Source organism: Mytilus galloprovincialis, chromosome 4, assembly GCF_965363235.1.
Source record: "Mytilus galloprovincialis chromosome 4, xbMytGall1.hap1.1, whole genome shotgun sequence".
Lineage (NCBI taxonomy): Eukaryota > Metazoa > Mollusca > Bivalvia > Mytilida > Mytilidae > Mytilus > Mytilus galloprovincialis.
This window is the reverse complement of record NC_134841.1, coordinates 56,793,705-56,854,652: the sequence shown is the minus strand read 5'-3', so window position 1 is coordinate 56,854,652 and position 60,948 is coordinate 56,793,705. Positions and strand designations below refer to the sequence as shown.

Here is a 60,948-nt window from a genome sequence, read left to right as displayed (position 1 = left end):
GCGCGGGCATTTGTCTTTGGTTTTGAAAGCGGATGACCGTGAGGGCATTCCGGTGCATTATGGACTCAGACATTTCTTCTCACGTGACTTGCGTTTTTGACTGATAACCCAACGTATTTCGTATAATTACGCGGAAAGTATCGATTGCGAAAGAACATTCCTTGTCGCTTAATTGTTATACATTAATTTCATCAATAAATATTCATCAAATTTTTTTTAAGAACATATATAGATAAATAATATGAAAATGTTTTGGCATAAATATGTATATCAATAACAAATCAAGAATATCAAAAAGTGGTGGTTACGCATGCCGAAGAATATCTCAAGAACGTTTTTCGGGAAAAAATGAATGTCTACTCAAACATTTGTGTCAAATTCAATCTATCAGAAAAACGCATTAATTTATTACAGATGGAGTGTCTACCATGCACTTGAACTGCACTAACTAGTATTAGAATAGTAGAATATAGAATGATATATACAAATGGATGACATTATATATAACTGTTATATAGATGAAGAAGAACTGTAAAGCTGCATGTGGAAAGTTTTAAGGCAGTTATATCGCGCGACTAGATTCATCAGTGGCACCCACACATTTCCTGGATAAGTTTTACTCAGTATTTTGAGGTTATTTCCAGTATTATACAGATACAGATACAGAGAAAATGCTTTATTTCCATAAAATGGGCTCACAAGGAGCATAATATAATATCATTATAATATTAATTTATCATCTTTTACAAATATAATAAACAATACAGTATACATAGTTACAAACAGTTTTCACATATTAATAGTATATATGTTCCAGACCGTATGAGTATTTGGACCGTACGCGTACGGTCTGGACCGTATGCGTACTTTTTCGAAATACTCATACGGTCGGACCGTACGCGTACGGTCTGACTAATATCAAGGAGTTGGTCAATTGTACTAGATACAAATACATATAACAGATCAACATAACTTAACTCTCAAATAAATAGAAAAAAAATCAATTGTAATTGAAATAAAAACTTTACAATTTAACTATTTAAAAAATTCACGCTAATTAAATCTGTAAATCTCTAGTATTTAGCATGTAGATCAGTCATACATAATACACTAATTGAATTATGACAATTATTCTCACTGAAATTGAATGCGAATAATGTGGGAGGACAATTGCTTTAGAATATTTAGCAACTTTAAAAAAAAATGCTAATCGAAAGGAACATGCATGAACTGAAAAAATGTAAATATGAAAAATATACTTTTGGTAGCGAGTGTCACCTTTGACGAGAGTTTCAAAATAGGATTCAGATATACAATTAAACAAATATCTAATTTAAATTGTTAGGTAGTTCATTTTATCCATCTTATGTAATAATAACAATTTGTAAAACTAAAAATAAAGATTGTGATAAATGTTTGTATAGATGTATCCAATAACATGTATGGTCAGCTCATACTGGACCATACGCGTATACTCATACGGTCCGACCGTACGCGTATGGTCGGACCGTACGAGTATACGTATACGGTCTGGCTATCGTTTCACAAAGAATCGTACGACAATCTTAGATCGTACGTCGGTCGTACGTCAAACCGTAAGTTTTTGACCGTTTCATAAACAATCGTAAGTCGAATTTTATCGCAAGTTTAATCGTAAACCTACGATTTTTAACAGGCAGTCGTAAGTCAAATCGTAGTGATTAAACCTGTGGACAATTTGTTAAAATCAACAACATTACATTATACTAAAGAAAAATAAGTTTCATTGGATGGTTAGAATACATGTATTTATGTTATTTTGTCCCAACATAAGTAACTGAAACTTTAAATTCCTGAAATAATCGTATTTCTCAGTACATTTCACTTTATTTTCCTTTCACAAAAAGCAGCATCTTACTTCCTAAAGTGCAAATATTTGACCATAAAAACAAGTGATTGACAAGCACAGCACTGTATTATATATAGCGAGGGGGTCGGTACGTCGTGCCACGGTGCATGTGTACTAAATACTCAGCAAAAAAAGAAAATTATAAAAGTTTATTAAATAGTTCAACAGCATTTATCAGATTCACTCATGTTTCACACGGACTTTATGAAGATATAACAATAAATACATATATGAGACAATATCTGAAAAAGTCAAATTTTTGGAAATAAGAAAAAACAAAAAAAAATTGTTTAGACCCAGTATTTTAATAGCACAAATCGAAGAACACACATTGGGGATCTAGGAACTGTTGTCTGTAATTCAAACAATTGTTTAATAAGGAAACAATGGCTATTTTAAAAATGGTACAAAAAACATCCAGTTCTTTCCTGTTACCAAAGTGAATCAATTTAAAAAAGTTTCTAATGTGAATAAGGAATAAGTTTAAGACAATATTTGTGGTTTACTGGTATATCCTGCAATAGTTTATCAAATGCCAATTATTGATTTTAGCATTTACAATACAAAAGGTTTAGAAATATACTTAAATATAGTCATATATGTCGGTAACATGAAAGAATCTTGAGTAACAGCACAACGGTAACAGGACAGAGTTGGTAACAGAAAGGATTTTTCTGCTTTATTTTAAAGTTTAAGAAAAATACATCATAATTTAAATTGGTCACAATTGGAAGATAACAGCAAACAATGTCATTTATCCTTTGAAACTGTATTTGCAAGATGAAAAATCTGCCTAGGTAATGAAAAATTCTAAAATAAATTCCTTTCTGTTACTATCTACTAAACTAGAATTGCACAATGTTCTCTGCTGTTATCAAAAGCAAAAAACCTATTTTTTTTTATTCAATATACTTTATGTTATTTTGAAATTTATTTAATATGGTGGTGATAACTTATATTAAATGAAATGGTTGGCATATAGTAGATTAACTTTTCGATTCTTCAGTGAAATTGTCTTGAACATCATTCCTGTTACTGATGATGGTTATGCTGTTACTTTTATCAGGTAACATGACAGAACGTAACAGAAAGGAATTACGCGATAGTTTTTGTCCTTTTTATCACATTAAATGTAAGTGTATTTCCTGTGACATATCACTTTTAAAAAGATGATATAAAAACACACTTAATGCTGTGGTGCACACTTAAAAATATTCTCAGAAAGTGTAAGAAAAGACTGTAACAGGATAGAACACCAATAAGTATTTTTCTATAAATTCTTACCTTGGATGGGCTTGAATTTTCAAACCTGGCCGCCTTTCCAACTATTTCTAAATCTGTTTTTTTTTTCTACACGCGGGATAAATCAGAGAAAAAAATTATGTCTGTCAAAATGATTCAATTTTCTCAATGACACTGTGCAATTAGATAAATAAAATAAGCAGTACTTCAGGAGAAAACACAAAAGGCGCAACCCAAGTATATGGGATTTATTAAAAAAAGAAGACATCTTGAACCTATAACGACTACATTCCAGTATATAGTTATATATTTGAAACCAAATCTTTGGTATGACCAATTAATAAATAAAATAAAGTGTTTTATTCCTTGAAACTGCTCGTTTTGCTTTTAAAAACACTGAATTTTATTGATTTTTCATAAAAATTGATCGTGAAAGATTGGGCAACGTATTGGCTCGATCGTGAAAGACAATGCTTAACCAGACAGACGTAGGACGTTTGTGGTTTGTGTTATTTTTTATACCGGTGTTGTATAGCCATTCTTCCCCCATGCATGGAACATAAGTACACATTACGTTAAGAAAAGCTATGGGAACCTATATTTTTTTAGACTAAAAAAATACTGTCCGAATATTATATCTGTAATTCTAGCAAGTTTTCATTAAAATGATAAACTTTCTAAAGTCTGTATCTCGATAAAGGCTATTATTGTTGCCTATGGGGAAATTAATTATTTATTACAATCTATAGTTGTTCACATTTGACAAATGTTACGACATAAGTGTAAAAGTATAAATTAAAGTACACTCTTCATGTATGAACAAAACTTTTGACGGACTCCACCTATACAAGGATTTACTTACTATAAAAATCCTTGATCTTTAGCACGAGACTAAATGTGGTTTATCATTTTGTTAAAAGAATTAATATATGACGAAGATGTATGAGATTATGAGACAAATATAATGATGAAATAGTTTTCAATACAACCAAAGGATATATCTCGTATTCCACAAAATATTTCTTCCAGTTTAGTATATTTACTACATGTATCTGCTAGCATCCGTATAACTCGAAAATGTCCACAATAAGAATAAAAACAATTAGCAAAAAGTTTGCACTACCTTAAGTGTGTGTAATACTTAAAGAGCATATGGTCCGAGAACACAGTTATTTCGTAGTGCATTTTTTTTAGAAAATTAAAAAAATAAATAATTTAAAACAAAACGCACCTGCGATTTCTCAATAATATTTTACAGTGTGATTTATTATGTTTGGGATAAATTATATCAAAACTATAGAATACTTCGTCGGCTTTTATCCAACATATGGACAATTTTGTATTAAGGGGTTCTTGAAATCTTTTGACAGCTTCCGAAATGCTATACCTTTTCAGCTGGACCAATATAATTGAGAAAGGAAATGGGTAACGTGTCTAAGCGACAACCATAGAGCAGACAACAGCCGAAGGCCACCAATGGGTCTTCTTTACTTTAAAATTCAGGACCTAATTTGTTTAACAGTGTCATAATTTCTATTTGAGGCATTAATTATTAAGAAATAAATTTGGAAGGGGTATAAAAAAATGGCAACAACACTGTCCACACTAGGGACTATGTTATTGTTCCCGGACCATATTGATGTAAAAATGTTCTATACACCTTTATCATCCCCATTATACATGTTGCTACGAACAGAATAACATATCCATTCTTAATTGTATATAAAATAAATACATATTTAACAAAGTCAATAATACAGATTACAAGAAAACCACAACCCTGTTATGTTCTTGATATCTCATTTTAGAGTAACAATGAATTCACGAGCTTAGTGCAATCGTAAAGAAATTAAGACAAAGGGGTGTGCATCAGCGGGATTTAAGATTCTCCCTTTATATATAAACAAATTAAAATATTAGTCATGAACCAAATTAATAATTAAGTTGGGCCGGAAAATTACAAGCCCCAGATACAAAACAAAATAATAAAAAAAAAAAACCGTAGACATTTATGCTTTTACACAAGCTCATGGTTTTCTCTGACTGTTTATGACGTCTTTGCACGAAATTCATTGGACGTTGGATGTGTACGGATTGATAATTCAGTCTTAGCTGCATGATTTTTTATAAGTTGTTGGAGACTTTAAACTAGCTGCCACTTAACTGCGAGTATTCTCAGATCTGTACATAGTGTCTTTTTGTTGTTTGGATGTACAAGTACTATCCACGTCCACTTGTATTTTTGTCCATCTGATGAGTTAAGCCTTTTACAACTGATTTGTATAGTTCGTTCTTATGTTGTGTGCTGTTATACCACTGTCCCATGTTCGGGGGAGGGTTGGGATCCCGCTAACATGTTTAACCCGCCACATTCTGTATGTACATGTATGTGCCTGTCCCAAGTCAGGAGCCTGTAATTCAGTGGTTGTCGTTTGTTTAAGTGTTGCATATTTGATTTTTGTTCAATAATACAAAAACAAGGCCGTTAGTTTTCTCGTTTGAATTGTTTTACATTATCGTTTCGGGGCCTTTTATAGCTGACTATGGGGTATGGGTGTTGCTCATTTTTGAAGGCCTTACGGTGACCTATAATTGTTAATTTCTGTGTTATTGGTCTCTTTATGAGAGTTGTCTTATTGGCAATCATACCACATCTTTTTTTTTTTATATATGTTATGCCTTTTTAATCTCCTGATAACTATTATATTTGTTGGATGATACAGTAACAAATGCACCGCATAGAGTTATAAAATATGAAAAAAAAAAATGCATATTCTTTTTACATTTCCATAATTGATTGTTGTCAGTCTTGCCAGTGGGTTCCTCCTTGACAAAAAGTCTAGACACGCATCAGAAACTATTCTTAACACATTTTATACCTGTTAATAAATAACATTCAAAGATACTTATAATTTCTAGTAAAAAAAAGTCCCAATGAATTTAACTGTTTTTTTTGTTTGTATGACTTCATCATTCTTCAACAATAGCAAAAACAGACCGTGCATGAAAAAAAACCCTCCACCCGTCAATTTTTCTAATAAACATGATAATACCAAAGACAAAAAATTCTTAAAACTAGATTAGACACTTACCATGCTTACCTCACTAAACCTCTTTACTATACTAACAAAAAAAACTGATAACTATTTCAAAATACGATGGTATTAGTTTTTTTTCTGGTTCTGAAAGAACGATCATTTTTATAGACATGAACGCGGCTGTCAAAGAAAGCACCCCCTTTTCATTATTTATAACCGTAAGTTTACGTTACGTTTACGTTACGTTTGCGATCACCTTTGTGAAACACTTGTAGGTAAAATCTTACGCTTAACGTAAGTTTAATCGTAAACATAAATCGTACGATTCTTTGTGAAACGATAGCCTGGACCGTACGCGTACGGTCCAAATACTCATACGGTCTGGAACATATATATAAAACCTTCGTCTCAGGCACACCTCTAGAAAGCCAGTAACAAAAAAGTTAGTAGGCTAAATATATCTAGCTGAACTGCAGGAGGCACCAAGGGACGGTGCTATATTGCATGGTGGGTGCATATTAAAATGTGTATCGGGAAATTAATGATATGGTAAGATATTGTAAGAAGTTGCACATAACTGGTATGATCTGGTATGTCATCCTCGTGCCTGGTGCAGAGGAGTCAGTACTATTTAAAGTGACACAACTGCAAGAGGCACCAAGGACAATGCTAATTGACATGCCAAAGTGCACATATTACCAGAGACATATATGTGTATATATGTCTCTATATATGTCTCTGATATTACGAAAAAGATAAAATCTTACCAGTTTAATAAAAGATATCACAAACAGAAAGGTAATAGAACTTATACGATGTACATATATCTATGTACCTTAACCTCACTTTCAGGTCAGTATAGAGATATTTTTTTCTGAGAAAAGTTTGCCGCAGAGACAAGTGCCTGTGAATACCGGCATAATATTTTTTCACAAAACGCCATTATATTGACATTAATTGCTATTTAAAGAAATGTTTAAGAGTATCTCAGAAAATAACAAGTTTCATTCAAATTGGACTGGTGAGTTTAGACTCGGTTATCAGTGTCCGAAAAACTGGAAAATCCCTCTTTTTAAAAGAGGGACGAAAGATACCAAAGGGACAGTCAAACTCATAAATCTAAAACAAACTGACAACGCCATGGCTAAAAATAAAAAAGACAAACAGAAAAACAATAGTACACACGACACAACATAGAAAACTAAAGAATAAACAACACGAACCCCACCAAAAACTAGGGGTGATCTCAGGTGCTCCGGAAGGGTAAGCAGATCCTGCTCCACATGTGGCACCCGTCGTGTTGCTTAAGTGATTACAAATCCGGTAAATAGTCTAATTCGGTAGGTCATATTCATGAAAGGGAAGGGGATTGTAGTTACGACGTAAGGAACATATCCGATATCATTTGTGAAACGGTTATTCCATAACGGTCAACCAACTCGTGATGGCGTCCGTAAAATTTACGAAGGGATGATTTCAACTTCACCATTTGGAACTCTTGGTTTAATAGCTTCCTTGTGAGCAGCAAACCTCTATCAAGAAAATCATGATAGGAAATGCAAGCACGGGAATATCGTATCAATTGGGAGATATATACCCCGTATGCAGGTGCTGCTGGAATGTTGCTACTTAGAAATGGAAAGTTCACAATTGGAAAGCTGAAATCATCTCTTTTGTCGTAAAGTTTTGTTTTCAACCGACCCTCATTGTCAATTTCTAGATGTAAGTCAAGATATGAAGCCGACTTAACTGTATCTGTAGTATCCTTTATCTCTAGTTCGATTGGATAGATGCGTTCCACATAGTCACCAAATTTTGAATTGTTTAGTGAAAGAACATCATCTATATAGCGGAAAGTAGAGTTAAAGGATATTGCTAACTTCTTATCTTTCTTCCTAAGAAGTTCCTGCATGAAGTCAGCCTCATAACAATAAAGAAACAAGTCGGCGAGTAGAGGGGCACAGTTTGTTCCCATTGGAATGCCGACAGTCTGTTGAAAAACACGTCCTCCGAACGTAACAAATATGTTGTCAATCAAGAAATCAAGCATCTTGAGAGAATTTTTTGTTTGAATCAGAGTGATTCTTTACAAAGTAGGATTTATCCCTCCCTAAGACAAGATACTTGTATCTACGTTGGCCATTCTTTTTTATGAAGCAAAGTAATATCAACTCTTTCAATTTGTCTTTTAGTTTGGAATGTGGAATACTTGTGTACAGGGTAGAAAAGTCAAATGTTTTAATACTGTTACAAGATGAAAGAGAGTTAGATTGTATGTACTCTAAAAGATCTTTTGAATTTTTAAGTATCCACATCTGATTCACGCCACCTCTAGAATAGGCAGTTTCACAATAACTTTGAAGCCCGTCTTTGATTGCTGATAAAATAGATGTTAATAATTTAGAAAGAGGTTTCGTGGAGCACTTGGAAGACCCAGCAATATACCGTTGTTTGTAAGGACACTTATGTAGTTTAGGTATCCAATACAGTGATGGAAGATCCAGTTCTTCATCTTTGGTTGAAATTCCAAAGGAACATAGAACAGACCTATGATTATCCAGGATTTCCTCTTTGGTAAGTGTCGTGAGGGTATATGTTGAGTTACCAAGTGAATTGTCAATACCTAATTCGTTTATCAAGCAGTTGATGTAGTGACTTTTACACACAAAAACGATGTTATTTGGGGCTTTATCTGCAGGGACAACAACATATTTGTCATGGAGGTCGGATAGGTGTTTTGCAACATTTGGGTCTTTAAAGATTGACGTAGCATGGGCATTGATGGACCCATTCAGTTTCTTAATTCTGATTTGTATCAACGACCTCACTGCCTTAATCCATTCGGAAAGAGTGTCTACGTCTTCCTTCTCGCGCTTAGCCCATTGCCTGGCATAATCCTCGACTGAATCCATCAAAATTTTAAAGTTGTATTTCCAATTGATGGATTTAGGCTCACGATATTTGGGACCTTTCGATAACACATTTCGTAGAGAAGTGTTATTAACAATGTTAAGGTCACCGGTAATAACGTGGCCAGCAGGATTATATGTGAATTTGGAACTAGCACAAGTGCAATCAGGAGGTTTAGACTTGAAGTCGTCAATATCGAGATCCTGCAAAACGCGTTTGTAATTGAAAATTTTAGTTGCAATAGGTTTGGTATAGGTATAAGAAATTATTGGTACAGACTGGTCTTTGAAATAAGGAGGTATTTTCGATTGCACTAATTTATGATGAAGGATATTGCCTAGGTTGACGCCATCGAGACCTTTGTTGGCAAAGGAAAGATTAAGAAAAGATCTTTTCTCTTTTTCATCTTTTCCAATGCGAACTGGCTTGAAAAGTCTGTGACTTGCAATATCCGAAATTATAGCTTCAAGTTTGTATTGGTTTGAATGAGGGTTTGTAACAGTGGATTCCAAACATAAATTGAACAGAGAATGAAGTTTCGAAAGGGGTAATGAATAAAGTTTCGTGCGAATGTGATGAATACCTAACGGCTTTTGTATGAATGGCAGCAAGTCATTAATAGAGACATCATGCAGAGAAGGTGATGTATAATGACGATGACCATGACTGCGTCTACGTCGAGGAGTCGAGTTGAAAATATTCATCACATTCACCGAGTTACACGAAAGACTAGATAGAACACCTATACCATCAATTTCGTCATTGCAGCCATAAGGTGTTGCAGTTCCCAATTGTCTAATCCAGTAGTCTTCTTTTTGTCTACGGAGAGTCGTTGAAAGATTAGGATTGTTAGAGCTATGGTATATCTTTTCGATAAAATAGGATAACCCCCATAACTCTGAAACGTAAATTCTTAGATCAGGAAAATCTAAAATTAAACCGATAGTTTTTAAGTGTGTTATATGAAAATAGACTATTGATATAGAGGTTTAGTCTTTAAAATTAAAATAGTTGAACATGTTAAACGACGGTGCTCCCAAAAGCAGAGGAGGAAGACACATAAGAACTGAACCCAGTGTTGCTACGGACTTCCGGTTCATTTTTCTGAAAATATTCTGCGTGCTACTGTCTTTCTTACCTGCATATTGCAGTCAAACACTTAAGAAACCTTAGGAAACGAGAGGAAACACATTTTGGTTTCAGAATTCCATAAATTTGCGTAGAAATAATGTCATAAGCCGATAAGGGGAAGAAAGATTGAACTTCTTCCATCTGCAGTGTCAGAGACTGCACATACGATAATTTGAAGTTTTTTCACTGATGTTGATCATACTTATGTCGTAAATATCTCTGAATTGTGACTGAAACTTACTGAATTTTGATTTATAAAACCAATCAAACTTATGTTCCTGTGATTAAAAATGCCTTGACTCTGATCTGATTATGTCGTCTGTTGCTAAACTATACCACAGATTGTCTGAGGAAGACAGGTAATGTTCTGAATAAAATGAAACCTTACTCTTTACAGGGTGTCTCATTGAGGGGTTATGATCCAGGATTCCACTTATTATTTTGTCAGATTTCTGAATTACACCTTGATTTCTAATGCCTGACTTTGTTTCCTTTGTATTTTAAGGTAACATTATATCGGGGTGTTTCAGTCTCAAAAGAACCACCCCAGTTGATCTAGCTAGATAAATGAATAATGACATTACAAGTTTGTGAAGTTTTAGATTCTAGGTGGGCACATTTGCATTGTGATTCTATTATGAAAATTATGTTAAAAGTTTAAAAGTCGGTCTGAAGACAGAAAAATATCCGAACACTTTTTTTTTGTTTTTCTCCCAAAATAACCAAAACTGAATAATCATAAGAATGGATGAGAAATGCGACTTTGCATGGTACCTATAGGACACAGAGTCATGATGATTAATATATATGCTGAAGGAAGAGAAGCGACACACAAAATGAGGTCTTCTCGTTTAATAGTATAGATAACTAATCTAAGTTCTTTAACTACAATTATTCTGTGTCTGACCTGTATCAAGCACTTATAATTTTGTCCATTGTTGCCTCAACTGTTCAGGGTTGGACCTTTGCGGTCGTATCTAGCTGCTGTCAGTGAAGCAATCTTTTTAATTTGTATTTTTAACCGGATTTTTGTGACAAAAATGTCGGTTATTGATTTGGGGATGTACGGCGGGCGGCAATCAAATGTTGTCTGTGCATTAACTCATGAACCGTTCAATCAAAGCTTTTAAAATTTTAATATGTTATTACTGACAACTATACGAAGGTCAAGTTAAATAATGGCGATTTTGACTTTAACTGTTCAGGAGTTATGGTTCTTGAAAGATTGAAAAATGGTGTTTCCCGTCGTGTCCATGCATTTTCTCATGAACCATTCAACCAAAGCTTTTGAAATTTTAATATTTTTTGTTACTGATGACAAAATAGAGGTCAAGTTCAATAGTGACGATTTTGACTTTTACCGTTCAGGAGTTATGGTTCTTGAAAGATTGAAAAATGGAGTTTCCAGTCGTGTCCGTGCATTTATGCATGAACTTTGTACCAAAGCTTCCGAAATTTTAATATGCTGTTACTGATGACAAAATGGAGGTCAAGTACAATAATGACGATTTTGACTTTTACCGTTCAGGAGTTATGGTTCTTGAAAGATTGAAAAATGGTGTTTCCCGTCATGTCCGTGCATTTTCTCATGAACCATTCAACCAAAGCTTTTGAAATTTTAATATGTTGTTACTGATGACAAAATAGAGGTCAAGTTCAATAATGACGATTTTGACTTTTACCGTTCAGGAGTTATGGTTCTTGAAAGATCGTAAAATGGCGTTTCCATTCACGTTGTTGCATTTACTCATGAACCTTTCAATCTAAGCTTTTCAAATTTTAATATGTTGATACTGATGACAAAATGGAGGTCAAATTTGATATTGACGATTTTCACTTTCACCATTCATCAGTAATGGTTCTTGTGATATTGCCAGGACACAAATAAATGTTAATAAATCCGGTTTGCTGTTGTTGTGACAGCCTCTTGTTTAAAGTAAATTATTACATCTGTATTATGTATATAACAGGAGATCATGCTGGGTGTGTTTTGCTACAGATGAAGATGACATGGAGGCAGGTTGGGTCCAGCCATGTATGTGCAAAGGAACAACAAAATGGGTCCACCAATACTGTCTTCAGAGATGGATAGATGAGAAGCAAAAGGGAAACAGTACTGCCAAAGTAGCTTGTCCACAGTGTAATATGGAATATATCATTTTATTCCCTAAAGTTGGTTAGTATAGTAGAATACACTCATTTGCCTGTTTAATGTGAAAAAGATTTGTGGAAATTCAAGTATGTTAAAAAGAGTTACCCTGTTATAAACTTAGTCCTTGTTATCCCCTTTTCTGTCTCTCAGTTCTTCCATCCATCAACAAAGTTTTTAAAAATAAAAGGAAAATTTCCATTGTTTGTTTTGCTGTAAGTTTTTGAAAGTTTGAAGGGTTAGAGTAAAAGGGTGCCTCAAAAAGTGTTCAGCACATGATTTTATCTATTGACAACCAGTTTTGGAGTTATTAACCTCTTTTTTTCCTAATTTGTCTGTTTTCTTAACATTACAGGATCAAGGTTATGCATTTTTTTGGCAAAATGGATCAGTTGAACGATGATAAACTAAAGTATGTTCATCCTAATCTGGCAATTTTTTCAATACAGACACAGATGTGTCCTCTTGATTCGCTAAAGTGCGTTGCCAACACACGCTAAAGTGGGATGGTTCACGAAGTATAGACATGATAAACGTACTATGGATTTTGACGTGAACAGTTGTTTATACAAAAAAAAAAATGAACATGCCGAAAGCTAAATGTAGAATATTTGATTAACAATTTTAAACCAAATGTCCATGACTTACTTAAGGCCAATTAAAATTAATTGATAGATTTTCATCCCCGCCCGCCCCTCTGAAAACTTCCCGCCCCGATTTTTTTTATTTTTGAAAAAATTACGATTTCCGGATTTCGTTCATTTCCGTTACCGGTAACCGTCGATAATTTCGTTTCATGTAAAACTTCCAATTTCAAATTTCGGTTATCGTATTTCTTAGAGTAATTCTTACTGAATGATTAAGTCGATATATTCTGCTGATCTATGATGACAACATCATTTACCGAGAATAGAGATTGATTTCGAGAAGGACGTGAAATATTCGGGTTACGAGTAATACGCTGTGTCCAAGAACGCAAATCGCCGTATGTCAGAAATGACACAAATGTTTGTGAGTAAAACACCTTGGATTTGTTTTATTTATACAATGACTTTGTGTCAAGAAATTTGGACTGTGAATGAAACCCAAAGACCCTTTCATAATCTGAAAATGAAGTTTTGTTTTGATAATTTTTTGACAATATTTTGGTCTCAAAGCAAAATGTATAAATTCAGTGTAAGACTGAAGTTTCTTGGGACATCAAAAGACCAATGTGCATGATAAAGCAAAAATGGAATTCACATAGTTAAGCCTGTGGCTGCTGTTGTTTTTTTTAAACTCATGATCAAGTTCATAACAAAATTACTAGATTACAAAAGGAATGCAACACTAACAGAATACAGAAGGGCAATCAATGAACAAAAGACAAATAAATAAGAAACATTGATCCTGAAAAATCAGGGGTATAAGTCTGAGGGAAAACAGAACTTTCTTCTTGCAAGGCCGTGAACACAATTTGATATGGAGACAAGCGTTTGGGTTTGAAATTTCCTGCATGTAGTTACGTCCCTGTTAAAATACAGGTGAGGTAAGATTTCCTGAGACAATATACCTCAAGTTAAATGAAACCAATTTTCAGACATTTCAAGTATATTTAAATAATATTTATACTTTTGTTATTAAAAAATTTGGGAAGTGTTTCCCGATTTTTTTTGGGGAAAAAAGATGAATTTATGAAGAATCTGGTACCATCTCATACTTTCGATTAGACCTGCTGAGTTATTTATTTTCTATACATTGCAAGTCAGGTAATTTATTTTCAAACTACCACAGAACAAACCATTTATTTTTGTGATTATCAAGGCTGAGTTATCTATTTTCAAAATCCTCCTGCCCCCCCCCCCCCCCCCCCCCCCCCCCCCCCCAGAATATCAAATGGTCGTCCCCTTATTTCAACACTGTTTGAGTTTTCATTTTATTCTGTACTTATCGTACTCGTGTTGCATACCAATGCACTTGCTTCATTTTATAAGGACAACAAAACATTGCTTAGAAAGCAAAATACACTTGATGTAGGTACATGTAGTCCAACTGAAAAGAGCATTTCTCCACATTTCTGATGTTTACTATAAAATAGGTTTCTAAAGCGGCAATTACATGTAGAATAGTGGTTGCTATAAATCAGAGATATATATTTACGAATTTGAAAAAGCGGCACCAGCATATGGAGTATATTTGTCTCAATTGATACATTACTTTAGAGCTTAAGCTCAACGTACATTGATTTTGTTGAACGAGGAATACTGCTTTCTCAAAAGTTGACAAGACAGGACTAAGAATCAATCAAATTAAGGTCATCGCTTAAGCAATTTTATGGTCGCCATCATGAGCTGATTGGCTATCATTACAAAAGTGTGTCAGAAATCATATCTCCGTGATATTTTTCCTCAGTCATAACAACCTTCCATCATTACCGAACTGAACAAAGAAATAACATGACGGGTGCCGTATACAGTGAGGAAATGCTTACCCTTCCAGAGCACCTGATTTCACACCTGGTTTTTAGTGGAGTTGTTGTTTCCTACTTATTATTTGTAACTGTTGATGTAAATGTCTTTTGGTTTCATGAGACTTTGGTTACTCATTGGTTTTGATTGTTATTTGTCTTACACACGATACCTTATGGATGTATTTACATGATATAAGCTTAGGATGTATTTACATGATATAAGCTTATTATTACACTTGCATATATGAATAACACGTGACAAGAAAGTTTCATATGAAATAAAATTTAAAAAATAAAATCCTCCCACCCGCCCCATTTTTTTAAAAAATTTGGATGAAAATCTACTAATTAATTTTAGTTGGCCTAATGTAAACCTTACTGTGCTTTGTTGGCTGAGGCAAATGTTGGTTTTTTTCTGAGTGCTGGAAGAAGCACTTGTGTCCTGCAGACACCCATTTTACTATACAGATACAAAAGTATACACATAAGTATCCTTTATCTTGTTTCTATTAGAAGCTAACGGATATATTGAAATCATTGTTTATGTTGCAGTTTACTTTGCGGTCCCCGTTACAATATTGTTGATTTTATTGAAAATTAAAGTCGGTAAAATAAAGGTACAGATTTTCGTGCGTAAATCATAAATTGTCCGCCAAAACATTATTTTGTACATTGTAGGAAAATACAACCTGTACTCGCTGCGAAAAAAGGAGAAAGCTTGAATAACATTGCATTTCTCTCTCATTTAGATTAAGATTTTAATAAATGAATGTTACACAATGAACGAATTTTGTATTTGTAATTTAGGATGTGGACTTTAAGGGGAGATGTTCACATAAGAGATAGGCTACATGTGAACTGCAAGCAACGCTAATTATCAAAAAATTTGATACGACCGAATTTAAAAAAAATCATACACCGGATACATAGATTATTGTCACACTTAAATTACCATTTTAACAATCACTTAAGTCTACCGATACATTATAAAGCCTATCCCATATGTTATAAAACTTAGCATACTAGCTTTTGCAAAAAAGACTATTTATAAACATCCGTGTTCTTTAACGTTTTAAGCCCTTTAACACTCATTACCCTTTTGGTCCATCACACTTTAGCATGATATTCCATTGTACTTAAGCAAACAAACAACCATCGCACTTTAGCGTGAGACACCATCATACTTTAGCGTAGACCATCGCACTTTAGCGTGACCATTGCACTTTAGAGAACCATCGCACTTTAGAGTCCTACATATATAATAGAGAAATGTATTTATATTACAGGCCCTGTTGTATATATATTAGAGAAATGTGATAAAATAGCTAACATGATTTGCCCATTCCTGGCTGGTAGTGTTATTGTTGGTTCTTTATGGTGGACAGCTGTTACTTATGGTGCCATAACAGTCATGCAGGTATGTTATCAAGTTCTCCTAAAAGTTTTTAATAGTTTTTGTCGAGCTTGCAACTTTTGTTGCAGAAAGCTCGACATAGGGATAGTGATGCGGCAGCGGGGGCGTTAGCTCACTTCTTAAAAGCTTTATATTTTAGAAGGTGGAAGACCTGGATGCTTCATACTTTGTATATAGATGCCTCATGTTACAAAGTTTCCGTCAGTCACATGTCCAATGTCCTTGACCTCATTTTCATGGTTCAGTGACCACTTGAAAAAAAAGTTCAGATTTTTTGTAATGTTGAATTCTCTCTTATTATAAGTAATAGGATAACTATATTTGATATGTTCGTACCTTGCAAGGTCCTCATGTCTGTCAGACAGTTTTCACTTGACCTCGACCTCATTTCATGGATCAGTGAACAAGGTTAGGTTTTGGTGGTCAAGTCCATATCTCAGATACTATAAGCTATAGGGCTAGTATATTCGATGTATGAAAGGACTGTAAGGTGTACATGTCCAACTGGCAGGTGTCATCTGACCTTGACCTCATTTTTATGGTTCAGTGGTTATAGTTAAATTTTTGTGTTTTGGTCTGTTTTTCTCATACTATATGCAATAGGTCTACTATATTTGTTGTATGGAATGATTGTAAGGTGTACATGTCTAGCGGGCAGATGTCATGTGACCTTGACCTCATTTTCATGGTTCAGGGGTCAAAGTTAAGTTTTTGAGTTTTGGTCTTTTTATCTAATACAATATGCCATATGTCAACTATATTTGGTGTATGGAAATATTTTATGATCATTATGTCAGTCACGCAGGTTTTATTTGACCGTGACCTCATTTTCACGGTTCATTGCACAGTGTTAAGTTTTTGTGTTTTGGTCTATTTTTCTTAAACTATAAGTAATAGGTCAACTATATATGTTGTATAGAAGTATTGTTAGCTGTACATGTCTGCCTGGCATGGTTCATCTGACCTTGACCTCATTTTCAAGGTTCATTGGTTTTTGTTTAGTTATCTTGGTTAATGTTAAGTTTATGTGACAGTTGTAATAAAGCTTAGCTTTATACTTAGGACTAGCAACATAATATCAATGATTAGTATAGAAGGCGAGACATTTCAGTGTGTGCACTCTTGTCTTCTGTTTTTAATATAAACGTCAATAATATAGTGTACCATACAAATGTTGAATAAAATCCTTATTAATCTATAATCCTTTTGACCAATTTTATACTCTCGCTGTGAAAAAGTGGGGGTATACTGTTTTACCTCTGTCTGTCCATTCATCCGTCCGTCCCATGAATATTTTTTGTCACAATTTTCTCAGGAACTACATTACAAGGAAGTCTGAAATTTGGTTTCAGGGTTCATATAAGTCAGCTACATTTGTATACTGTGTGATGCGTTTTCAGATTCATCACTCAACAACTTCCTGTTTACCAAACACCTACATCATATTACACATGACATCCAAGTTGAAAATTTTCGTCACATTTTTCTCAGGAACTATATTACAAGGATTTCTGAATTTGGTTTCATGGTTTATATCAGTCAGCTATACTGTGTGATGGGTTTTCAGATTCATCACATAACAACTTCTATGAAGGAAGCTATAATCAAGAGTCTGAAAATAACAGGTATGTATATGTGTCATAGCATAAAATTTGACTGCTGCTGGTTACCAATTTGATTGATAGAAGATTGTTCTTGCTTAACATTCTGTGGCTATTATTGAGGACAACTTGGACATGAAACTATTAAAATTTTTACATGATAGCTAGGTTCTACAAGGTCTGATGGATAGCAGGGCAAAATGGTGTAAAATCTTAAATGCCACCTGGTAACCAGCAGCAGTCAAATTTTATGCTATAATACATTGTACATATACATACCTGTTATTTTCAGACTCTTGATTATAGCTTTGAGCTACTGCAGAGTTAATTCAAAAAACTATTCCAGTCTTACTTTTTGAAAAGGAGGTAATTGGCAATTTGATAAAAAGTTAATTGAGGAAGAAATATTTATACCCCCGCTTTAAAAAAGGGGGGGTATACTGTTTTACCTCTGTCTGTCAGTCCGTCCGTCAGTCCGTCCGTCCATCAGTCCGTCCGTCAGTCAGTCCGTCCCATGAAACTTTTGTCACATTTTTCTCAGGAACTACACATCCACCCTTTCTGTAATTTTGGTATCAACATTTATATATGTCAGCCATACCGTGTGATGCGTTTTCAGATTCATCACTTGACAACTTCCTGTTTACCGAACACTTGTCTGATTTTACACATGATAGCCAAGTTGAAAATTTCCGTCACATTTTTCTCAGGAACTACAATACAAGGATTTCTGAAATTTGGTTTCAGGATTTATATAAGTCAGCCTGCATTTCTCAAAAACTATCTTATAACTAAAATTGGTTGTACATTTATGTAAGTCATGAACAAATCTATATTCCTACAAGTAACTTGCATTGTTAGAGCCTGAAGTTTTCTGTCGTCCGAAGACACATTGGTTTCCAGATAATAACTTTAGTTTAAGTGAATAGATCTTCATGAAATTTTTTCAGAAGGTTCAATACCAGAAAAAGAAGGTTGGGATTGATTTTGGGGATGATGGTCCCAACCGATTAGGAATTAGGGGCCCAAAAGGGGCAGAAAACAAGCATTTTTCTAGTTTCAGGATTATAACTTGTGTAGAAGTATTTCAATTGCTCTGAAATTATACCGCAATGTTTAAAACCACAAGTAGAAGGTTTGGATTCATTTTAGGGGTTATGGGGCCAAAGTTTAGGAATTAAGGGCCAAAAAGGGGTCAAAACAAGCATTTTTCTAGTTTCAAGACAATAACTTGTGTGTAATTTTATGGATCTATCTTAAATTGTACCACAATGTACCATATAACAAAGGGGAGGCTGGGATTAAGTTTTGGGTTAATTGCCCAAAACATGTAGGAATTAGGGGCCAAAAAAAGAAGCATGTTTCTAGTTTCCAAACAATCATGACAATAACTTGTGTTTAAGTGTATGGATCTCTCTTAAATTGTACTACAAGGTTCAATACTACAAAGGTAAACATGGGATTCAGTTTAAGGGTTATTGCTCCAAGGGGGTTTCAAAAAGTTGGGGGGGAGGGTTGTTTATCATTTTTTGAAGGGCTTCCTTTTTTTTAAAAATTTTCAAATTACAAATTTTGAAAAGTTTCAAGAAGAAATCTTCAATTGCACAGTATTGTGCAATAGACTTGTTAATCTTTGACCACATTAATTTTGTGACAAAAACCTACATTATGTCAAAAATTTGATCACAATCCAAATTCAGACAGAATCAAGCTTGAATTTGTGACCAAATTTGCCCCAACTGTTCAACCACTGGGGTCGTATAAAGCTGCGCACTGCGGAGCACCTGGTGTCCACCTAAAGTTGAACTTACAGAAATGCATGCTTTGCAAATGATTTAATTGTACAGATTTTGCACAAACATTCAAATAATTTATGCACATTTAACGATTTGACAAATTTAAATCTGATCTCCCACTTATAAATGTTAGAAATAATTGTAAGAGAAATTCTGTCAGGACATAAATAATCCTTTTAATGAAAGTTTTAGCAATTAGTTTCTGATTGAAAATGTTATTAGATAAAGTCATGACTGTTATGCTGGACAACTTTAAAATGTACCAGAAATATCTTTTAAGTTGATATAAAACTTTCATTAAGTGTATGTTTGAAATTAACTGTTATTCAAAGAATTATAAGTTAAGTTAACTGTTATTCAAAGAATTATAATTTAAGTGGAATGGACTACATTCATCGATCATTCTTCATATGATATATTTCTTGATATTTGAGGAAAATCACTCTGGATCACACACACAATTTAAACTTCAATTTTGCTCACATCCTTTTTTTTATTGGGCTCAAAACTAAGTATGATTTAAAAAAAAAACATGCATAGGAGCATAAAAGAAGAATGGCTGAATGATAAAATCCTTTTTGTGGATGAGTTTTATTTACCATTTCAGTTGCGAATATTTGAATAAATTTATGTTATTGAGTGAAAGAAAAAGAAAATGCTTAAAGACCTAAAAACAATTAAAAAGATAACCAGCAAAACAAGACCAAAACTGAAACTTGAAGTAGTTGAGGAATATCCAGGATCCTTTGCTGCTCTCAATTCCTTAAATTTAGTTTTTAATAAATAATTATTTTATTATAGTGTCACATATTGATCAGACAATATATATATTCAACAATTCATAATACAAACAGAGGTCAAATATCCAGCCTTAGAATAGACTTATGAGACACTTTAAAACACATCAGACAATTGTACATTTATATATATATAAAAAATAAAGTGAGGATTTATTTAAAGTAGAGACTCAATAACATCTACAAATTGAGCATCTATAATACTAAAATTACGAGGTCCAATTTGTCAGCCGTCATCGGGTAAAAACGACAAATCAAAGAATTCAACTCTATATATAACTAATATAGGACAATGGTGTAGATTAAGAATTACACCACTCCAGACCTTTTTGTTTTCAGCATAATTAATATTGCCAATAATTAGCAAGTTCCGGGTCGAATCCGATACGGATACAAATAGTATATTCAGCTATTACCTTATCTGTACGTTCGCATTTGACAGGCGCACCACCAAACGGTGTATTTAGGATTTTGATATATACACGGGTCATAATCAAAGGACTGACACTACTAAATTCAATCATTGTCAAATTGTTCCCTATTGTAGTTTTATTCAGCAATCAGCAAGACTTTCTAAGATAACTAATATAGGACAATGCTGTTGATTAAAAAATACTCCATTCCTGGATAGCCAGGACCTTTTGTTTTCCAAATAATTAATATTTCCAATAACTGATAAGTTCCAGGTCGACGGGTTCAAACAGAAAGATTTGAAAGCAGAGAAAACTGTATCTTATAATCGACATGACTTATCAGATGACAATACCAATTACTAAAATAAGGCTTAGGCATAGTTATATACTTTAATTCAGTCACGGACCCGCGATATCAAGGGTGTGTACTTGTTCTAGTTAAATATACAATTGAAAAATTACAAGTAATGGTAACCAATTATACAAGTACTTAGATTGCATAAGGAAATGATTATGTTTAAATATTTACAATTATTGCAGTAGCCAAGATTAACCTGAAGGGTTATGATTTATTAGTTTTTCATTTAACTTTATCTTTAAGATATTTCAGAAAAATTCTCTCTGAATAGTGTGATCCCAAAAATATCAAACTCAAATTTGGCAAACCATTATCTTTGGTTAGACTCAAATCTGGTTTAGATAAATATTCAAAATTGGAGAATGAAAAATAATGCTTGAATGAGAAATGACTTGTGTCAAATTTTATTTATGAATTTTTGAAAAAATGTCAAAATTATGAAAAATTGATACGCTGAAAGATGCGTAAAATTAGTCAGACCATTGCAGTTTTTAAACAATTGTTAAAAAAAATTGAATTATTTAACAGTTCATTGAACCTACACTTGTTTGATATCAGAGATTCACTGCTATAATCATATGAAAAAAACGACAAAAATGTTAAAATTTATTGAAGCCCTGATAGAGGAAAAGGCATATACAATATTTAATGTATACAAACATTAACATAACTAGCTTTCATGTTTCACTACAATATGTAATTTGATTGAACAGATATACAGGAAAATCCTAGAGTAATTACAGTATTGATTTGGTACCAGATGTTGTGTGTTAAGAGACATCTGTGGGACCCTTGTTTTATTTAACTGCCATTTACATATGCAATCAATACTCATTTGCATATAGATTTTATACATGGTTCAGGGCTGTCCATCAGATCCAGTGAGATAACCTTACCTAACATTAATCAAGCTGATTGTTCTGCAGTGATGAAATTGATTTCAGGTGTGACATTAATCAATAACAACATATTGTTCAATAAAACATGTACAAATTATCAGCTGATCATTTCTTAAAAGTGGAAGCTTACCAAATAAAACCATGTTTAAATAGCTTCCTACCAAACATATCGATTTTTAAAGCATTTCCCAAAAAATACATCAATGTGTATAAAAATCAAATAAATTTATGTTTGCTTTTGGTTTTTGGAAAGAAATGTTATATTAATAAAATAGGATTTATTGATAAGAAGAAATCCCATTTGATTATTTTTTTTTTGGTCACAAATGAGTAATTTTTTCACAAATCTAAAGCTCCATATTCCATGCATTTTTAATGTTAAATGGCGAAAGGGAGGTTAAGCATTTTCATTTGTAAGCTATAGCTAATTACATTGAATGAATAAAACAGTCAGTTAGGATGGTACCATGAATAATTTAAATTTAAACTGTAAATATGTAATATAAAAGTAGTTTAACAGTTTTCTCTACATGACCTTGAAAAATTAGACTATATATATGTAACACTCCCAAACGTGTCCTGTCCCTCAAACGTGTCCGATTCCCCCAAACTGGTCTGATTCCCCCAAACGTGTCTATTCTCGCTAAACGTGTCCATAATATCCAATATTCCCCAAACGTGTCTGATTTTATAACCCCTAAAACGTGTCAGAAAATTGTTATTAGCCAAAACGTGTCCACTATTTAACGCCAGAACGTCTCGAGTCTTTTAGTGCTAATACATGAATAAAATCAATAACTTTTACGGCAATTCTATAATAGGGGACACAGTTGATGAAGTGGTAATTTATTAGTACTAGTTGGTTCAATGCCGCTTGTTATTGCAAATTTAATCTGTAACATATAAATCGACTTTTGACTGAAATTGCTTATAGTCCAGTTGCAAGTATTATGCTCGTTTAGAGCGCACAAACTTGTACAAACAATTCTAGTTCAGTTGGATTTAGTGTTTACCATAGGATAACACCCAATTAAATTCAAATACAATATATTCAGGTTAAACTATGCCTATATATATATTGTTTAAAGATGTCAATCTTATTTTACAAAGCTTGTATTAACAATTACACAAAAAAGCAAGCAAGCCATACAAAGTTTTACTTTGCAAGCATTAGGAAATCAGCTGTAATCTGCGAATACTGCACGGTAGGATTTTAAAAGAATTGACTTCCCTTTTTTTCAACAGTTCTGATATTTTAAAAGATATTCAAATCATAAACTGGTTATCAGGTATTTTAATAAATTTTAGATTTCCAGCATCACTACTAAAGTGAAGACATACAAACAAGAGTCATAATTCCAGTGCCAAATATTTCATGACTTATTTGAACGATATCATATTAACAATAAATACTTTACATAAGTTTTATTATCATACCGGGGATTTAGGAACGGGTCTAAATTTGTTTACGATTATTCGTGATAAACATTCGTTAAACTTAAAAATAAAGACTGATTTTTTTTATAACTTCACTAAGAAACTATTTGATTCTCTCAAAAAATGGAAAAAAAGCTCTAAAAATTATAAACTGGTAGTAAGGTTTTATATTATGAACTTTTAGTTTCGAGCATCACTTAAATACACGCAAACAAGAGAAACTATGTCCAGTGGCAAATATTTCATGCATGGACAGGACGACAACATACTTTGGATAAGTTATATAATGAGATGCGGAAGAATATTTGCCAGAACTCTTGGATTGTACCTTAATTATTCCGGGAATTTGGGATTAGGCCTAAATGAATTTTGTACAGTTATTAAAAATTTACACTTTAAGGTTATAAGGAATCTACACTAATCGTAACTCAAAATCAAATTATATTTTTTTGGAGCGGAAAAGGACAGTTTTATTTTTACGGAATATCAGTGTTTTATCTTTTAGTTCCCTTTATATTATAGGACAAGTTTGGGTGTTTATTAAAAAATGGACACGTTTAGGCGTTTAAACAATACAAATGACACGCCTTGTTTGACGCCCTTTGTACAACAAGACATGTTTTGCAGTTCAGTGACGTCGATGTGGACACTTTTGGGAGTATCGGACACGTTTGGGGGGAAGTACACCTTTCTGAGTGTTACATATACATGTATATGTTATGAATTAAAGATAAACAGTAATTTTGAATTTTTATACGACCGCAAAATTTGAAAAAATTTTCGTCGTATATTGCTATCACGTTGGCGTCGTCGTCTGCGTCGTCGTCGTTGTCGGAATACTTTTAGTTTTCGCACTCTAACTTTAGTAAAAGTGAATGGAAATCTATGAAATTTTAACACAAGGTTTATGACCACAAAAGGAAGGTTGGTATTGATTTTGGGAGTTTTGGTCCCAACATTTTAGGAATTAGGGGCCAAAAAGGGCCCAAATAAGCATTTTCTTGGTTTTCGCACTATAACTTTAGTTTAAGTTAATAGAAATCAATGAAATTTAAACACAATGTTAATGACTACAAAAGGAAGGTTGGTATTGATTTTGGGAGTTTAGGTCTTAACAGTTTAGGAATTAGGGGCCAAAAAAGGGCCCAAATAAGCATTATTCTTGGTTTTTGCACAATAACTTTAGTTTAAGTAAATAGAAATCAATGAAATTTAAACACAATGTTAATGACTACAAAAGGAAGGTTGGTATTGATTTTGGGAGTTTAGGTCTTAACAGTTTAGGAATTAGGGGCCAAAAAGGGACCCAAATAAGCATTTTTCTTGGTTTTCGCACCATAACGTTAGTATAAGTAAATAGAAATCTATGAAATTCAAACACAAGGTTTATGACCATAAAAGGAAGGTTGGTATTGATTTTGGGAGTTTTGGTCCCAACATAATAAGGGGCCCAAAGGGTCCAAAATTAAACTTTGTTTGATTTCATCAAAATTGAATAATTGGGGTTCTTTGATATGCCGAATCTAACTGTCATGACTGTGTATGTAGATTCTTAACTTTTGGTCCCGTTTTCAAATTGGTCTACATTAAGGTCCAAAGGGTCCAAAATTAAACTTAGTTTGATTTTGACAAAAAATGAATCAGTTAGGTTCTTTGATATGCTGAATCTAAAAATGTACTTAGATTCTTGATTATTGGCCCAGTTTTCAAGTTGGTCCAAATCGGGGTCCAAAATTAAACTTTGTTTGATTTCATCAAAAATTGAATAAATGGGGTTCTTTGATATACCAAATCTAACTGTGTATGTAGATTCTTCATTTTTGGTCCTGTTTTCAAATTGGTCTACACTAAAGTCCAAAGGGTCCAAAATTAAACTTAGTCTGATTTTAACAAAAATTGAAATATTGGGGTTCTTAGATATGCTGAATCCAAAAATGTACTTAGATTTTTTATTATGGGCCCAGTTTTCAAGTTGGTCCAAATCAGGATCTAAAATTATTATATATTAAGTATTGTGCAATAGCAAGTCTTTTCAATTGCACAGTATTGCGCAATGGCAAGAAATATCTAATTGCACAATATTGTGAAATAGCAAATTTTTTTTTAATTAGAGTTATCTTTCTTTGTCCAGAATAGTAAGCAAGAAATATCTAATTGCAAAATATTGTGCAATAGCAAGATTTTATTTAATTGGAGTTATCTTTCTTTGTCCAGAATCAACTTAAATCTTTGTTATATACAATATACAATGTATATTCACTTTTTACTACCAACTGATAAATTAAAATAATCTTTACCATTCAGTGATAACAAGCAGTTTTTTTACATCTTAATATTTTATGATGTATTTAAATGAGTAGTTATTGTTGCAAACTCCATTAGAAATTTTAATTGAGATTAGTTTTGGAATAAGGGAAAGGGGGATGTGATTAAAAAAATTGGGTTCAATTTTTCTCATTTAAAATTTCATAAATAAAAAAGAAAATTTCTTCAAACATTTTTTTGAGAGGATTAATATTCAACAGCATAGTGAATTGCTCTAAGAGAAAACAAAAATTTTAAGTTCATTAGAACACATTCATTCTGTGTCAGAAACCTATGCTGTGTCAACTATTTAATCACAATCCAAATTTAGAGCTGAATCCAGCTTGAATGTTGTGTCCATACTTGCCCCAACCGTTCAGGGTTCAACCTCTGTGGTCGTATAAAGCTACGCCCTGCGGAGCATCTGGTTTCAGTTTGATAAAATATGATGTATAATATAATTAACATGTGCAGGTACATGACAGATACAATGTTGAGACTGGTGCATGCTTTACTTGTAAAGGCCTTCAAAAATGGAAGACTGATTTATGATGGGTTATTTTTATGCCCCACCTACGATAGTAGAGGGGCATTATGTTTTCTGGTCTGTGCCTCCGTTCGGCCGTTTGTTCGTCCCGCTTCAGGTTAAAGTTTTTGGTCGAGGTAGTTTTTGATGAAGTTGAAGTCCAATCAACTTGAAACTTAGTACACATGTTCCCTATGATATGATCTTTCTAATTTTAATGTCAAATTAAAGTATTGACCCCAATTTCATGGTCCACTGAACAAAGAAAAAGATAGTGTGAAGCTCAGGTTAAAGTTTTTGGTCAAGGTAGTTTTTGATGAAGTTGAAGTCCAATCAACTTGAAACTTAGTACACATGTTAACTATGATATGATCTTTCTAATTTTAATGTATTGACCCCAATTTCACGGTCCAGTGAACATGTAAAATGATAGTGCGAGTGGGGCATCCGTGTACTATGGACACATTCTTGTTTTTAATTTTTCTGGTGTCACTTTCGACTGATTCCATATGTACTTCTCATTTTCAGGTGTTAGGTAGCGAAGAAGGGGTACATGTCATGCAGGTGGCTGATCCACTTTTTCTCCTGATTACATTGCCAACTATTCCCATAATGATGATTCTGTGTAAAATGGTACGATGGGAAGACTATGTACTGCGATTGTGGAGAAAACATTCTGCCAAACTTCCATTTTATACTAACTTGTTTCCTGATGGTGAGCCATAATTATTAGCATTTGTACATGTATGCCCATCAATGAAAGGAGGTAGCATTCTGTTTTCAAGTTTTTCTATCCATCCAACCATTCATCTATCCCAAATCAAATTAAAAATTTTAGGCAGTAAACCAAGAATTTATGGTCACATCTTTATGAAAATATATGACAAATTAGGGTTTTGACCCAGGTGTCGCATTTCACTAAACATGTTAAAGTTTTGTTTATGGTTGTTATCAATGAAATTGTGGACACATCAACTTATTACTTGAAACTTAATGATAAACGGTATTCATCAATAACAAAATCAGTACATTGTACATGCACAGCAAAAAACACACAAAAAGCAAAGAAACAGCCCAAATTATTTGTTGTTCTCCATGTCACAACGAGGCCTTCAACACAGAACAAATAAAAATCTTACCTCACTGCGAGTTTAAGATGGCCCCTACTATTACACATTGTTCATTATGATGTAGACTTTTGAGATATGACCTTAAATCTCATGAAATAATTAAGCCACAGGTTCAATATCTGTTGAGAAAAACTTGCAACGGGAGTCTAAGGTATTATTTTAAAAAAATGATAATGTAGCATAAACAATTAAAAATACTTCATTCCTACTTTCACTTTGTGACATGGTTACCCCAAAATTGTATGGAGGATGCTTATGATAAAACTTATTTTTAGGCTTCATTAATCAGGTTTTGTACAATGTATTAGGATTTCACTTTATACAATGTAAGCACATGTTGAATACAATCAGAATGATAAATTTTTTGAAAAAAATAGTAAAATAGCTATAGGCTTTGTAGAGTTCCTGGAAATCCTATTTTAAAACTACTCCCAGAATGTATATAAAACAGAAGTCCATTGCTGGTTTGTTAGGATTACAAATGTATAGTAATGTATTTCTGATAATAATCATATACAGAAAGAATTAAAGCTATGCATTTTGTAATGCAATATTGGTTGTTTTGACTTCAATAAAAATATTTGATTAATCCCTAATTGATAATTTGAATGTGAGGTTGTTAAACTGCATTGACTTTTTTGCACTATTTGCCTGTCAGTTAGTCTTTAAAGGGGGGTACACTATGCACAACAATGTGTGCAAATTTGTTTATGCAAAAGCTAAATAAGAGAGTCTGTATGTTTTTCATAAGTTTTGGCAATTTATAGTGAAATTTTTCAATCTGAAGTGTTCAGTATTGAGCCAAGTAGAGCTGTGAATACACAGATAAAGGATGTTTATTAATGAGAATTCTAATTAGGAATGTTGATTGCATTGATGAAAAACTAATACAAAAATATATATAGAGAGATGCCAAATGAGAAATTAATCAAGGATGAATCAATAAGATCCATTGAAAACCTTTGGTTTATTTTATCTTGTCTGCAAGAATTAGTTCTATGCATTTTTCATCATTAAATGTTTTAGTTTCATAGAATTTCTGAATATTCAGTTTGTTTAAAACTGCCAATTGGTCTAATTTATCAGTAGAAAAATCCTCTGAAAATCTGTCTAAAACTATAAAGAAAAAGCTGACAGAAAATATTTGTTCATTAAAAATTTTGGAAAAATTATTTTTAATAGCATGGCACATCCTTTCACTTGGATATGAATCATGAATTTGATTATTGAAAAGCATTTAATCAACAATTTTGATGATTTTAATTGAATAATGATGATAAATGCAAATAGGCGGAATAAAATCAATTGTCACAGGTATTATATTGATTGAAAATAAAAGGTTGTTTAAATTGGAATATTAAAGGTGATGGGAATTGGGACGCAGTTGAGAAAATTCAGTCTAAAATATTTTAGCTACAAACGAGAATTCAATAAAAACAAAACTGTTTTACGGCATCAAAGAAGACATTTATATAATTAAGAAAAGATCTGAACACATGTGACATTTTAAATTGATAAATTTTTTAACTAAACTAATGTAGAAAAAAAGATAAAAATAGCTGCCCTAAGAATAGATACACATACATGTTATTGTTAAGGATAAATATATGGTAAAAGTCGATAGATTTCTTAACACAACAACACATCAACAGTATGTACAAAACTGAATGGTTGGTAACGCTCTGGCCTGAATGTTGAAATCTTGGTGATCATGACAATAGTCCTCATAGCTTGTGTTTTACAATATAATCATCTTTCCCTGAAAACAAAGCTAGAAAATCAGAGACAAAATGTTAATACTGGTAAGAAGATTTTTTTTACAAGTTCCCTTTTCTTGCTAGAATTTATTTTCCTCCCATGTACTTCTCCCCCCTTTTCCCATAAGTTTTGATTTTACCCTTATAATGAAAGAGAGTTTCTAAGTGACAGAAAACAGAGGGTTTTATTACACAACCATCAATAATCAGAATATGTATGATTTATTACAAACTAGATTGAGTGCTACCCATCATAAAAGGACAAAAAACAGAACATATCTTATTGATTTGAGACATATGGACTCTTAAACAGTAATTTAATCAACTCCTACCACTGTTGTTCTCCCTGGAATAATCAATTTGTCAATTAAATTAACACAAATCTAAACTTATTTTCAAATGACATTTTGATAATTTTTATGTGAAATTGACCACTATTTTTTCAATAAATGACTGACATGTGCTATTTTAATGGATAATAACAGGGATGATTCCACTATATAGTTTAGGGCCGCTTAAATAGGCCGGCAGCCCCAAAAAATTTTGGGCATAAAAATGAATTCCCAATTCAGGAAAATAAAATAAAAATCGATATTTCCGGATTCCGATTAAGGCAACTAAAATTTTTCATAGTTTGTTGTCAAAACGTTTTAAAATCCGGATAAGAATGCTGTTTACGATTGCATTTTATTTACAACGATTTGATTATGTCAACATGTGGCAAATAATTTTAGCAGTCGAATTCAATTGATTAATATGTTATGGGAGTATTCGATCTTGTAAAAGCAGATCGCCAAGCAGGTTGATAAAAAATGGGTGTCAAAGCAGACCTTGGCAGAGAGCAAATTCAATTTTTGATATAACACAAGTATTAGCCTTTCAAAAAGGGCTAGTCGTCTCTTAGCTGACTAAAATGGAAAGTGCTCTCGCTTTGTAGATTAATTCCTTTACTAGAATAGCCACATGCATCAATCAACAAATTTTACCACATACGTGAGGTCACACTTTATAAAGTAATATATATCGTTTAACGTTGTTGTTTACGAAACTCCAGAAGATTCGGCTATTTATAGATAACAGTTACCTGTGTGCCAATATCATGAATATGCATGATTAATGACCAGGCAAAATCTAATTGCTAAAATAGAGAGGACAAATTCGATACTCTACGGGATTGAAGGACATTTACTAGGTTTGGATTGTCCTAACCAATTAATAAACTTTGATTATTCACGTCTCGTAATATCTTCCAATCAGGTAGTAAAAAGCACATAGCCAGAAATTTATTAGTAGTGCTTTTGCTAATTAATATTCATAATATGTAAATGAGAATTGTACCACGTGATAGTAGTTTGAACTGGACTTGCTTGATATCACTAAAATCTTTAAAACACGGATATTATAATAAGTTGCCCATCACAGAGTCCTTATTTACAATCACTTTGATATTTCCGTAAAGTTGTCAGGCGGTCAAAATCAAAACAATGAACGCGTATTTAGTGAATTTTTCATGTTTTCGTGAGGTTATTCTTCTTAAAAAGGGTCATTTTAACATTACGTGGGAACCTATAGTTCAACGACTACACATACAAGGTTTGGACTTGCTTATTCTTTGGACATTCAAGTTTCAAATTTCACCCCGGCAACCTGTTTGTCTAATGACATTGTTAGCCAATTTTCATCACGAAGTTTGCAAATTTGACGTTTCAGCCATTTTAGCCTGTATTTTATACTGCATTGTTAAAAGCCTCTCGCTTCGAATTTGAAAATAGCTCAGGAATCTGTATTTTTGCAACAACAGTCATTATGTTTCGTTTGAATTGTGTATATTGTTGTGTACAATGTATATTTATTTTCTGCCCCGGCATTCTGTCTATCACTTAAATTAAAGTTAAAACAGGCATTTTATTAAAAATTCCCTATCATTTCAATATAATTTCCGTGACCCGTATCCGATTTCTTTAGTATAATATTCAAATAAGCAAAGTGGCGTTGATTTCTGGATATGATTCACGCACCGACTGTCCATCGTTCAATTCTTTATATCGTCTCCTAGGAGACGATAATTGATGGATAAAATTTAATGGGCGCAGATCTCGTAAAAGCAGATCGCCCAGCAGAGCCGGTCATATGATATGATGAAAACTTGTTTTGTAAATGAAATTATTTCCTCAAAAGACAAAAGTTTGAGCGTTTTTTGAAAATAATGTTGATCATAGACCATTCATGAAATACGATGTCATCATTATGGAACTATTTCAAAAGTTTAGAAGATGATCCAAATAATTTTAAAGAACACTGGTTCAATATTGGCTTTAAATATCTTATCAATTAAGTATATGAACTTTTGTAATTGGTTTTCTGAATTCGACAATTGACCAGTTCAATTTGACATCCATTTGAATCAAGGTAAATTCATAGAGATGACCTGCTGTTGAAAAAATACCTGATTAATGTTTTTTTTCAGTGGTTTTTATACGACCACAAAAATTTTAATTTTTTGGTCGTATATTGCTATCACGTTGGCGTCTGCGTCGTCGTCGTCCGAATACTTTTAGTTTTCGCACTCTAACTTTAGTAAAAGTGAATAGAAATCAATGAAATTTTAACACAAGGTTTATGACCACAAAAGGAAGGTTGGGATTGATTTTGGGAGTTTTGGTCCCAATATTTTAGGAATTAGGGGCCAAAAAGGGCCCAAATAAGCATTTTCTTGGTTTTCGCACTATAACTTTAGTTTAAGTGAATAGAAATCGATGAAATTTTGACACAAGGTTTATGACCACAAAAGGACGGTTGGGATTGATTTTGGGAGTTTTGGTTCCAACAGTTTAGGAATTAAGGGCCAAAAAAGGGCCCAAATAAGCATTATTCTTGGTTTTCGCACAATAACTTTAGTATAAGTAAATAGAAATCAATGAAATTTAAACACAAGGTTTATGACCACAAAAGGAAGGTTGGGATTGATTTTTGGAGTTGAGGTCACAACAGTTTATGAATTAGGGGCCAAAAAGGGGCACAAATAAGCATTATTTTTGGTTTTTGCACCATAACTTTAGTATAAGTAAATAGAAATCTATGAAATTTAAACACAAGGTTAATGACCATAAACAGAAGGTTGGGTTTGATTTTGGGAGGTTTGGTCCCAACAGTTTAGGAATAAGGGGCCCAAAGGGTCCAAAATTGAACTTTGTTTGATTTCATCAAAAATTGAATAATTGGGGTTCTTTGATATGCCGAATCTAACTGTGTATGTAGATTCTTAATTTTTGGTCCCGTTTTCAAATTGGTCTACATTAAGGTCCAAAGGGTCTAAAATTAAACTTAGTTTGATTTTGACAAAAATTGAATCCTTGGGGTTCTTATATATGCTGAATTTAAAAATGTACTTAGATTTTTAATTATTGGCCTAGTTTTCAAGTTGGTCCAAATGGGGGTCCAAAATTAAACTCTGTTTGATTTCATCAAAAATTGAATAAATGGGTTCTTTGATATGCCAAATTTAACTGTGTATGTAGATTCTTAAATTTGGTCCAGTTTTCAAATTGGTCTACATTAAGGTCCAAAGGGTCCAAAATTAAACTAAGTTTGATTTTAACAAAAATTAAATTCTTGGGCTTCTTTGATATGCTTTATCTAAACATGTACTTTGATTTTTGATTATTTGTGCAATAGCAAGAAATTTTCAATTGCACAGTATTGCACAATAGCAAGAAATATCTAATTGCACAATATTGTGCAATAGCAATTAATTTTCAATTGGAGTTATCTTTCTTTGTATAGAATAGTAGTTGATAATATATGTTGGAAATTTGCCAGACATGACTATGATGTCATTTTCTATTTTTATTTGCCAATAACTTTATGTAAATAACTTCATTGGAAATTTGCCAATATAAAATGTTGCTGATGAAGCTTTTTTTCCTTATCTTATCTAAAATGTTTTTAGATAATGTATGTTGGACATTTGCCAGACATGACTATGATGTCATTTTCTATTTTTATTTGCCAATAACTTCATGTAAATAACTTCATTGGAAATTTACCAATATTAAATGTTGCTGATGAAGTTTTTTATACGACCGCAAAATTTGAAAAAATTTTCGTCGTATAGTGCTATCACGTTGGCGTCGTCGTCTGCGTCGTCGTCGTCGTCCGAATACTTTTAGTTTTCGCACTCTAACTTTAGTAAAAGTGAATGGAAATCTATGAAATTTTAACACAATGTTTATGACCACAAAAGGAAGGTTGGTATTGATTTTGGGAGTTTTGGTCCCAACATTTTAGGAATTAGGGGCCAAAAAGGGCCCAAATAAGCATTTTCTTGGTTTTCGCACTATAACTTTAGTTTAAGTTAATAGAAATCTATGAAATTTTGACACAAGGTTTATGACCACAAAAGAATGGTTGGGATTGATTTTGGGAGTTTTGGTTTCAACAGTTTAGGAATTAGGGGCCAAAAAAGGGCCCAAATAAGCATTATTCTTGGTTTTCGCACAATAACTTTAGTTTAAGTTAATAGAAATCAATGAAATTTAAACACAATGTTAATGACTACAAAAGGAAGGTTGGTATTGATTTTGGGAGTTTAGGTCCCAACAGTTTAGGAATAAGGGGCCAAAAAGGGACCCAAATAAGCATTTTTCTTGGTTTTTGCACCATAACGTTAGTATAAGTAAATAGAAATCTATGAAATTTAAACACAAGGTTTATGACCATAAAAGGAAGGTTGGTATTGATTTTGGGAGTTTTGGTCCCAACAGAATAAGGGGCCCAAAGGGTCCAAAATTAAACTTTGTTTGATTTCATCAAAATTGAATAATTGGGGTTCTTTGATATGCCGAATCTAACTGTCATGACTGTGTATGTAGATTCTTAACTTTTGGTCCCGTTTTCAAATTGGTCTACATTAAGGTCCAAAGGGTCCAAAATTAAACTTAGTTTGATTTTGACAAAAAATGAATCAGTTAGGTTCTTTGATATGCTGAATCTAAAAATGTACTTAGACTCTTGATTATTGGCCCAGTTTTCAAGTTGGTCCAAATCGGGGTCCAAAATTAAACTTTGTTTGATTTCATCAAAAATTGAATAAATGGGGTTCTTTGATATACCAAATCTAACTGTGTATGTAGATTCTTCATTTTTGGTCCTGTTTTCAAATTGGTCTACACTAAAGTCCAAAGGGTCCAAAATTAAACTTAGTCTGATTTTAACAAAAATTGAAATCTTGGGGTTCTTTGATATGCTGAATCCAAAAATGTACTTAGATTTTTTATTATGGGCCCAGTTTTCAAGTTGGTCCAAATCAGGATCTAAAATTATTATAATAAGTATTGTGCAATAGCAAGTCTTTTCAATTGCACAGTATTGCGCAATGGCAAGAAATATCTAATTGCACAATATTGTGAAATAGCAAATTTTTTTTTAATTAGAGTTATCTTTCTTTGTCCAGAATAGTAAGCAAGAAATATCTAATTGCAAAATATTGTGCAATAGCAAGATTTTTTTTTAATTGGAGTTATCTTTCTTTGTCCAGAATCAACTTAAATCTTTGTTATATACAATATACAATGTATATTCACTTTTTACTACCAACTGATAAATTAAAACAATCTTTACCATTCAGTGATAACAAGCAGTTTTTTTTACATCTTAATATTTTATGATGTATTTAAATGAGTAGTTATTGTTGCAAACTCCATTAGAAATTTTAATTGAGATTAGTTTTGGAATAAGGGAAAGGGGGATGTGATTAAAAAAATTGGGTTCAATTTTTCTCATTTGAAATTTCATAAATAAAAAAGAAAATTTCTTCAAACATTTTTTTGAGAGGATTAATATTCAACAGCATAGTGAATTGCTCTAAGAGAAAACAAAAATTTTAAGTTCATTAGAACACATTCATTCTGTGTCAGAAACCTATGCTGTGTCAACTATTTAATCACAATCCAAATTTAGAGCTGAATCCAGCTTGAATGTTGTGTCCATACTTGCCCCAACCGTTCAGGGTTCAACCTCTGCGGTCGTATAAAGCTACGCCCTGCGGAGCATCTGGTTTTATTGTTTTATACAATAAACAATGTATATTCACTTTTACTACCAACCAATCTTTACCATTCAGTGATAACAAGCACTTTATTTTACATTTTAATATTTTATGATGTATTTAAAAGAGTAGTTATTGTTGCAAACTCCATTAGAAATTTAAATTGATATCAGTTTTGGAAAAAGGGAAACGGGGATGTGAAAAAAAAGGGGGGGGGGGGTTAAATTTTTCTCATTTCAGATTTCATAAATAAAAAGAAAATTTCTTCAAACATTTTTTTGAGAGGATTAATATTCAACAGCATAGTGAATTGCTCAAAGGCAAAAAAAAAACTTTTAAGTTCATTAGACCACATTCATTCTGTGTCAGAAACCTATGCTGTGTCAACTATTTAATTTTAGATTTAAAAAAGTTTGAAGAAGAAATCTTTGATTGATTTGTAAAATCTTGACATTTGTTTTGTGTAAAAAAACCCATGTAATGTCAAAAATTTGATCACAATCCAAATTCAGAGCTGTATCACGCTTGAATGTTTTGTCCATACTTGCCCCAACTATTCAGGGTTCGACCTCTGCGGTCGTATAAAGCTGCGCCCTGCGGAGCACCTGGTTTATGTTAGCTGAAATATGTTTTTGTAATAGGCCTAGGTAAGTATAGCTAAGATGATAGACTTGTGCATTATGTTCAATGATATTCATGTAATAACAGTAGCCCATCCAGAATTATTCAAAATGTTACAACTTACATGAACATCAGTGTACAAGTTAAACTTAATAATATACATTTTCCGTTTTAACAGGATAATAATGTTATTTTTGTCTTAGATTTTATGCTTAAAATATTCCCAATTAGAATAAAAATTCCCAATTTGATATTCAAGGGACCCATTTGAAAACACCTGGAATCATCCCTGAATAATATGCTGTTTGTTATCCAGGTATCATTGTAAATTGAAAGCATGTAATTAATATAAAACCTTTGATTTTTTTTTCTCACTTTATTGCATTAGTGATTTTAGCATGTTTTCTGCAATTAAGTGGGTAGTAAATCACTGTTGTGAAGATTTAAAGTGAAATTTCAACAACATTATTAGATTTGAATTAGGAATCACACAGACTTGCTGAAATGGAAATGTATGTGTTGTAGAACTATACAGCTAGATGCTGATAAAGGATAGTTTCATTATTTGAAAGTAATTTGAATTTTTTCCTATCACAGCTAGTCTACCAAATAGGACCAAACTCTTTAATAGATAGTGCTGTTTTGTAAAACATGTCAGATTAAGATATAGTTTACAGGACTTCTATTTTAGGTCGAATGTAGATATATTATACAGGACAACTATTTGAGGACTATAGAAAATATATTTTACAGGACTTCTATTTGAGGACTATAGAAAATATATTTTACAGGACTTCTATTTTTAACCTACATTCATACAGGGGTCAACATAAGCACTCTCTTACAAGCTTTAAGCAAGCAAATGACGGTAGTTATATTCTTCCAGTTTGAGGAAGAAAATGACACAAAAACATACAATACAAACTTACCCAGGAATAGCACTTATAGAATTGGTACTATAGACAGCTAGGCAATTTTGATGTGTACGCAATGCCAGAGAAGGAATTCATACGGCAGGGGGTCTGGGGGCCGCTCAACTTTGCTATCAAATGATCGACGAAAGGTAGATACATTGTACATTTTCAGTTTCATAAAAATGAGTTGATGTCCATGGTCTCTTAAGAATGTCATATTTTATTTCATCAGTTATTTTGAAATCTTCAGAAAAGATGCATGTCAGGGTAGGGAGGCATAAAAGACATGACAATGGTGTTTTGACACCCGGAGGACTCAGCCATTTTAAATTGTTTGCATCAGCAACAGAATCACAATGCTGGTTTCGTAAATGAAAAGGGAAGACTAGTTTTCAGAAGAATATAGCTACAAAGCGTCAGATCATTAACATATTTGTATATATTTTTTTTTTATTAACTTCATTACTTTAGTTATCATGGTTATAGTCTTACTAGATTTACCATATTTTTATTTTTGTGAAATTTTCGATGTGTATGCAACTGCGTTTTTGCTTATGGGTTGCTACGCACCTGATAGATAACAAAAACCTACTTTATAATACTTTATTAATGTTACTGACAGCTAACTCTTAAAATCAACCACTGTACTTTCATCTGTCGTACAGAAACAACTTAAATAATGTAATAATCATAACAACTCTCTCACATTATTGACAAAATTTAGATATTTCTGAATTTACAGTACATGCATAAGATAGACACAAGTTATATTCCAGTGTTTATATATTAAAATAAAGAGATATGGATTGCTTGACAATGAGACAACTCCATATGTTTAGCTGCAAATTAGTTTTTCTGTCACCAAAATAACAATACAAAAAACTCTAACAACAAGTCTATTAAACTTATAAGATATCTTCTTTCAATAGAAATGTCAAAAGGATAGTTCAAATGTAAAAAAAAACACCAACAACAACAAGATGGGATATTAAACAACTGATGAAGTTCATGATTTAGAACTGGTATAGGTTCACAACTTAGTTCTATAAGGTCAACCAAGAATTCTCCCTTTTTTTCTCGATTACTAGACCAGCCTCTAACAGTATACAACATGTTCACTTTTCAAGGAAAACTGTTTTATTGTTTTCACAAGAATCAATAAGATTCTTTTAGATTAACCATTCATGGTCTGTGATATAATCAAATCTGTAACTAACTTTAAACATGCTTCATTGTTTACATCTATGACATAAACGGCAGTTTATATATAATGTCACTAGTAATAGCTGTTAGTAGGATTTTCCTCCTTGTTGATCAATTGCTTGACAAAGGAATTGAAAGTCGGGAATGAATATTTAACGCTATTGATACTTATAGGGACTTTTTACATATTTTTTTACGATTCTGGGATGGTATTAAACAATATTGATGAATTTCTATGGTGTATGGAGAACAATTGCTACAGGTCTCTCTAGAGTTGATTATCTGATAATTAATTGTGATTAGGTTAACAATATGTCCTGTTGACTGAGTTCTTTACTACTAGACACTATCCATTTAAGTGTATGATTACCCCAATCCAAATGTCAAAGCTTTATTATGAATAACAGAATTAACTGTGAGGTTTGTTTACCTCTAGAGAATGTTTTTAATTTTACTTCTAGAAAACGGTTTTAATCCAAGGCTGTGTGTATTTTTTTAAATTTCTTTTTATAACTAATGGTTTATTTCATATATACCTTTTAAAAAGGATGGGTTGATTTTGGACGGGTACACCATTCAAGTTTTGTCAAAAATGCCCTTAACAAAGCTCTATATATGTTTTAGAACGTTTAGTATTACGGCTAGTGTATTGAATTTGCTCAGTTTTTGTGAGCTGAACCACTCCAAAAACATGAAAGATGAAGCAACATTTGGCTTTTAAAAAAATGAATTTCTATTTCACATAAAAGAAGTGAACAGTCTTTAACAAAAGACAAATGTCTATACAATGGCTTCAGATTATCTTCCTTTACCAGATGTTGATATACCACAGCTTTAACCATTCTCTTTCAATTGTTGGGTTGTATTAAATTTTAACAAGAGCCAATTACAAAAATCAATACAGTACAGGTGAAACAGCTTGATTCAGGTAACTGGACCATACTTTTACATTAGTTACATCAGAACAACTTTTTTCTCAACACCTTACATTTTTGAAATGAAAAATGAAATAGTATTGAAGTCTTCGTGAACACCTAGCCAGACTGGTATTGTGTATGCTGTAAATCATCTTTTAATATATTCACTCCATAGCACTATTTACAAATGATTGGAATTTCTGATTAAATTATACTAAATAGGAATTGGAGATGTGGGTAAATTCAATGAGACCGTAACTCCCCAACACAAGTTTACCTCAAAATAAGATATTAAGTGAGCACCATTCAGTCTTCAACAAGTGTCAGGATTCGGGAAATAGCATAAATTCCACACAGACAAAATATTATTGTTATTATGGGACAAGCACATTTACAAAATTGTATATGTGGCAGGGTTTCTCGAGATGAAGAACAGCTATAAAGAAAAGGTATTCATATTTTATTTTCAAAATACTGAGAAAAAGTAATAAATTTGAGATCTGTCATTAAACTTAGTTGAATTTTGTCACATTATACAATTCTTCAGATTCAGACAAAAACCAAGGGCCAGATACATTTAACTGTAACACTTGATATAAATTCATTTGATTACAGTGTAAAAATGATCAGTAAATTAGAACTGAAATGATTGACTTGAATTATTAACTGTAACTGAATCCTGGTGTAGAAAGAATGAATTGTTGCTTGGCATGTCAAGTGAAGGTCCTTAAATTGTTATTACTATATATTTCCTCATCAGACTTGGAGGATTACAGTACTTTAATGTAGTTCTAGTTCCTTGTTCTGTTTCAAATAAATTGAAAAAAAAAAAATTTGCAGTTAAATTTTCAAATGTCATTAGTTACAAGGGAATTATTTGACTTGCATTAGATTGGCAGCATTGTATTTGAAAACATTTGGTAACAAGTGTTTTTAATGTTAACATAATTTGTTTACTACACCCACCAGGCCACAACTACCTTGTATATCAGAACAATAGTTCCAGGGAAGATGTTATTGCAGAATTTGATTTAAGTGGCATACACACATTCTTATGGTTAATTCTGTTGAAAACCATCTCAATTTTGATGTCTAATGTTTATTTATTCGTTTCGTTTGGTGATCTCGGTCAAATAAATAGATGCTAACTGCCCCCCCCCCCCCCTTTTCAGGGAAAAATTTGGTTGATTATATAGGGAATCACAGAAGCATGACTGGAGCAGGCCCCCTCTTAGGCTGTCAGTGGGCCCCCACTTATGAAAATTTCTGGATCCGCCACTGGTAAAGTCCATCCACACCCTCAGCTATGACAAAAATTAATAGAGAAAACAACTGACAGCAATTCTTAACATAATAGAGACAACCATCAAGGTTATTCCACAAAATCATCATATGATGGGGTTAACCTTTTTTTTTTTAACACCCTAACCTCCTATTCTAACCTTAGTCAAATTATTCTGTTTAAAAGCACTTTATTAAAAAATATTGGTATTGCAGATGACAAAAAAGCTACTACTGGTACATTGATTCAATAGTAAATAATGCTATATCAAAGAACACTTTGTTGATATTTTAATGCCTTTATTGCACGAATACATTAACATTAAAGTTAAGTTGAATGAAAATATGAATCAAAGCTATTAGGTAAAAGGGGAGGCTCTCACTTACACCCAGATTTGATCAAAGGCAAGCTTTCAAAGAATTTTTTTTTTAAATTAAATATTAATGTATAGATTATAATTTCGTTTGTCAACAATTCTTCACCATACAAAATGTTTTGGATTGTTAACCACTATATCGTGATAGTAAGGAGGGATGCTTTTAATTTTTGTATAACTGCTTGAAACGGCTGATTTTATTTGGCGTCAGAAATGTCATATTAACGCAGATTAATATTTTAACCATTCATCAACACCCACTCGCAGATCTTCAGTTTATGATAAAAGCAATCAAACATTCTGAAGCTTTATGGATTAAGTCCCTTTGTTTTCACTAGGAAGCATTTACTGAAGATAAGCTATTATTGGTTAGAGTCGAGGTCTTCTCCAAATAGACAGAATCTATCAAATATGAGATAATTGTTCTATTGTAAATAGGATATTGATGTAACGTCAATATTTAGCATCAGAGTGCAATACGAGGCAATTGTTAACGATATTTAAACAGAGTTTTATTGATTATCTATACAGTGGTTCAGCGTACAAGTCATTTTCACAGGGGAAATTAGGCTGAACTATGGACTTGCTAAACCACTGTTGCTTTACTCTATAAAGTAAAAAATGACAAAACATCAAACTTTCACTTCATGATTCCTTTGTGTATTTTCTTAGAAGAGTAGCCTAGCCTTTACTTACTGACAGACTGTCGCCTAGGAATATCTTATTCTCTTGGCTTGATTTTATAGCATTAGATCTGTCTTTATTGATGTAACAAATAGGATTATTAATAATAAATGCAAATTATTTTGTTTTATGTATTAAATGGTCTAGCATTGACACTTAAATTATAAAGTCTGGTGATTTATTTTTGAATACGGTATATTTTTTTTTAAAGATGACAAAAAAAATTAATATTTTGTTATTGAATAAAACAGAGAAAACAGTAGAAAATATCAATAATGGTCAGTTTGTACTTAATAGCAATCTTTATGATAAGCATTCTAATTCAGAGGCATTGAGCTCAATTTAACAAATATTTTACATGCAAACCAAGCATGTTTGGAAATTCAAAAAAATTACATGTATTTGCTTATTTATCATTTTGATTAAAACAAATGTTCAAATCACACAATTGAATAACAGGAAATTTGTTGAGAACTCAGACAACAGGAAATTGTATATGCAGAGTATGCATATATTGTTGTTAAGTTATTTTGAACAGAAACATTTTGTGATGAAAGTATCCAACAGTTTAATTACCTTATACCCTTTATAGATTTGTATTGCCAATGAATATAATCAAAGCTTCAATTGTTTGCAACTATTGTTATTAACCTTATTATCAATATTATAAATTTTTTCCCTGTAAGTCATTTCCATATAAATTGATGTCAGTATCGAGTTTTGTATTGCATCTTGGTCCATTGCCGTTTGAAGAATTACTTAATTTGTCGATTGTTCAACAACTTGTCATATAAAACTACTTGAAATACAATCATTTTCTGCATTATTAAACGAATAAAAACAGAAATTGTTCACTTTGATATGAAATCTACACTGATGAAAGTTTAGTACAATGCTTTGCCTCTAGATGCATAATCAACTTTTCATTTTAAGACCAAGTTCAATAACAGTTTGCTACAATGCAATATTTAGGTAGCAGGGGGAAAATGAAATGGCTAATTGATAAGTTAAGTGCACTGGCCCAGTTTATAAAGATTATCTTTTTAATGTGTTTTATGAATTGGCAAAGTAATGTATATTTTTTGTCCTCTTATTAACATGCTTGGATTTCTAGTGTTTTTTTTTAACCTTTGAATGTACAGAAGATGTATTGTTGATAAATTTTGTGGAAAAAGTAAACAAAAACAACGTGCAAAGTATCATCGACTTTGGGTAGAGTGAACTATTTGTTAAATTCTGACTTGTCATAATAGAACTTTATATAACTTTCACAAGACAATACCTTTTTCATTTAAAATTAGATTTTAGATTCATGAATTGATTTGGTTGATATGAAATTAATGGTCTTATAACAATCAGAGTTGAGTTTGTAATTATTTGATGATAACTATTTGACGGTTATCTAGATATAATTACCCTGTAATTACTTTCAAATGGTATTGATCATTACAGGACTGGGTCAGTACAAAACAATGGAGGGTTGGATATTATATAACATTATACTATGCATCACACATCACTGGCTCAGTTAATATGTACCAGTAGATTAAGGCAAATTGCTGATCAAATATAGTTAACATGTAACTCCTTCAGACCATGTCTGCTGGCCATATGCCATTAGAAAGGACATTGGTATTATGCTTTTTGTTTGTTTTTTGCAAAGGAAAAATTTAGCATTTGATGCATTCTTTTATGAAAATAAATTAAGGAGAATGAATGATGTTGTTAGTTGTAGGGATAAGAAAAATTTCTTAAAGCATGGATGATATGTTTGTATAATGAACCAATCACTTTTATGTTAATTCTTTAGTAATCATAGGTACATTTGAGTGTTACAGTAATGATTTATCATAAACCATTACTGTTTGGTATGTAGTTGCAATATAAACGTGATAAATAGTACTAGGCAATGATTCCTAGAAGCATTGTACTCTGAAGGTCTTAAAAAAGAAATTTGTGTTCTTGAGGATATTTAATATACCATTGTTTTATGTTTCTTTGTCTATTTACAATTATTTATAGATATTTGTTTCTGAGAAGATTTAAACAGCTGGAACAGACCTGAACAAACATCTGCTCCAGCTTTAAAATCTTCCAGCTTGATTTAAAAGATTCCTGAAATACTCTTAAAATATAAGCCTCAAGATAAGAGTATTAATATGGTTCAAAGAGAGATAACTCATGCATATATCATGAAATTTTGCAAAGCTCTGGATTCATTATAAGATTCCATGCAGAAAAGTCATAGACAGAATTTGAAATTTTTATTAGAACAAATGTAGTATTAAACAAGATTCTTTTATTCGGTTTAAGAAAGTGTGGGGATGTAAAAAAAATTTACTAAATTTGTTCATACTATTCAGAATTGAAGTTCCAAAAATATGATATTTATATAAATCATAAGTCACTTAATCTTGTGTTCAAGCTATAGATTGTAAAAGATGGCATATTTTATAAGGATTACTCAGGAGAAAAGCAAAATCATGTGAATTGAAGGAAAATAATCACATAGTTTTAGTCATTATAATAAGATTACAACACACACCTTTTGGTCCTCAATGCTCTTTAACTTCATACTTTATTTGGCTATTTTAACATTTTAAAAAAAATCTGCATTTCTTATTTGTTATTAATAAATGTCTTATTATACATAAGAACATCCAATTGCATTGATTATAGATATTTTTATATTTCAGCGTTTAGAAATTCCAGAATACCTGCAGAAACAGCTCCTTTATCTGACCCTATTTCTGTTCTTCGAGTGATGTGTGGTGCTCTGATCATGCCAACTATTGCTACTATTGCAGGCAAAGTCATGTTTGGAACTGTCAGATCTAACTTTCAAAGAACTCTGTTGGTAGGTCTTGATAAATAATGGAATATATTTCGGGAGGGCATTGTTTATATCAACGGGCAGTATTTTGTATTTTTATGAAATTTTGTATGCATTAAGAAATTTTTCAGCTGCAATTTAATTAAACCAAAATAGATACAAGCAGCATTAAGAATTTTATACAACAAATAAAATGTGTGTATAAATGTATAGAATGCACAAAAAAGCAACAGAAAATAAAAAAAATTCACAGAATTTTATTTTAAAATATGATATGCTATTGCAATGATTTTTTTCATTTCAATATCACAAAATGTGAGTGTCATGGGATTCAATTTTTGTTTGAATTGCTAAGTTTTAGTATATATACAAACAAAACATGAAAAAGTGCAATTTTTCACAGAAAGAGTGTCACAATGTTGAAATATTAATGCTTCATATATATCATCTAGATTTTAATGTTTGTAATTTAATTGTTTTAATCACAAATTATTGGTGTTATAATTGTCATGTCAAATGTGAATGCCCCTTGAGACCATTAATTAGATTTAAATATTCGTCTCTTAATATAATTTTTTCAATATTCAGAAGTAGTTTTATAAATCCTTTATGCATACAAAATTTTATTCAAATCTTAAGTATGGTCGAATACTGAAGACCTCACTTAATTTGTCTGTCCATTGAAAGCAATGGTTCCTGTCTAATTAGTGATAAAATGAGTTTGCTGTGTCTTATTTTCCTTTATTTTCATATTTCACACCATCAGTATCACTGTGCTTAGGTCTTTTTGAAAAAAATCTTTTTACCCTTAGAATATTATGTTTTTATCTTACATTATCAGGTTTGATCTAGAGATACAATTACACATTTGAATGAACCAAGCACAAATCAGTTAAATGAGTTGTTTTGTACATAGATATTGCACAGGCTTGAGTAGACATATACTTAGATTTTTGACAGAAAAAAATTAAGACAACTACTAAAAGTGATATACAGTCCATCAGCTATGCTACATAAAAGAAAATAGAGTTCAAAGTCTGAAACGGACATCTGTCACCTATTTGTCATTTAATGATCTGCTTGTATCACTCATGAAACAGTGCTTTAACACTTCCAAAAAGTACCATTTGCCAGTGAGTAACCTTAGGCCAAAAAAAAAAATAGGTGTGTTTCCGGTCGCCCGACCGACCCTAATTTTTTGGCGCCGACCCTAACTTTTTTTTCCCGGAAACGGTTTTTGTTTAGTATAGCCTTTGAATGGCATCTTTTAAACGTTTGATTTCAAATAAAATTTTAATACAGTAAGCATTTGTGTGATACAGATTGAAGTCAAACAACGGCAGGATATAAAGTACTAAATGGTGGCCCCATTGCCGGCAATGCTATTTTTAGCAATTATCTCCTTAAAAGGCGCTTTTAATAAACTAATTATGGAAAAACTGCTGTTGTCTAATTGAAGCTCGATATCTATTTGCGGTTTTACCGCACTCAAATATATATGGTCCCATGGCTTTTCTTGGTGAATTTTAGGGTTTTTCACGATACCTGACGATTTCGCAGAAAAATTTCCCTAACTTTGAGCAACATAAAAAAAATATTTCCGGCCCTTCATACTATACATTTAAGGACAAATTTGTGCTTGCATGAAACTTCATTCATAATACTTTCCAGAAGAAAAATATATAAAAGATATAACAACCAATCACAGAGAGCCATCTATTTTTATCTCTATGTCATGTTCCCTTCATAAAATGGCTGCGCCCATGTAATTTTATTTGGTACATTGTAACCGGCATGGCTTCTGCTATGGCCATCAGTCAAAGTGTTTTGGCATTTACTTCTGACAGTCTTTTCCTACCTACCGACCCTAATTTTTTGGGGCATGCAACAGGAAACACACCTATTTTTTTTTTCGGCCTTATAAAAACGAACGAAGAAAAAAACAAACTAAAAATGTTATTCATTAGCAGTCTCGATGCATGAGTAAAATATGTGTGAAAATGTTGTTTTTTTCTTCTTCAGGGTGGTATTGGATTCATAGCAATCAAAGGTGTACTAAAGATTTACTACAAACAACAGCAGTATTTACGTCAAGCTAACCGAGTTATAATGGACTATAAACCACCAGATCGTATACCCTCACCTCCATAATGTCATATCAATAGAACTTTGTATCTAAATCTTATGTATATAAATGAACCATTTGAACTTGAGGGAAGTGTTATAATAAGTCACAAATGTCTGTGTTTTTATTTCTTTCACTTTAGTTTTCATTGGGAAATATAGATATATGTTCATATCTACTCAGATTTTTATCATTGAAAAAGTGATATAAGAAGCATTTGCTTCACTTAGAATTCTTAAATAAAGCAAACTTGAATCAATTGCTATTAAATACACCATATCGCTTTAAAGTCCATTCCTGAAAAAAACATTAAGACAACTTCCTGTTTGGGTCAAGTATCGCAACAACAACAATCAGTACTAGGAAAAGGTTTAGTAAGTGAACATTTGAAATTTTGATACTTAATGCTTCAATTCTTGTCGAAATCTGGACATAGCGATAGTGATCCGGTGGCTGCGGCGGCAATTTTAGCTAACTTCTTAAAAGCTTTATATTTTAGAAGGTGGAAGACCTGGATGCTTCATACTTTGTTTATGGATGCCTCATGTTACGAAGTTTCTATCAGTCACATGTCCAATGTCCTTGACCTCATTTTCATGGTTCAGTGACTACTTGAAAAAAAAGTTAAAATTTTTTGTAATGTTAAATTCTCTCTTATTATAAGTAATAGGATAACTATATTTGGTATGTGCGTACCTTGTTAGGTCCTCATGCCCATCTGATAATTTTCATTTGACAGTGACCTCGACCTCACTTCATGGATCAGTGAACAAGGTTAAGTTTTGGTTGTCAAGTCCATATCTCAGATACTATAAGCAATAGATCTAGTATATTCGGTGTATGGAAGCACTGTAAGGTGTTCATCTGACCAGTTAAGTTTTTGTGTTTTAGTCTGTTTTTCTTATACTGTATGCATGATTGTAAGGTGTACATGACTAGCTAGCAGGTGTCATCTGACCTTGACCTCATTTTCATGGTTCAGTGGTCAAACTTAAGTTTTTGAGTTTTAGTCTTTTTTTTCAAATACTATATGCAATAGGTCAACTATACTGTAAACCAACTTAGTTTTGCGAGCGATTTATTTTCGCGACTTTCACGAGAAGAAAAATATCGCGAGTATAAATCGTCGCCAATATGTAAAACTTTGATTATAAATAAGTAAATTTGAGAGTCGTGAAATGGACTAGAAAGGGCTAAACGCGAAATAAAGTATCCGCGAAAAATAAGTTGGTTTACAGTATTTGGTGCATGGAAATATTTTATGATCTATATGTCAGTCACACAGGTTTTATTTGACCTTGACCTCATTTTCACGGTTCATTGCTCAGTGTTAAGTTTTTATACGACCGCAAAAATTATAAAAAATGTTTGGTCGTATATTGGTATCACGTCGTCGTCCAAAGGTGGGTTGTTTCTGGATAATAACTTTTGAATAGGTAAAAAGAAATCAATAAAATTTTAATACAATGTTTATAACCACAATAGGAAGCTTGGGATTGATTATGGGGGATATGGTCCCAAAGGTTTAGGAATTAGGGGCCCAAAAGGGACCAAAAACAGCATTTATCTAGTTTCAGGACAAAAAGTTGTGTATTTGTATTTCAATTGTTCTGAAATTGTACCACAATGTTTAATACCATAAGTAGAAGGTTATTTTAAAGGCTTATTGGGCAAACAGTTTAGGAATTAAGGGCCTAAAAGGGGCCAAAAACAAGCATTTTTCTAGTTTCAAGACAATAACTTGTGTGTAACTGTATGGATCTCTCTGACATTGTACTGCAAGTTTCCATATAACACAGGGAAGGCTGGGATTTAGTTTGGCTTAATTTTATGAATATGTAGGAAGAAGGGGCCAAAAAGAAGCATTTTTCTAGTTTACAGACAATAACTTGTGTTTAAGTGAATGGATCTCTATAAAATTTTACAAGAAGGTTCAATACTACTAAAGTATTTTTTTTTCTTCAAATTTCTCAAATTCCAAATTTTTTTAAAGTTAAAAGAAGAAATCTTAAATCACACAAAATTGCGAAATAGATTTGTAAGATCTTAACATTTGTTTTGTGTCAGAAACTCATATTATGTCAAAAATTTGATCACAATCCAAATTCAGAGCTGTATCAAGCTTGAATGTTGTGTCCATACTTGCCCAAACTGTTCAGGGTTGGACTTCTGAGGTTGTATAAAGCTGCGCCCTGTGGTGCACCTGGTTGTGTTTTGGTCTGTTTTTCTTAAACTTTAAGCAAAAGGTCAGCTAAATTTGTTGTATGGAAGAATTGTTAGCTGTACATACCTGCCTGGCATGGTTCATCTGACCTTGACATCATCTTTATGGTTCAAAGGTCAATGTTTAGTTTTTTACCAGATTTTTGTGACAAAAATGTCGGTTATTGATTTTGGGATGTACGGCGGGCGGGCGGTCAGTCGGGTGGCAACCAAATGTTGTCCGTGCATTTACTCATGAACCGTTCAACCAAAGCTTTTTAAATTTTAATATGTTGTTACTGACAACAAAATGAAGGTCAAGTTCAATAATGACGATTTTGACTTTTACCGTTCAGAAGTTATGGTTCTTGGAAGATTGAAAAATGGCATTTCCAGTTGTGTCCGTGCATTTACGCATGAACTGTTCAACCAAAGCTTCCCAAATTTTAATATGTTGTTACTGATGACAAAATGGAGGTCAAGTTCAATAATGACGATTTTGACCTTTACCGTTCAGGAGTTATGGTTCTTGAAAGATTGAAACATGACTATTCCAGTCGTGTCCGTGCATTTACGCATGAACTGTTCAACCGAAGCTTTTCAAATTTTAATATGTTACTGATGACAAAATTGAGGTCAAGTTCAATAATGTCGATTTTGACTTTTACCGTTCAGGAGTTATGGTTCTTGAAAAATCGAAAAATGGCGTTTCCATTCATGTTGTTGCATTTACGCATGAACCATTCAACCTAAGCATTTCAAATTTTAATATGTTGATACTGATGACAAAATTGAGGTCAAATGTGATATTGACAATTTTCACCTACACCGTTCATTAGTTATGGTTTATTAGATATGGTTTTTGTGATATTGGCAGGACACAAATAAATGTAAATAAATCCAGTTTGCTGTGGTTGTGACAGCCTGTTGTCTTGGTTTATGTTAAGTTTATGTGACAGTTGTAATAAAGCTTTATATTTAGGACTATCAACATAATATCAATGATTAGTAAAGAAGGCAAGACATTTCAGTGTGTGCACTCTTGTTTAAAAACAAACTAAAGTTTTAAAAATACTTTGTTTGATGTGTTAACTGTTAAACTAGTTTCTTTGAATATTTATGTGCACAAAATATTGTTGAAAAACACAAATTCTTAATCCATGAAACAAAAGATATCGCCATGCATTAAATAAACTCTTTATATGTCTACTTAAAATGTGACAAAGTCAAGATACACAAATGTTTACTTCAAATATGAAGAAACACTAGGCTGTTATACAGCATACAAACAGAATATAACTATGTTTGTTAATTATTTAACATTGTCAAGATTGGTCACAGTCTTTGTATCATTCTACCAATGTTTCACTGCCACTATATTAAGTTGTTAAAAAGTATTGAGGTAAAAAACTTCAATAGATTATAAACAAATTTGTGTACCATTCTCGCTCTGTGTTTTTGGTGTCATACTATGCAGATTACTACCAGAGTTTTGGGAAGGAGTTTTGTATTCATTGATGCAAACAATGAAAAGAAAAAGAATGTTTCTGGTAAAATAATCTAAACCTTAATTCTAATTGTCACAAATTATAACATTAGTGTCATTTCAATTTTTATCCCACCCATTTGTGATTTACTATTAGAAATTTTGAAATGACAGTAGTTCCACTGTATCAAAATATTTCTTAATTTATTGGCAATAATTCTTATATTTCTCGATTGTTACACTCAGACTGTGGTATGAATATTCCACAACTTTGCAATGAAAAGTATTGTTTAAATATGTATATATTTTTGATTTTTCTAAAATAAGGAGCATATCTACAGAGGATTAGTGATGATATTACCAATTCATAATTTTAATAATCTTTCAAATGCATTATGTATGGCTGTATTCCTTTTCAGTTTTGCTTTGTTATATTTGAAAACAATTTGGTACATTTACATTTTATTTTCTGATTATTAAGATTAGTCATTGCAATGCAAAGAATATCCAAAGAAACATTTTATTGACTTTTCTGATGTATATATGTATTATATATATATATATATACTTTTCCTCTCAATTATAATATTATACAATTACAACAAAAATGTACTGTCTTTTGATGAGGTAAATGTGTAGCTTTATTGACTTTTGAAAAACTGATATTCACTGAGGCCGACGGCCGAAGTGAATATCAGTTTTTCAAAAGTCAATTAAACCACGTATTTACCGAAACAAAAGACAGTAATTGTTTTATTCCATATTCCGAGAGAAATGTATGTAATGGCAATTATTAACCAAAACCAATATTGTACATCAATCGTTTTTTTACCAAAATAGTGCAGTTAAAAGCACGTGACGTTATGCGCTGTGAATATCCTTTTTCCGCAGGTGAATATGCTTATTTATTCAAAATCCCATTCATATAGAAAAACCTACTAAAGTTTTATCAATATGGAATAAATATATTTATTTATATGTGAAAAAGAGATAAAGGTTGATTGTCATTGAAATGATTTGTTATGCAAATATCATAAATAAATGTTCTTTTTCTCACAGATTTTGATGGCACAATGTTCTTTACCCAATATGATGCATGTACTAAATTCAAAACAACCTTTTGTCACTGGTGATTCTTAAATTGATGACTTCTATAATAAAGTTTTCATTGCCAATATTTCTTATTTTATTATTGCCAATTTGTATTTTGAAATTTAGGTAGGACTTTAAGCTACAGACAAACTAGAACCAAGGCAAGAAAGATATTAGAAAACGAGAAGACCTCATTTTGTGTGTTGCTTCTCTTCCTTCCACAATAAATTAATCATCATGCCTCTGTGTTCTTTAGGTACCATGCATAGTCGCATTTGTCATCTATTCGTATGACTATTCAGTTTGGGTTATTTTGGGAGAAAAATGAAAATAAAGGCGTCCAGATATTGTTTCCTTCATCTGACCAACTTTTAAGTCATACAAGACTTCCGGTTTTAAACTTGCACATAAAAAGAGTACTCGGGGACAACAATAATTTGTGCGTTGATAGAGACTCTCTATATAATATAGCAGTGATCACATGGAGAATTAACTTGAAAATGATAGTTAATATCAAATACACTTTATTTATAGTATATGTATGACGTTCATAGTTTACAGAAACGCGAAATTAAAGGAAATTAACAGAAAACAAAAAAATCATGAACGGTCTTTGGAAAAAAGGGACAGGGCTTAAAATAATTGTCCTGTCTCCAAGTACCTATGAATTTTGATACCTTTTCTGAATTTCTCCAGACATAAAATCTTTTACAAAAATTCTCCCTACAACAGTCTACATACTTTCAACCAACCTCTAAATGCCCGCGATTTCGCAGGTGAGTTTTAGTTGTACTAATACTAGCATCTACTTGCTATGTAGTATGGGTTTTGCTCAATGTTGAAGGCTGTACAGTGACCTAAAGTTGATAACCTCATACATCATTTGGTCTCTGATGGAGTATTGTCTCATAGGCATCCATAACACATGTTCTTATACGACTTAAAAAAAAATTCTGGTCATATATTGGTATCATGTCATTGTCAGCTTTGTCCAAAGACATTTGGTGTTCACACAATTACTTTAGTATGAATAAATAGAAATCTTATGAAATTTAAACACAAGGTTTCTGACCACAAAAGGAAGATTGGGATTGATTTTGGAGGTTATAGTTATAAATTTGTAAAGGGACATAACTCAAGATCAGTAAAAGTGATTCTCCCAAATATGGACTTGATCTGAATTTTGTAGTAATATGCATTTTGAAAGGTTTCAAAACATTTGGTGGAGGCAGTCTTAAATAAGGAGATGAAAACTTCAGCAATTTTTATACAATCGCAAAAAAATATTGGTATCACATCGTCGTCTGAAGACATTTATAACTTTAGTATAAGTAAACAGAAATCTATGAAATTTGAACACAAGGTTGATGACCACAAAAGGAAGGTTATCGATTTTTGGGGTTATAGTCCAAACAGTTTAAGAATAAGGGCATTGATCTAGTCACACAATAACCTGTGGAATGGTGTATGGATCTCTCTGAAATTATACCACAAAGGGATGGTTAGAATTTGCTTTGGGGGTTATGGCTCTAACTGTTTAGGAATTAGGGGGGGGGGGGGGTAACAAGGGTGTCGTGGTTTATGGACAATTACTTAAAAGTACAAAACATAATTTAAAAGCAGTGTAAGGGAGGTAATTCTAAACACAACCCGGTTTGAATTACCTCCCTTTCACTGCTTTTAAATTATGTATAAAGAAATGATATAGTGTGACATCTTTAGGTGATTAGCTGTCAATTTAGGTTTATTTTTTTAGAAGTTACAGTCATATGAAACGAGTGAGTGGTGAAACATAATGTTTATCCAATTCTTGAACCAATGCATGTATATATCATAAACTTAGTCCTCTATGCACGAATTTCTCATTTTTTACGCAAATATATCGTTTAATCGTCAATTTTTTTTCTCTCTGTCTGATTTAACAAATATGGCTGCTCATTAAGGTGGTAGACCTTGGTTCAGGGAGATAACTCTTTAAATCAGTTAAGCGTTTGTAAAAGTCAAGTTCATCAATGTATTTTAAGCATTTACCTGAAACAGATTGAAAATAATCTATGTAACCTAGAAACTTAGAATATATTTTTGAAAATAGTTGACACAAACGTACTGATGATTTAAGAGTTATTTCCCTTAACCTAGGTCTACCTCCTTAAATGCCGTGTTTTGAAGTCGTAGTTTACCGATTGTCACCTTATAGTAAACAAATAACAAAAAGCATGGGTATTGTGCACGTGTTTCACATGTACAATCAGATAATTGTTTATTTTAATGACAGATTCATGCGTATTGCAATCACCGGATTTTTACGAGGAGGGTTACGCTCAGGTCACTTTGCATACAGAAGGAAGCAATTAAAAATAAGTGAACTTCTTCTAAATGTGGACAAATTAAAGAATTTTCCTCAGAAAAAAGTATATGTTCATAAGTTGTATAATGAAAACTATCCATTTAGCTATAAAAAAAAACATATGCATATTTTTTTTTAATTTGAGGTTTCTTATGACTTTAAGTTACTTTGTTAAAAATGCTTATGAAGGTAATTAACTTTTAGCCATTATTATGTATGTCATTTTGTTTTTTAAGACTTTTATGATGTATTTGAATGGGTTATTATGGTTTCAAACTTAATTGGACATTTGAAGAGAGATTATGACCATATCTTTTTAAAAAGGGGGGGGGGGGGGGGGGGGGTAAATAAAATTTGGGGTCAATTCGCAACAAAAGCAAAACAAAAGGCTCTCCAGAACTTAAATCGCTCACCTGTTATTTTTTTGCATAAGTCTTTCATCAATGATTATTTTTGCTTTTCAATATATATTTTATATATATACTAAAATGAGTGGCTTAAAAAGGCCATTCAAATGTTCATTGTATCTGTCATATTTTCTTCAAAAGCAAATAAATGCATTTTACCCATATGTTCCATTTTAGCCATAGTGTCTTTGTTTCTTGACTTACAAGGACATAAAATACAAAATTTATACTAGATTCATAAATCATTTGATGTTTAAAATTAAAAAACAAACATTTTGACTTGTGTAAAATTGTCCTTAAAGGGCAATAACTCCTTTAGGGGTCAATTGACATTTTTTGTCATATAAAACTTTTTTGTAGATCTTTCTTTGCTGAACATGTTTGCTGTTTACAGTTTATCTTTATCTTCAATAATATTCAAGAAAGTAACCAAAAACTTTAAAATTTCCTTAAAACTATCAAGTTAGTGGCAGCAACCAAACAATGGGTTGTTTGATTCGTTTGAAAATTTCAGGGCTGATAGATCTTGACCAATTGAAAAATTTACCATGTCAGATTTGCTCTTAAAGACTTAGTTTTTGAGATATAAGCCAAAAACTGCATTTGACCACTATGTTCTATTTATAGCCATGGTGGCCATGTTTGTCGATGGATCAAAACTTCAGATACAATTTTCAAAACTAGATACCCTAAGGAACATTTAGTTAAAGTTTGTAGATATTTGGCCCAGTAGTTTCAGAAGAGAAGAATTTTAAATAGTTTATATGACGGACGATGAGTGATAGCATAAGCTCACATGGGGCCCAAAGGGGCCCTGTTGAGCTAAAAATGAATATAAATTCAAATCACATAACCAATTCAAATTCTTTGCCTTCAGTTATTCTGTGTCAGAAACCTATTATGTGTTAAATGTTTAATTACAATCCAAATTCATACCTGTATCATGTGCGATATTGTGACCATTTTTGCCCCAACTGTTCAGGGCTGCACCTCTGTTGCCGTATCCAGCTGCGCTCGGCGAAGCAATTTATTCCATTTGTAAGGGGACATTACTCTAATACAGTAAAAGTGTTCCCATCAAAATTCAAACTTGATCTGCATTTTGTAGTAATAAGCACTGTGTATAAGATTCATGACATTTGTTTTAGGCAAACTAAAGCTAGAGAACAAAAACCTAAAATTCATAATTTTTTCCATTTGTAAAAGGGGCAGAACTCTAGAAAGGTAAAAGTGACACCACCAAAATTCAAACTTGATCTGTGTCTTTTGATAATAAGCATTGTGTGTAAGTTTCAAAACATTTGGTTGAGGCAAACTAAAGTTAGAGAATGGAAAAACCAATTTCTGGACGTAGATGGTCAAGGGTAAAACTTAATGCCAACTATGCTACAATCTGTGATAAGTGCCTGAGGTTCCAATGTACCCACATACAACTCAGATCAATGTACCATAATGAAATATGATGACAAAAAACAAACAAATATTGCAAACACTATCATACATAAGGAAGCAAAAAAAAAAATTAATTTGTATATAGACCAATCCAAAATGTCCAACAATTACCAGTAAGTACCACAACCTAAAACAGTAACAAAATCGTCTCCGAGTTTCTTGTGGAGAGTTGTCTCATTGGCAATCATACCACATCTTTTTTTATATTTACAAAATTTAGTCCATAAAAAACTGATTAAAGGTATCTGTGATGGATCCAGGGAGGTGGGGGTTGTGTTCCAGAACCCCCTCCTTTTTTAAATGATTAATACATTTGAATAGGAACATATGGTTGGAACTCCTTTGTCCTGGGTTGGGAACCCCCCCCCCCTTCCCCTCCTTTTTAAAAATGACTGCATCTGCCCCTCAGTATCCAACCATCCATGTCCATATTTCATTAATTAGGTAGTAAATGAGGAGGAAAACCCTGTAGTAGTATTATTAAACAACAAAAATAAGCCAAAGTTAAAACCACACTGCCAGTATAATAAATAGCTCTGTCTTCAAAGGGTAAATATTAATATTGATGGAATAGATGCACAAGACTTAAAATACAAAGTGCAACATGAAACTGAGCAAATTTATGTGTTTTTCTACTTGTTAAAGGATGCATGGTGTCCAAAAGTTGCTTTTATCTTCGTCTTTTGAATTCTGTTAGATAGAAGCTATCTTATTGGCAATCAGACCACATATCTCCTTGTTTTTACAGTTATAAGTAAACTTGTACCATACAGAATTATTAATCTGATCTGACAAGGTTCAAGACAATAAGTTTTCACAGGTCCAGAGGTAAGTTTGTGTATAAAAATCCATCAATTTGAGAACAAGGTAGAAAACCATTATCTTTTTGGTGCAAGTGTTTATTTAAATGGTTCTTTCATGCAGATTGTTTAGACACCAGAAGACTTTTTAAGTTATTAAAGAACCTTAGTGAGTGCGCTCACATACCCCACATCCCCATATTGTCACTAGAGAAATAAAATAACTGCAAGAAAAAAAAATTGTACAAGAAAAAAAAAATTGAATCATAATTTCCTGTCGATATGCACATCTACTTAGTATGTCCTAATTATCTACAAAGTTGCATGAAATTCTGTTGTGTGGTTTGAGAGGAGTTGGGATGACAAACTGTTGCAGTAGTATATTGAAGCAAATAAGTTCAAAGGGGTGTAACTCCTAGAAAAAAATTGAATTGTAATTACCTGTCGATATGCACATCTTCATAGCATATCCTTATTATTTAAAAAGGTTTCATGAAATTCTGTTGTGTGGTTTGACAGGAGTTGTGATGACAAGAAACAGGACTGACGGACGGACAGGTCAAAAACTTTATACCCTATGCAACTTCATTGCGTGGAGTATAATAAGAGACTTGTGGCAATTTTTTTTGTATTATTTTAATATAAATAAAAGCACGTCTTTTACACATGAAAACAATCAAAATATTCAACAACCAAACAAACAACAAATGTCATTTTGATTTTTAAAAAAAATACCAAATAGCATCTAGATCTATAATATGACATATATTTATATACCCAACAAACATTAATGAGACTTAATCTTTCAATTTATATATATGCAATAAAACAGAAGACTACTGAAAACTTTCATTACATGATTCAATTAAAGTTTACAAAGCAAACACAAGATATATAAAATTGTACACAATTCAGTCAATTTTGCATCAACATCATAATACTAAGAACATATCCACTTAGGTAAAAGTTACATGTATAGTAATACACAAAGGTTTATAATAAGTGTTTATTCTGTAATGGTATAAGTCATCAACTTATCATTAATGGGGTCCTTCAGTTCTACATTCTTTATTTTCTATTCTATATAATTTTTCGTCCATTATTCTCTATCCCATTTTTTTCTATTCTTAACTATTTTGCCTATTGTTCCCCATTCTTTATTTTTTGGGACCAATTTTTGATACATTTGGCACTTTATTCTGTTAATCCCTTCTAGACCCTCACTAATTGTTGATGAGAATGGTGTGAATGCAAGTATTACTACGCATTTGTATTACTAAAAAATGCAGATGAGAGAAAAAAAGTCAAAATCATAGTAGGAACCAGCCTTTGCTTTATTAAATTATTCTTCTCAATATCTACGGATTTGCAGCATTTACATATTTATTTTAAAATCATTACTTTTTCCCCCAAGGACACAAAAATAACCTTCTCTTGATTTAAAAAGAATTGCAAAGATTTTAAATTTTAAAAGATAAAACATTTAAAAAAAGGTAACTTCAAAGTGCTAAGATTTTAGCAAATTATGAACAGTATAAAATATGTCCTTTATTGATATCTTTGTAAATTTCTTTGTACAAACAAGTTTACATCAAAATGAGATTACTATTTTTGTCTAGATAAAAACAATACCATATTTGACTTTTGATAAATTATAGAAATTTTTAAATATGCACATACAACTGTGAATAAAAAGGTTAAAATAATTTTTCCATTTATCAGCAGATAAAATGATAATCAACATAAACTCTCATAAAATTTCTCAAATAAATTCTCATATATGTCAATACAAAAGTTACATACATTATTGTGTACATACTCAATGTACCAAACTAGATTTATTATCATTTAAAAAATCATACTGAATCAACATGATCAAATAGGATGCCAAATCTAACTGACTGGTGAGGTTTCTACATATAAAATACCAGCCTTGAAGTGGAAACCTCATAATTTGAAATGGTCATATTGCTGAAAATAATAACTTGGGTAAATTCATTATGTAAATTTAAACTTCTACTGAAAATACATGCAATTTTAAAAAAAAATACATATAAACTTTATCTCCAGTTTCCTGGAATATGTTACAAGTTTGAATTTGACCACAAAAATAAGGTCTACAGTAGATCTTCAAATTTCTAATAAATCATCAATATAAACTGTAGTATTTTTGGGGGGGAAATTTAAAAAAAAACTATGCATTTGCAAGAATTCTTTTTCCCATGACTATAAAAAATAAATTTAATTGGAGGTAGTCCAAATATTCCATGTTTCGTGTATTAAATTGTCATAACTTATTTTAGCATGATATCTTGATAATAATTTTTCTTTCTTATTTCTCATTAAATTAATGTTCTATATGAACGAACTCATCATAATCAAACAATGATACATGTATACAGTGTACATAATTAGCAAACTGCACATGATTCTTGAATACACTTTAAATGGTACTTTGGATTCATTTATTCTCTTGAGTACCAATTTTCATGGATTGGGGAAAACTTGCACCTTCATGGATATTTGATTTCATAGTTATGAATACAAACGTTTAGAAAATTTGTACTTCATTGAACATTCAATTAAGTGGTTTAGCAATTCCTACTAATTCAAAAAAAAAAAGTTTCCCACAAATAACAATGAATCCACATTATGCTTTTACATAATGTTTCAAAATTTTCTGATATTCAAAATAAACAGTTGACAAGAAAAAGTTTTACCAGCATCAGAATCATGGATAAATAATACAATGATAAATCCTGCTCAACTTGAGGTGGTACCTAACACTACAGGGAGATAACTCTGTAAAATTAGCTGAATGTTTTAATCACATTGCATTGTTAAGGAAATATTAAGCTTCTCAATGATCAAAATTAGTGTTTTTCAAACTGCTATATATCCAACCAAGTGATTGGGTGAAGTTTTTTGAAATTTTAATATTTTTATCAAAGGGTCAAAGTAAATATTTTGTCAAAATTTTATGAAAATTAAACGAGCCAAATTAATTTCAGTCAAGGTGTTGGGTACCACCTTAATAAGCTTAAATGCCAAAAGCATGAAAAAAAGCAGAACTAAAATTAGTATGATATACTGTGTATAAAAACAGAAATTCATGGTGTATATGCTGGTGGTGGGGGGATGTTGGACATAGGAGAACTCTGTGCCTCAGGGGGAGAGACGGGAAACGCCCCTTCAAGTCCATCATAATCCTCTAATAAGGCTTCTGTCATATGATCATGTGTTGGAAATCTCTTCAAACAGTTCATGGCTGTTGCTATGACACCCATGGCACCTGCAGCAGTGATCAGATAGAAACTAATGTCAAAGGTCACTTCTACTTTACTTCCAACATGGACTTTTGTGAGTCGTTGTAATCCAGAAACTTCCACGGTTAACCAGTAACAAAACAAATTGATAATCACACACAAGATAACTGAAAAATAAAACTTCCTTTAAATATAGATGTTTAAATGTTGTGATAAGCAATTCAACTATTTTAAACATGAGGATGCCATCAGGGATATTTTCAAAATGCAATTTCATGTAAAATACAATTTATAACAATACATTGTATACAACTTTCAACACAGAAATATGTTTCATCTGCTACAACAAAACGAAAAGCAACAATTTAAATGGTCATATTATACTATACATCTAAACAACCTACCAAGGTATCTTATATATTATATCATAAATCTTAAGAGGGAAAAAGGGAAACAAAGAATTTCTACATAAAGTGGTGAAGTTGAAATCATCCCTTCATAAATTTGACAGACAACATCATAATTGGTTGACTGATATTGAATATCCATTTTACAGATGATAGCATATATGTCCAGATTATCATAACTACAATCTGATCCCCTTTTGCCCTAATGTCACCTACCAAATTAGACTTATTACCTGATTTCTACTAACATGAGCAAAATAACAGCTAGACAGGTCCCAAAAGTGGAGCAGGATCCTTACACTTCCCATGAACCTGAGATCACCCCATTTTTTTGGTCGGATTTGCGTTTCTCAGTCTTCAGATTTTTATGTTATTATTTTATGTACTTTTGCTTGTCTGTTGTTGTTTTTTTTTTTCTTTTTTAGCCATGGCTTTGTCAATTTATTTTCGACTTATGAATTTGAAAGTCACTATGGATTCTATTGCCTCTTTTTAACATAGTAAATTAAAGCCTTAATATCAATAAAATTCTTATTACTATTGTATAAAATTGAGAATGGAAATGGGGAATGTGTCAAAGAGACAACAACCCGACCAAATAAAAAACAACAGCAGAGGGTCACCAACAGGTCTTCAATGTAGCGAGAAACTCCCGCACCCGGAGGCGTCCCTCAGCTGGCCCCTAAACAAATATATACTAGTCCAGTGATGATGAACGCCATACTAATTTCCAAATTGTAAACAAGAAACTAAAATAAAATGTATGACTTCAAAAAAATGTGTTTTGGATAAAAATTCATCCGAACAGTGGACTTACCAGACACAATATTAAATATTGCATTTCTCCTCAATATTTTTAAAGCTCTGTGCTGTGGTCCAATCAGATCTAATAAGAAAGCTATAAGTGTACAGCACATGGCTATAAATGTAAATGCAATGATTGTCTTCATTAGTATCACAGCTTTATTTGTAACACAGTTTTCCATTCCTTAAAATACAAAAACATGTTTATACTTCATGTAACTCAATTTTACATTCCTAAAAATTACAAAACATTTATCTACAAGAGAAATGTCATCACAATAAGCCTTTCCTAAGTTAATCTGTTCATATTAAAATCTAAGATTCTTTCTTAATGGCAAAGAACTTGTAGCTAGACATGTGTATACATAGTTTGTACTTCTCTTTAACATGTTTAATGTAATAATAACAGTGGTCAGAGAAGATAGGACCATCCAAGAAATAGCCA

General features: G+C 32.1%; 2 protein-coding genes across 2 annotated transcripts in view; one reads left to right on the top strand and one right to left on the bottom strand.

Annotated features, from left to right (window-relative positions):
- Positions 1–10,160: 10,160 nt before the first annotated feature.
- On the top strand, positions 10,161–51,103 carry LOC143072506 (E3 ubiquitin-protein ligase MARCHF5-like). The gene is made up of 6 exons (XM_076247450.1): positions 10,161–10,568; positions 12,180–12,385; positions 16,094–16,224; positions 26,881–27,067; positions 43,979–44,139; positions 46,138–51,103. The coding sequence occupies exons 1-6, from the start codon at positions 10,522–10,524 to the stop codon at positions 46,264–46,266; spliced, it is 861 nt and encodes a 286-aa protein (XP_076103565.1). The 5' UTR covers positions 10,161–10,521; the 3' UTR covers positions 46,267–51,103.
- A 6,097-nt stretch (positions 51,104–57,200) lies between these two features.
- The window catches only part of LOC143072504 (transmembrane protein 127-like), a 6,730-nt gene continuing 2,982 nt past the window's right edge, over positions 57,201–60,948 (bottom strand). The window contains exons 2-3 of the mRNA XM_076247448.1: positions 60,517–60,687; positions 57,201–59,459 (exon numbers count right to left, since the gene is read on the bottom strand). Of these exons, the coding sequence (XP_076103563.1) occupies positions 59,137–59,459; positions 60,517–60,687 (494 nt within the window). The 3' untranslated portion in view covers positions 57,201–59,136. The remainder of the gene's footprint in view (positions 59,460–60,516; positions 60,688–60,948) is intronic.

Coding starts and splice junctions, on each gene's coding strand:
- LOC143072506 (XM_076247450.1), top strand. CDS start 10,522: ATGTCGTCTGTTGCTAAACTATACCACAGATTGTCTGAGGAAGACAG. Junction 16,225..26,880: donor GTGCCATAACAGTCATGCAG/GTATGTTATCAA, acceptor TCTCATTTTCAG/GTGTTAGGTAGCGAAGAAGG. Junction 44,140..46,137: donor ACTTTCAAAGAACTCTGTTG/GTAGGTCTTGAT, acceptor TTTCTTCTTCAG/GGTGGTATTGGATTCATAGC.